Source organism: Protopterus annectens, chromosome 2.part1, assembly GCF_019279795.1.
Source record: "Protopterus annectens isolate FY-2018-M chromosome 2.part1, PAN1.0, whole genome shotgun sequence".
NCBI classification, from domain to species: Eukaryota; Metazoa; Chordata; order Ceratodontiformes; family Protopteridae; genus Protopterus; species Protopterus annectens.
The window spans coordinates 1,770,982,982-1,771,055,070 of NC_056729.1; positions in this window are offsets into that span (position 1 = coordinate 1,770,982,982).

The window sequence follows — 72,089 nt, forward strand, 5'->3', positions numbered from 1 at the left end:
TAGCCTGGGGCTGTTATCTCATTGTCCTTAGTTCCTGGTTTTAACCAAGTTTCTGTAAGACAGAATATATCAAAGGAATGAATGCCAAGAAGGGCATGGAGATGGGCAACTTTGTTATTGACACTGCGGATATTAAGATGACCTATTAGTAAGGAGTTTGGGAGACTGGTTAAGGTGGTTAGGGTAGAAGAAGTGGTGTTGTGAGCTGTGACTGTGGTAACATTGGTTGGGTCTGGGTTGGGGTGAATATCACCATCTTTTAAGGTGGGAGCTTTTAGTCTTGAAGTAGGGTTGTAAAAGTAATTAGTTAGATTTTTTGGTTTCCTTATGGAGGAGTTAAGGACTTTCATATGTGTGAGGCGATGGTATTTGGCTAGCAGGTAGCATGAAGTAGATGTAATATTTATATGAGAATGGGTAAGGGTAGAAGTTTGACAAGCTGCTTGTTTTGGAGAGTTGTTGAAGTGAACATAATTCACTTTTTCAAAGGAGGTGAGGAGATAGGCAGAAGTGAGGGCAGGTATAAGTATGGCTATAAGTATTAACTTAGTTTGGCGAGCTTTATTTTTTTGTGGGCATGTTGCTAAGATTCGCTGTGGAAGTACAAAAAGGTAGCTTGTACTATAACAAAAAGATGGTTGGGCAGGAATAAGGGAATTGTAGATTAAGAAGGAAATGAAGAGTCTTTGGAGGAAATATTTTAAAGGAAAAAGGAAATAGGGAAAAGTACTCAGGGTTAGGATGTACGAGAAAGTGGGGAAGGAGATAGGTGAAACTAAGGACGGGAGTGGCTAGGTAGTTTAGATTGGTTGGAGTAATAGATAGGTAGGTGTGGGGGTGTGACTAGGGAAGTATAAAACTAGGACTACTGGGGGTGGGTGGAATTTGGGGATAGGGTAGGTGAACAGAGCGGAAAGAGCCAAGGAGATGGATGAGCAAGTCAGTGAGGAAACAATCAGTAAAGTGGATAGCAGCACAAGTCAGTAAAGGTTCAGGGGTGAGGTACAGTAATGCTAAGAGAGACAGAGGAGAAGGAGGGAGGTTACAGAGATAAGGGAAGAGCAATATAGCAAAGTAGGACAGACAGTATCAAGATAACTTGTATGTACTCTACAGATATGTAGTACAAAGGTTTGGGAAGGGCAATAGAGCAAAATAGGACAGTCAATATCTAGTAGCTATTTAGTTTACAATGAAGTATTTATAAATAGGTGAGTGCCACCATCTAGTGGGTGGATCAGTTTATTACAGAGGAGGGCTAGGGCTCCTAAGTTGAGAGTGATGGACTGGAGAAAGCAGTTTGAGTAGGCTAAGCGGTAGGCTGATAGCATGCACATGTAGGATTACAATATTGCTAATTGGGTGTGGAGACTACTTTATAAAAGGTACATACACTTGGTTTCTTTGGACAGTTAATTACAGCTTCAGTTCGGGGGACCAGTACAGTACTGGAAAATAAAGCATTTGCTTTAAGATGTTTTCAACAGTCAGGAATCCAGGGTACCTCAAGACAGGATAGACCAGGGATGATTTGCTAGAAAAGAAGTGATATAAAACAATTACTATCATAGGGTCACAAACAGCAACTAGCTGAGAAATACAGGATTAAGTTGTATGAGGTTGTGCTTTGCGAGTATGCAAAAAGAGGAAACACTGCATAGAGAAATAACTGGCAACAGAAACAGCAGTGTAATATTACTAAATAGGCAGGAAAAGAACATAACATTAACAACAACTACGTTACATTAAAGAGACTTCAAACAATTAGCATGCATGATGCATTTCAGAAAGTCGGCTTTACACACATATACAGCATACAGGGTAAACACACCTATCACTAATATGTTTGTCTAGGTAGAAGAGCGGAGAGCATTTAATTCAGTCATGATGTAATTATGCAGTGTTACTGGAGATATGATACAGGATGTGAACGATGTAATTATGCAGTTACTGGAGGTATGATACAGGATGGAATGATGTAATTACACAGTGTTACTGAAGTTATGATACAGGATCTGAACAATGTAATTATGCATTGTTACTGAAGGTATGATATAGGATGTGAATGATGTAATTAAACAATGATACTGAAGGTATGATCCAGGATATGAACAATGTAATTACACAATGTTACTTGAGGTGCGATACAGGATGTGAATGACGAAATTACAAAATGTAATTATGCAGTGTTACTGGAGGTATGATGCAGGATGTGAACGGTGTAATTAAACAATGTTACTGGTTGTCTGATACAGGATGTGAATGATGTAATTACACAATGTCAATGGAGGTATGATACAGGATGTGAGTAATGTAATTACACAATGTTACTTGAAGTGCAATACAGGATGTGAACGACAAAATTACACAATGTTGCTGGAGGTATGATACAGGATGTGAGTAATGTAATTACACAATGTTACTTGAAGTGCAATACAGGATGTGAACGATGAAATTACACAGTGTTAGTGGCGGTATGCTGCAGGATGTGAGTGATGTAATTACACAATGTTACTTGAGGTATGATACAGGATGTGAGTAATGTAATTACACAATGTTACTTGAAGTGCAATACAGGATGTGAATGACGAAATTACACAATGTAATTATGCAGTGTTACTGGAGGTATGATGCAGGATGTGAACGGTGTAATTAAACAATGTTACTGGTTGTCTGATACAGGATGTGAATGATGTAATTACACAATGTTAATGGAGGTATGAAACAGGATGTGAGTAATGTAATTACACAATGTTATTTGAAGTGCAATACAGGATGTGAACGACAAAATTACACAATGTTGCTGGAGGTATGATACAGGATGTGAACGATGTAATTACACAATGTTACTGGAAGTACGATACAGGATGTGAATGATGTAATTACACAATGTTAATGGTGGTACTATACAGGATGGGAACAATGTAATTATGCAGTGTTACTAGAGGTATGGGCATCAGAGGCACTCTATCAGCTTCTGGAAAGTGACTCAGTAAGGGGCACAAAGAAACTATACTAGGTTACAAGGCAAAGACAGAAAGATAAAGAAGATAGTCAGACACCCTTCATAAGGGATTCCAGCAACAACCTGCTTACCAGCCCACAGGACATCAAAGGCGGATGGAAGGAGTATTTCCAGCAGCTTTTGAATGAAGAAAACCCCACAGAAGCGGTACTGCCCCAGATACAGCCTACAATGAGAGTAGAAGAGGAGCCCAGCTTAGAAGAAGTAAGAGCAGCACTAAGGAAAATGAAGTCAGGGAAAGCAGCAGGCACAGATGAGGTCACAGCAGATATGATAAAGATGCTGGGTGAGCTAGGGGAGAAATGGCTCCTGAGGGTACTAATTGCAGTGTGGAGAGAAAGGCGTATCCCAGATGACTGGAGAATAAGCATACTCATGCCAGTGTACAAAAACAAAGGGGACATCCACAACTGTGGACAGTACAGAGGCATCAAACTCCTACCACATTGCATGAAAGTTCTGGAGAGGGTGATTGATAAATGGATACACAGAATAGTAGAATGTAAGATGGGAGATGAACAGTTTGGATTCAGATCAGGATGCAGCACAACTGACCCGATGTTTGCATTGAGACAGATACTTGAGAAGAAACTAGAGAAGAGGAGAGAGTCAAACTGGGCTTTCCTAGACTTGGAGAAAGAATATGACAAAGTCCCAAGAAAGCTGATCTGGGCAGTACTGCGGTGGTTTGAAGTCCTAGAAACATTGGTAGAATTAGTACAGGCTATGTACAAGGACCCAGTGACTCAACAAACAAATCATCGAATGATCAGAAACATATGATTATAACTTCATGGAGCATATGTACATGTACTACTTACTGTTGTCTTCACTCATTTTAATATTTTGCATCATTGGCAATCCACCACAGTTAGACTTAAGATTAGAGGTCACAAAATAAATATTTGTTAGAAACAATGGGAAATGGTTAGTCGTGCAGTCGTTCTATCTGTCCTGAACAGGACAGGGTAGAGAAGCAGCTGCTGAGAGATGATTTTCATGATTAACATCTGCACACAACAGAGACTTACCTAATAACAATTTCTAAGGTTCCATTCCTAAGGTTGTGCTAATTATTTTTTAAAATTTGAAGATTGCTACAATAAGCTAATCACAACACTTTTCATCTATGAGCTTACTTATGGAACTGTTACAGGAATACTTCTTGGAAATACAGTTTCAATAATTTGTGGAATATTTCTTTTTTGTTTGGAAATAATATTTTGAATAAAAGTTTGCAGCAAACTGTCCTATCTGATTGGCCTGAGGGTTTAACTTTATCAAAGTCTTTCATCCTGCTCGAATAAAAGCCTTACATTTTTGTAAGAGTGTGCACATTTATTCAGAGCTTCCTTGTGCCTGGATTGAACACCTGTGGTTAGAAGATTTGCATTGCTTCTAAAAAATCATCTGGCCTACAAAGTTGATATATTTTTTGTACTTGCTCTAACTGTTTCAGTACTATTTAATACTTCTGTGCTGCATTTATTTATTTTGTTGAATTTATCACTGTTTTTCAGCCTGGACTTGTTAAAGAAACTCCATCTGTTTGTTACTGTACTGCTCTTAGGTTGGTTAACAATTTGCTGATAGTTCCTAACCTCCTCTGATACTGAAAAAGCTGTCCTGAGTGAGTCTGTAAAAAATACTTCTAAGTTTTGCAAAGGTTTTGTGTCTTGTGAACATTTTTCAGGGTTAGTGAACTTATTTCCAAAGATTCTTGATATTGCAGGAATTCCTACTTCTGTTGTATAGTATTTGTTATTGCACTTGAGCTCAAAGCCAGTTTGTTCTACATTGGGTAGGTTCTTTTCCTCTCTAGTGGGAGTAGAGAGCTAAATTCAACCTATCCAAGGAGGGAATACTGGTTGATAGTTTTTTGTGTTTTTATCTGGTTGGCCTGAGGGTTTAACTTTACCAACGTCTTTCATCCTGCTTGTATAAAAGCCTTGTGTTTGTGCATCGAGCAAACATGGTTCTTGTGCTTGCATATAAGCAAACCATTCTAGTTTAAAATCCTCTATAGGAAATTCTCTCCATAGTCTACCGCAATTCAGAGCTGCTTGAAAACCTGCCAGTTTGTGCAGAGGGTGGTACCACTGCAGGTCATCTAATAGTTTACCAACAAACACTGTCACTTTGACTTTTAAGTGACTCACCCTTATTCCTTCCCATCTAGAAATTGTGTTTCCTTGCCTTACATATCACAGGCTAGATTCATAGGTTCATAGGTAGGTACTACTCCATCGGCCCTAGGGCCTATGCAAGCATAGCTAAAAAGATACTCTGGCTTTCACCACCTAAAAAAAATATTTTCCTGTGCCCCTGTCGAGCAGCACCGCAGAGGTGATCCCCGGGGTGAATTTCCTATTTCCCATCCAATCATCAAGATTTTTCTTGAAGAGCGCTAATGAGTAGCCTTGTTTGATATAGATAGGTAGTTTGTTCCAGAGTATGGGAAGTCTCTGGGACAGGAATCTATTCCTCCAGCATGTTCTGTTTATTGTGGTGACAAGGATTAGGTCCCTAGAAAGTGTAGCTCGGAGGAATGGGGCTTTCCTTAAGTGGAGCATGTCCAACAGCTCTGGGTTTGCATAGCTTTGTATATTAGGCAGAGATCGTCTCTGAGCAGGTGATATGCGATGGAGCAAAGCTGGATTTTTTTTTGAGACAGTTCTGCATAGGGCATCTGTTTGAGGCTGGTAATCCTCTTTGTGAGGTATTTCTGCAGCCTTTCCAGTTGTTGTAGATGTCTTGTGAGGTACATATCAAAAAGGGTGCTGTACTCTATAATGGGTCTAATGAGTGATGAGTAGAGGGGAACAATGACTTATTATTTCCTGGATGAGAAACCTTTTGTGATGAGGTGCAACACGTAGAAGGATTTCCTGACTACTGTGGCAATGTGATTATCAAAGGAGAGACTACTCTCCACCTGTGTCCTATGCTCTCTTATCACATTTTTGGTGTTAAGTAGACTACCACTTATGTGGTAGCTCATGGCTACAGTGTTTTTACCAAAGGGGACGACAATGCACTTTTTGGCATTGAGCTTGAAGCCATGGCTTTGCCACCAAGCTCCTGTCTCAGTGAGGCCCTTTTGCAGGATGCCCACATCGTTAGGAGTTTCAATTATAGCTCCTAAGTTGCAGTCATCTGCGAACTTCATTAGCCAAAGATCTTCTGTGTTAGCCTGTACTTCAGAAAAGTAGATACCAAACAGGAGAGGACCCAGGACTGAACCCTGTGGTGCTCCACTTGTCACTGGTCTGAAGTCAGATTTGGAGTCTACTACTTTCACGGTGTGGGTTTTGTCAGTAAGCCAGTTGGCACCCCATCTTGTGACGCAGGGATTTATACCCAGTTTAGTGAGTTTATCTGTCATCTTCATTTTCTATGATGCTTTGTGGCTCATGTTTCCAGCGTTTTTTGGCCACTTGAATGCCATAATGTTTGCACAATGCCCAGTGCATCGGATTTGCCACATTATTATGCCTTTCAGTGTACAGTCCTTCTTTCATTAGTATGTCACATCCAGCAACGAGGTGTGCAACTGTTTCCAATTCAGTTTTACAAAACATATATTTGTCTGTTTCTCCCACATGTTCAATGGACATTATAAACCAATGGGTACACAACCCAGTATCTTGGGCTGCCAATATTAAACTTTCATCTCTTGGTTTGAATTTGCCTCTCCTTAACCATTCCTGCATTAATTTCTGATCAACATGAGATTCTTCTAGAAGTTTTCTATACTTGCTACAATATTTATTCTTGTTCCACTTTTCTTGCCCTCTCATCTGATCCTTCACCTTATATTCTTTCTTTTGTTTTTTGGCATATTCAGTTGCTGCCTGATTTTTACAGTATCTACTTCTGGTTTGATTTCCATTTCTGCTTGATGACAATAAGCTTCTGCTAGATTAAGCAGGGAAGTCATCTTAGATTTATTCTCCTCATGTTTCAAAACTTTCACTACATTTGGGACTTGTAAGGTTAGCAGATATGTGTGGAGTCCCACAATTGCAGACCAGTACATATAATCATTTTCAAAGAGGTCCATCTCTCCTTCGGAACAGGGAATATATAATCTTGGTATGCACTGATTTTTATAAATCATTTGGTGAGCATGAAGCATCCTTCTTGTTTTCCTATGTAATCTATCCAACACGTTTTGGGGCTAGTCAATCATTCCAAAACTGTAAGTTAGGACAGGGACAGCAAATTGGTTTATAGCTTGGATTTTATTCCTAGATGTCAGGGCTGTTTTCAGGGTTAATTTAAGTCTTCTGAAGTATTCCTTACTAAGTTTTATTCGCATATGTTCGTGTTTTATTATTGATCCTTCGTCAATTCCCAAATATACACTCCTTCTTGCTCAAGTTCTTTTATATCATATTTTTGTCCCAAATTGATGTTTTCCTGGTGTTGCAGTTTTCCTGCTTTAAAGGTTGCTTTTGCACATTTATCAAGACCAAATGACATTCTATTATTTGACAAAGTTTTGACAACTTGCAGTTGTGCTTTCAGTTTCTCATCTGATATGCTATACAGTTTTAAATCATCAAAGAGAAGGCGAGGAGTCTTTACACTTTGTATTCTATGAGCCAAATTATAGCCATGGACTAAGCTGTTGAGTAAACAGCTTAATGGATTAGGAGCAATGAAGAATTGTAACGGTGACAGAGAGTCACCCTGGAATATCCCCCTTTGAATTGTTATCTCTGGAATAATAATTTGTCCTTTATCATGACTTAATTGCAAAGTGGTTTGCCACTGTTTCATGGTCGCTGTGATGTAGTTTATCAGTGTAGGATGTATCTTATACATTTTTAAGCACTCTTTTATCCATGAATGAGGGATACTATTAAATACTTTTTTGTAGTCTAGCCATGCCATGCTTAGATTCTTCCCCTTTTTACAGTTCTCCACAATGACTTTATTTAACAACCAAATGGTCCTTTGTTCCATATGATTTTCTTTTATTGCCCTTTTGTTCTACTGCCATAATTGAGTTTTCTTCTAAATGACTATAAACTCTGTCTGCATCATTTCCTGTGTATGGTTTATACATTGTCGGAAGGCAAGTTATTGGTCTATAACATTTAGGGTAGTTAGCAGGTTCACTCTTAAGTAGGAGCATTGTTTTTCCTGTTGTTAGCCAGGTTGTTTTCTGTTCTGGGTGCGCATATAAATAATTCTTACTCATGGGTAAATCTTCATGCAAAGATATTAATACTTTTAACCAGAAGTTAGGTACTGCATCTGGACCTGGGGTTTTCCAATTTGAGGCTTTTCTTAACTTTGTTTCAATCTCTCTGGCTGTTACTTCATCCCATTTCATATCCTGTACCTTTAAACTTCTTATTCTTTCTTTTACTTCTTCTATCCATTTAGCATCTTAATTATGTTCACAGGATCTTCATAGATACTTCTCCAAAATGAATGTATTTCTTCTGGTTTTTTTGGCGGTCTTTCAATTCCTTTTACCTTATTTCCCAGTTCTCTATAAAACATTTTTGGGTCATCACTTAATTGTTTATTTTGAGCTGTTCTTTTATATTTATCTTTGTATCTTCTAAGTTTTTCCACCTGTGCTGAAATTTTTAGTTTATTTGCAATAGTGCATGATAGATCCTGTTCTGTTCTAATACTGCACATTGCTTTTATCACATCTATCTTTCTTAGTATTTTTGTTGATCTGTTCCCTCTTCTATAGTCTTCTAACAATGACACTTCTTGTCTTAATTGCTTTATAGTTTTCTCTATTCAGTACTTCCACGATGGCATTTGATTTCTCCCCTTCCTTTCCCTCACTACCCTGTGTTCTTGTTATTAATTTAGCTGCACAGTAATATATCTTGTTTACTTCTGTTATATCACATGGATCTCTATGGACCGTCCTAGTTACTGTGTTCATTTGTTTTATCAGACTTCTGACTTTTGGGTTTTATTAACTTTCTGCCGTCTATTTCTTTCATTGATCTTGATGTATCTGTTTATGTCTATTAAATCAAGCAATTCTTCTCTTAGCTCATTTTCTTTCAAACTGAGGGCACATCCCTTGTTCTCCATTTCCTGCTGGCATTCTATACAAAGTTCTACAGCATCTTGCTGTGGCACATTTTCTTCAATTTCATCCTGTGTCATCCGCTGCTCTCTCATATGGGAACTCACTGGCCTATCACTCCTCAGCATTGACTGCATCAGGGTTTGCAGTTTCCTGTTCCTTCCCTTGCTGTCTAGCTTCAAGTGGTTTCCTGTGGAAGGCTCCAAATTATTTTCATATGGCACCTGACCAATTGCTTCATGTTACACTGGTTTCCCCTTAATTTGGATATTGATTACTCTATCCTGTTGTGGTGCTTTCTGAATTAAATTTTCTACAGTAAATCCATAACCTCAGTTTCTATTTCTTTAACGTCTCCATTGCTAAACTCCTTTTCTAATTTTCATCTTTGTCTTCTTATTTTTTGTATTGTAAAGTTTTCCATGTCCAGATTCCTTTGTTGGTATTTCTCTTCAGATATCTTTGGTGCTGCTCATTTTTTATTGGTTAGTTTTGCTTTCTCCTTTCCATAAATATTACAGCATATTAAATCTCTTCTTCTTTCCCATGTCCATATTTTTTTTTATCTTTTCGAATATCTCTTGGTTTTGTTGTTTATATTTTTGCACTTCCTCAGATGCTTCTTTTTACAAACAGATCAACGTTTCTTGATCTATATACTGTTTTTCACAAATCTGTTGTATTAATGAACACAATTTTTTATTTGAAGCTTCTGAGAGTTTTTCTTGCAGAATTATTTTTCTTTCCTCTAATTTCTCTCTTAATCATTTTGTGTATTTTGTGTCTCAAAATTCTGGGCTTTTTGCATAATAGTAACAATACATTATTTATTTTTTTCCTCAATAGTCCACTTTATCGCCTTTATGGCTCTTTTTGGCCTATCAGTTTTTGTGATTTTTGTGGACTGCTACTTCCTTCTACAACATGGGGGCCATCCTCCCCCTGGGCCTGGCCTGGCCCCATTGTAGGAATGTTTCTGTATTTTGAGGATTTTACACCGTCATCTTTTCCAGTCCTGGCACCAGTGCTCCTACCAGGATTGGGTACTTTTTTATCCTGGGTTTTGTGCACCCAGCTATCTATTTTAGTTTATGACTTACTTCTGTCCATGATATATGCTATGTAAAATACATTCTATATATCAGTTTCATCTTGGTGAGAGTTTGTGAAAAACAGGTCCACCTTATGAAGGTACTCACCAAGAATTGAGAATTAATTCAATTTCAAAATGACTGTTCTCCTTTGGTTGCTGACTTATCATCTCTACAATCAGAGCCTGTACCAGTATGAGTGCACCCATGTGATATTACCAGTGTGAATGTATTGTACCACTGTGATTGTATTGTACCAGTGTGATTGTATTGTACCAGTATGAGTGCACCCATGTGATGTTACCAGTGTGAATGTATTGTACCACTGTAATTGTATTGTACCACTGTGATTGTATTGTACCAGTATGAGTGCACCCATGTGACATTACCAGTGTGAATGTATTGTACCACTGTGATTGTATTGTACCACTGTGATTGTATTGTACCAGTATGAGTGCACCCATGTGATATTACCAGTGTGAATGTATTGTACCACTGTGATTGTATTGTACCAGTATGAGTGCACCCATGTGATATTACCAGTGTGAATGTATTGTACCACTGTGATTGTATTGTACCAGTATGAGTGCACCCATGTGATATTACCAGTGTGAATGTATTGTACCACTGTGATTGTATTGTACCAGTATGAGTGCACCCATGTGATATTACCAGTATGAATGTATTGTACCACTGTGATTGTATTGTACCAGTATGAGTGCACCCATGTGATATTACCAGTGTGAATGTATTGTACCACTGTGATTGCATTGTACCAGTATGAGTGCACCCATGTGATATTACCAGTGTGAATGTATTGTACCACTGTGATTGTATTGTACCAGTATGAGTGCACCCATGTGACATTACCAGTGTGAATGTATTGTACCACTGTGATTGTATTGTACCACTGTGATTGTATTGTACCAGTGTTATTGTATTGTACCAGTATGAGTGCACCCATGTGATATTACCAGTGTGAATGTATTGTACCACTGTGATTGTATTGTACCAGTATGAGTGCACCCATGTGACATTACCAGTGTGAATGTATTGTACCACTGTGATTGTATTGTACCACTGTGATTGTATTGTACCAGTGTGATTGTATTGTACCAGTATGAGTGCACCCATGTGATATTACCAGTGTGAATGTATTGTACCACTGTGATTGTATTGTACCAGTATGAGTGCACCCATGTGACATTACCAGTGTGAATGTATTGTACCACTGTGATTGTATTGTACCACTGTGATTGTATTGTACCAGTTTGAGTGCACCCATGTGATATTACTAGTGTGAATGTATTGTACCACTGTGATTGTATTGTACCAGTATGAGTGCACCCATGTGATATTACCAGTGTGAATGTATTGTACCACTGTGATTGTATTGTACCAGTATGAGTGCGCCCATGTGACATTACCAGTGTGAATGTATTGTACCACTGTGATTGTATTGTACCACTGTGATTGTATTGTACCAGTGTGATTGTATTGTACCAGTATGAGTGCACCCATGTGATATTACCAGTGTGAATGTATTGTACCACTGTGATTGTATTGTACCAGTATGAGTGCACCTGTGTGATATTACCAGTGTGAATGTATTGTACCACTGTGATTGTATTGTACCACTGTGATTGTATTGTACCAGTGTGATTGTATTGTACCAGTATGAGTGCACCCATGTGATATTACCAGTGTGAATGTATTGTACCACTGTGATTGTATTGTACCAGTATGAGTGCACCCATGTGATATTACCAGTGTGAATGTATTGTACCACTGTGATTGTATTGTACCACTGTGATTGTATTGTACCAGTGTGACTGCACCAGTATGAATGTACCTGTGTGATTGTATCACTGTGACTGTATTGTACCAGTGTGAATGTATTGTTCCAGTGTTATTGTACCAATATGAGTGTGCCTGTGTGATATTACCAGTGTGAATGTATTGTACCACTGTGATTGTATTGTACCAGTGTGACTGCACCAGTATGAATGTACCTGTGTGATTGTATCACTGTGACTGTATTGTACCAGTGTGAATGTATTGTTCCAGTGTTATTGTACCAATATGAGTGTGCCTGTGTGATTGTACCAATGTGAATGTATTGTACCTGTGCAATTCTCCCAGTGTAAATGTGCCCATGTGATTGTACCAGTGTGATTGAATTGTACTAGAGTGATTGTACTGCTGTTTATGTATTGCACCAGTGTGATTGCATCAGTGTGAATGTATTGCACCACTGTGAGTGTATTGTACCAGTGTGATTGGACCAGTATGAATGTACCAGTGTGAGTATATTGTAGCAATGTGATTGTATCACTGTGGATGTATTGTACCAGTGTGATTGTACCAGTGTGAATGTATCCGTGTAATTGTACCAGTGTGAATGCATTGTACCAGTGTGATTGTACCAATATGAGTGTGCCTGTGTGATTGTACCAATGTGAATGTATTGTACCTGTGCAATTCTCCCAGTGTAAATGTGCCTATGTGATTGTACCAGTGTGATTGAATTGTACTAGAGTGATTGTACTGCTGTTTATGTATTGCACCAGTGTGAGTGTATCAGTGTGATTGTATTGCACCACTGTGAGTGTATTGTACCAGTGTGACTGGACCAGTATGAATGTACCAGTTTGAGTATATTGTAGCAATGTGATTGTACCACTGTGGATGTATTGTACCAGTGTAATTGTACCAGTATGAATGTATCCGTGTAATTGTACCAGTGTGAATGCATTGTACCAGTGTGATTGTACCAGTGTGAATGTATTGTACCAATGTGATTGTACCAGTATGAATGTATTGCACCACTGTGAGTGTATTGTACCAATGTGAGTGGAACAGTATGAATGTGCCAGTGTGAATATATTGTACTAATGTGATTGTACTACTGTGAATGTATTGTACCAATGTGATTGCACCATGTAGAATATGAACAGCCAAAGCAACACCATGACAATCTGAAAGGCATAAGAAAGTAAACTGAAACTCTTTTTCTTAAACAAATAGGTCAGTTTGTAATGAAGCCATACGCTGGGAATAAAACATTAACAATATGTATAAACGCATTTGCATATTTTATAGTGCAAAGCGTGGGTGGATACTGTGGTTTTGGTAGACCTGTTAATAACAATGGATGAGTTGGTGTTGGAGGTAGTTCAAAAGAGACTTCAGGGTCTTCATCCTTTATTCCATGGTCTTCCTCATTTATTCTTCAAGAAGATTTACCACCTCTGTTATCTTTGTTTTGTTTTTAAAGGACTGATGCACGTTCACATGGTGCTTTGAATCAATATTTGAGCAGCTACAAGCATGTGAGATAAAACCAACACAAATTCAGCATGTGTGTGTTTACATTTAGATAATGTACAGGTTAAAATCTTTTACAACTCTAGCAATTCATTATTTCCAGAAAGAATGTACAATGGTTCAACACTGGGGAGAAACGGAGGACATTAGTAATGGATATTGTTTTCGATTCAATGAAGGAAACTTGTTTGCCTATAATTGAGGGTGATTCCTGTCCTCAGAAGTTGTCTGAAGTGCTTCTATCAATTCTGAGGATCAAAAACTGAATACAATTTTCATTAGCACATCTGACTGTAGATTATCTGTATTCACAATGACAAAAAGAGAGCTAAAAATGTTATTATATAAGGGGATCGGTGATCACACCTTAGATTGTGTTAATGAATTAACTAACCTGCTGACATGGTCAAACAATATATATATCACAATATACGTATGTACCAATTCAGCTAAAATAAGACAGTGGTAATGGCAGAAAATTAGAGACATCAGAGGAAACTGAGAATTGAGATAGAAGGAAAAACAGTAGAACAGTTTAACAACTTCAAGTATCTGAGAGGGGTGGTTGAGGAGAAGGGAAGTCTGAATGAAGAGGTCAAAGCTAGAATCAGAGGGGTAGCAGTCAACTGGCATAGAGTATCAGGTGTTGTGCATGAGAGAAGAATGCCAAAGAATGTGAAAAGTAAGGTATACAAGACAGTGGTGTGACCAGTACTACTATATGGTACAGAAACCTGGGCAGTAAAGACAGAACAGATGAGGAAGCAAGAGGTGATGGAGATGAAGTGCCTGAGAAGGGTGGTTGGATGCGCACTGTGGGACAGATGAAGAAATGAGGACATCAGAGCAAAAGCCAAAGTAGCTCCAGTTGCAGAAAAAAATCAAACAGAACAGGTTACAATGGTTTGGATGTGCAGAAAAGCAGAAGACAATCTGGTGAAGAAGATTTGTGACATACAGGAAGAAGGTAAGAGGAAACAAGGATGTCCAGCTAAGAGCTGGATGGATTGTGTGAAAGAAGATCTGCGATAGTCAGGTATGAGTGCTGAAGAAGGCAGGAGTGTGGCAATGAATCAAGAGAGACTGTGACAGTTAACATGATACCCCGACCCCATGTAGAAAATGGGAAAAGGGGGGCTGTTGATGATGATGATGCACCATGCACAGACCATCCAAGTTGACATGTGTAGTGCATTACTCAGAAATGATAACATTCACTTGAAATACAATATTCTTGGTTTACCAAGCAACCTTTACATTACAAGAATGGTATTATGTAAGTAGGAAGTAAGGAAGGTACTATTCATAGACGTGTGTGTGTGTGTGGGGGGGTTGGGTTGTCAATTGTTACACTGTCAGCAATGTCTGCAAGGTGATATGTCTAACTTCCCTGAGCAACTTGTAAAAGAGTCGTTCTGGTGCAGTTTCTTGCAAGTTTACACATTTCCTTACAAGATACATTGAAGCTTTTTGTATCTAACTTTACTAAGTGCAGCTTTTGGAACAGCTTCCACCATGCAAAGAAAAATATGATGATATGATGAGTTGGGAAAAGTCCATCGTGTGGCTAGCTTAAGGAAGACGTGCTCACTCTAATGAACAGTTACAAAAACTTCAAGCATCTCTTGAGGTAGTACCTTTGTCAGAAAATCTGAGAACAGCACATTCAAACACATATACATATTTTATTTATTTATTTATTTTGTAGGTAAATATATTTTACATTTGTTTACTGGGAATGTCCGACTTGGAATAAAGCCAATTTTCAGTGGAGACCTTGGGAGAAACTCTTTAGATCCATGTCTTTGTAACATGGGAGGAAATCCACACAAATGCAGGGAGGTCATGCAGACCCCACATGGAAGTCACCCAACCTAAGAATCAAACCAGAGGTCATCTTGCGGTGAGGCAGCAACGTTAACCACTGCACCACTGTTCTGCCTGACTCTTCTTTGACTTTTTCGTCCATTATCTGTGTCACACAGGCAGACACTAAGTACACACATAGGTAGACAGATGGATGGATAGATAGACAGATAGATAGGTATGGTTAATTTCCGTGACTTATTAAACACCGTGTTTACGAGAGGTAGAAGGAAAGGAAAGTAGCAGACAGTAATAGGAAGGCTGTCCAAAACTCCACACAGACAGTTAAAGGTTAGGACTGGATCTCAAATCCGAGAACTGTAGGGCAGAGATCTTACTATTAAAATATAATTCTTAGTTGTCAAGTTTAAGACTAGCTAAACAATGTAAACATATTGCAAAAATTCTAAAATATGAGCAGTGTTTTTTAATGCAGGTCTCACAGCCTGACAGATGTTTCCACTTTAAAGGCAGATCAATCATTTCATGGTCTGAGCCATATTGTGACTACAATACATCTCAATAACTGAGAGAAGAACCCCTTATCAGACATGGCACAAATCTCCTGCAATTAATCAAGCTACCTCTTTTGTTAAGCCCCAGATCTGTAGCCATACTACTTCAGTTGTGGTTGCTAGGATGGTACCAACGGTGGCGGCAGAAGACCTTTTCCTTGGTGTCTTTTGATTAACACTCAACTACTGTAATCTAAGTTCCTCTGCACATAACATTCCAGGAGAACTGATTCTGTTCCCTTTTAATGTTGTTGTTGTGTCTTTCTGGTCACCACAGCAGAACTCCAGTCCACTAATGATTGGCAGTAGATTTTTACTTGCCAAGTTGCCAGCCCTGACACACAACCTTCAACGAGGTACACCCATTCACGCATGTCTCCACACAGAAGACACTCTAGCTGAGAATCGAACAGGACAACATCTTACTGTGAGGCGACAACGCTACCGCAGCACCACCACCACAGTATATTATGTTCCATTTTAATAGTCCATGCTTATTGCATATGCAACTAACCATTGCATGCCATTTGCCTTCTCACTCTAGGGAGAAAAGACAAATTCACTTGGGGACATTTATTTGCTGAGTGGCATCTTTGCAGTTTTTATGTCAAGGAAACACTAGTTAATGCACTGCCACCAGTAGCAATATATAGTAGTAGTTCTTCATTGACAGTCTGCACTGCATTACTTTAAAATGGATAGTTTATGTTTGGCTGCACACTATCCATGAGGTCTCCATCCAGTCCTACCTGTTTTGAATGATGTAGAGCCCAGATTAGAACCAGTAATCACCTGCAGTCCAAGGATGCATGATTAGCTTTGTCTGTATTAAGTCTGACGTAACTTGGGCAAGAAGTCTGTGAGAACTTCACTCAGTTTCATTTATATTCAATGGTTAAAAAAGCACTTTGTTGACAGCATGTGGTGAGAGTCATGCATTGAGTAGGTACTAAAATGGCATTGTCAACACTGACTTTGCTCTAGCCAGGTCAAGAACATGATGAATAGTTACCTATCTGCCAGGTGTGGTGATTTCATTACTGGGTCAGGCTGAAATCATTGAGGTACTGGGTCAGGCTCAAATCATTGAGGTGCTGGGTCAGGCTCAAATCATTGAGTTGCTGGGTCAGTCTCAAATCATTGAGGTAAGATGGACAGGTATAAGACACCCCAAATATTTTATTTTTAAATTATTCTTCTGAACCTGAAAAAATATACCTTCTGGATTTAACAAAGTAGTCTGCATACTGAGAGGATTATAGGGAGTCCAGCTGTGATAGTTGGCTAGAGAATTACTATGGCTGAGTTTAATGATTCATTTTTTGTAGGGACAGGTGCAGAAAAGGTAGGACCCAAATGAAAAATAGCAGCTTAGACTATTCAGCGTCTTTGCATTAGAGGAATCCTGTGTCACACAGCTATGGCACTGTAATTGTTTCTAACATCATTTTTATGTTGAGCTCATGTATAATAGTTGTATGTGGCTTCTGTAACCTCGTTCCAAATTACATCTGGCCCATGATTACATATGATTTTACACTGCTCCTGTCAAATCTAGCCAGTAATTATTATTCATTTTATGCTACTCTTGACCTTTTCATTTTGTTGCTTTTTTGTGTTTTACTTTTGCAGAAATTATAGGATTATTCTTCAGCATATAATTGTCCTAAACCACATCAACCCATCAATGACAAAAAAGGCTCGCACTAACATGACATAAATGGTGACTCACCCAATTACCTAAACAATACCAAGCAAATTAGGCAGTTAAACCAATTACACTCACGTTAAAGACATTAGCGTTTATAAACTACTTTTGTTACCTAATAGACAATGATTTTCAGCACACTCAGCAAAAGATGCCAGTGTGAGATAAGAGAATAACTCACTCAATTCCAGTGGCTAAGGAGTTCATTGCACACCTCTCATGATAACAAATGTAATACTTACGAGACAAACATAGTTTTATATGCAAGATATTTACAGTATAGAGAAAACCTAATACATAATTTCTTTCAGATTTCTACAGCTCATTTAGCAAAGATGTTCAATTATTCAGTTTTCATTGCTTCTAATCCAGTTTAAGATAAAGTCAGACCAACACTTCAGACACTTTACTCACATAATGTTCTTTTAAAAGCACAACAGCTGAAATTCTATTTCAGAAAATTAAACGAGGCTCTGCATTTTGTGTTCTTTTCTGATTGCCTTTCTGCAGCTGAATCATTATTAGACTAGAGCAAGGAAACTGGAGGTTGTTTTTTTCAACTCAAATTCCAGAAGCTTCTTCACATATATGCGCAGCTATAAATTGATATTACATGTCTAAGCGGTATCCTGTAGCAATAATAATAATAATAATCATTATAAATGAATACAGACTGAGAACGAGCTGAACTTGTGAATGTACTGAGGACAAATCTCCCCTTACAAACAAGATACTGAATCATTGCTGATGGCTTCCCTTCATCATTATTGTCACCGCATTTATCTATTTATTCACAAAAACTATCAACATGACCCTTAGTTCTGCATCCTCATATTTATTTGTTTGCTAGATGGGTAACATTTTTTAGGCACCAGCATGTCTTTTTAAAGGTAATCTATGAGGTTTGGTGCGGTTAACTGACTTGCTCTGAGTCAAACAATATGCAACTAGAAGTTGTGAGAACCAAACACTGAACAACAAGATGCAGATGACCTACAGCTTTTTACTTTAAAGATTTAAGATACAGTATTAGTGTTTTGGAATGACCTTAATCCATTATGCATGGCAGATTAGGATGTTTCTTCTCTTGTCATTTCAGATTGCCTGACTGCAGTTTTCGAAGGCCTTTGCAATATTTTCATGTATTACAGTAGCTGCCATGGATCGTACACAACCACACAAATAAATGGCAAAACCGGCCAAGATATCCAAACAAATTATGCCACTATATATAAATATTATATTTATTGCTAAGCAAGTATAAATATCTGCATAGTGGTGATAGTTGAGAAGGTATTAGCACTGAGAAGCTTCCAGCATTATGCAAGCTTAACCTTTGATACATTGAAGTACCATACAAAATCCTGGTTAGTTATAACAAAAACATTAATATCACATATAGTCACAGTTTGGCATGAACACAATTCTTATTTTCTCTCTTAATGACCTTCTCATTTGGGTTAGGATATGTTCCTGAACTATGTAGCAACGTGCCCTGTAAAATGCTGTTCTGTAATGCTATTATGTAGAGACTTCCTTAGATATTTACATGTGTGGCATTTATACAGAGTTACATTATCTGCTACTATAAAGTGGAAGTTAGGCACCTCATATCAATGAGAGGTTACCCAGCATTATGAAATCTGTGCAATACCATAAACTATAATATAAACTGTCTCGGTCATGTTACGAACTGAAATTAATATGGGCTATCCCCACATTTTAACTTGACAATATTTCATTCTTTGACATTCTGACTCTCCCATTTAGGACAGGAATGACCGTATTTAGTCAACATCCATCAGTGATAGCTTTTCTGCTGTTACGTATGCCTACACGTACATTTTAGTTGAAATGAGAAGCCCCTCAATCCAGACAGAGGGAACAAAGCAAAATTCCTTTAACAAGATGTTGTTCTATGACAGAGGCAGTATTACAAAGTACATAACATACAACATGAAAAAAGAAATAGAAGCCCAACCAGTGTAGCTATCAGAGAATAAATGGGAACTAAAGGATTTAGTAGCAAAGAGATAGTCATAGGTAAGGATTGGAGAAACTCCCCCTGTTTCTCTCAGCTCAAACATCAGCCTGATTAGTCTTATATGACACAATAATGGAAGCAAGTTCAAAGCGTAATAAGTGATAAATGAAATAAAGATGAATATTGTATATGGTTGAATGAAGCTCAACGGGACAAGTCAGGTGAAAATGCATCCAAGTAACTGCTCTTAGCCTTCATGAAAATCTACCTGAATCATCATCTTCATCGGTCCCCTTTTTTCCCATTTTACTACATGGGGTCATGGTGTCATGTCAGCGGTTACCATCTCTCTCCATTTTATGCCACTCTCCTACCTTCTTCAACAGTCAAGCCTGACTGTCTCAGGTCTTCTGTCACACATTCCATCCTTCTCTTTGCGGGATGCCATCTTTTCCTCCTGCCTTTTGGCTATCTGTCCTAAATCTCCTGCATCAGATTGCCTTCTGCTTTTATGCAGATGTGCATATGCACCACTGTAATGTTCTCTTTCATCTTTTCTGCAATTGGAGCTTCTTTGGCGTCTGCACTAATATCCTCATTTCTTCATCTGTCCCATAGTGTGCATCCTACTACCTGTCTCAGACATTTCATTTCCATCCCCTCTTGCTTCCTCAACCACTCATAGGTTCATAGGTTCATAGGTTGGTACTAGGCTATCGGCCCTAGGGCCTATACAAGCCTAGCCATAACAATTCCCTGGCTATTTCTTCCCACACTATTTACTTCCCTGGACCCCTGTCTTGCAGGGCGACTGACGTGATCCCTGGGGTGAATTTCCTTTCTCCCATCCAATCGTCAAGGTTCCTTTTGAAGAGGGCCAAAGCTTTTATGGCCCAGATTTCTACACCGTATAGTAGTACTGGTTGCACCAGTCTTTTGTACATCTCACTTTTCAACTTCATAGGCATTCTTCTGTTATGTAGCACACCTGATGCTCTGTGTCATTTAACTGCAACCTTTATTTTATTTTTATTTTATTTTTTTAACATTTGTTTACTGGGAAAGTCCGACTTGGAAGTCCGACTTGGAAAAGAGCCAATTTTCAGCAGAGGCCAGGGGAGAAACACTCCAGATGTATGTCTTTGTAACCTCTCTAATTCCAGCTTTGATCTCCTCATTCAGACTTCCCTTCTTCTCAAACCCCTCCCAGGTGCTCGAAGCTGTTAACTTGTTTCACTATCTTCCCTTCTATCTCACTTTTCAACTTTTTCTGATTTCCCCCATTTGCTCTCTCTACAACTGTCTTTTCTGTTCATCCCATGTGCCTTTAGTTTTGCACTCCTTTCTTGTATTCTTTGCTGAAGTTCTTACTCAGTCAGACTATAATACCACATCACGTGCGTGCAGCAGCTTTGTTGATCTGTCCCCTCTGACCTGTTTGTAACATCATCAGTGTGAACAGCGGCAGGTTCAGAGCTGAACCCTGATATACACCCACTCCCACTTGGAACGCCTCTATTAGAATGAACACTGTTCGTACTTGAGTCATAGGCTCCTTGTACATAGCCTGCACTAATTCTACCAATATTTCTGGGACTTGGAACCACTGCAGTACTGCCCAAATCAGCTTTCTGTGAACCTTGTCATATGCTTTTTCCAAGTCTAGGAATAGGCATCTGGACACTTTCCTCATCTTTAACTTCTTTTCAAATATCTGTCTAATACAAACATCAGGTCGGATGAGCTGCACCCTGATCTGAATCTAAACTTGTCATCTCCCATCTTATTTTCTGCTACTCGGCATATTCATTTCTCAATCACCCTATCCTGACTTTTTATGCACTGTAATTGGAGTTTGATACCTCTGTACTGCCCATGGTTGTGGATGCCCCCTTTGTTCTTGTACACTGGCACTGCATTGCTTATTTCCCATTCATATGGGTATGCCTTTCTTTTTATATTGCTATGAGTACCCTCAGGAGGCATTTGTCCCCTATTTTACCCAATGTCTTGGTCATACCTGCTGTGATCTCATCCGAGCCTGCTGCTTTCCCCAACTTCATTTTCCTTAGGGCTGTTCTTACTTCTTCTAGGATGGGCTCCTCCTCTTCATTCATTGTAGGCTGTGTCTAGCACAGTTCTGTGAGGTTTTCTTCATTCAGAAACTGCTGAAACTAGTCTTTACATCTACTTTTGATGTTCTGTTGATGGTGAGCAGGTTGCAGCTGGCATCGCTTATGAAGGGTTTCTAACTATCTTCATTATCTTTCTGTCTTTGCCTTATAAACTGATAGAGTTTCTTTGCACCATCTATCAAGTCACTTTCCAGAAGCTTATAAGTGCCTCTGATTCCTTGTTCTTTGCTATTACAACCAGTATTCCTTCTTACCCTGGTCCATCTTTTATATCTCCCCCTTTTTCCTGCACTTCTTCTTTCTTTTGATGACTTCCTGACGTCTGCATTCCAGCAGCAGCCTTCCTTATAGACTTTATTTTCATACTTGGCTCTGGCGCATGTCTGTTCCGCAATCCTTGCACATGCTGTTAACGTGTTGCTATTCTTGTTTACTTCCAGCTATTTTTTTTTTTTGTTCCTGGGGTGCTAAAGCCCCTAGGAATTCCTTGCACTATAGTGCTTTCTCTCCAATCAACTTCCAGGTCTTCAGCCTTGTCTCTGTTCACAGTAGGGCCTTCTCTGACAACTGCTTGCAGCTGATTGTGGCAACCAGTAGTTTATGCTGTGGGCCGACTGTTTTATTTGAGATGATTTGCAATTGTTGATTTTACTCCATTGTCCTTCCTTACTAGGAGGTAGTCCACTTGAGCTGTATGTTGGCCACTGTTGCATGTGATCTTGTGACTGTCTTTCTTATTAAACCATGTGTTGGCCCCCATCAAGGGATTTGACAGCGGGAGATGTAAAATGGCCCTCCTTCTTAATTCCTGTTGCTCTAGTGATGTGGACCAAGGCAATTCTCAAATCCTATTCTATCTGTCTGGCCCACTATATGCATTCAGGCACCCATTATCAACACCAGTCCATGTTGATCTGTTTTTTTCTAGTATGTCCTGCAACTGCTGTGTGACTGTGCTCTTTTCTCATGATAACAACCCTGCTATCATGCATAGGCTGAGATTATGAATAATGACTTTTCCTTGCACTATAGTCTGATTGCCATGAGTCTATCACTAATTCTGATAACATCCCTCAGTGTCTTCTCACCACAATTCCCACACCATTTCTAGTTTGTCCTCCTCTTGTGTAGTCGACCCTGGAACACAAACCAGCTGGCTGTGCAGTACTGCTTTTCCATCTTGTCTTCTGGATGTATAAGATGTTCAGCTTCCTTTTTACCCTCATGTCATCCATTTCCAAGTTGGATTCTGTTAGCAAACCTACAGTCATCATCATCTTCTTTCAGCTGTTCCCGTTAGAGGTTGCCACAGCGGATCAACTGTTTGCATTTCTTCCTGTCCTCTGCATCTTGCTCTGTCACACCAACCACCTGCATGTCCTCTCTCACCACATCCATAAACCTTATCTTAGGTTTCCTCTTTTCCTCTCACCTGGCAGCTCCATCCATAGCATCCTTTTCCCAATATACCCAGCATCCCTCCTAAAGCACATGTCCAAATCAATGCAATCTCACCTCTCTTGCTTTGTCTCCAAACTGTCTAACCTGAGCTGACCCTCTAATATACTGATTCCTAATCCTATCCATCCTAGTCACACCCAGTATAAATCTTAACATCTTTAACTCTGCCACATCCAGCTCTGACTCCTGCCTTTTCGTCAATGCCACTGTCTCCAACCCATATAACATAGCTGGTCTCAATACCCTCTTGTAGACCTTCCCATTCACTCTTACACGGTACCCGTCTGTCACAAATCACTCCTGACACTCTTCTCCACCCATTCCACCCTGCCTGTACTCTCTTCTTCACCTCTCTTCCACACTCACCATTACTCTGAACTGTTGATCCCAAGTACTTAAACTCATCCACCTTTACCAACTCTACTTCCCGCATCTTTGCCATTCATCTACCCTACCTCTCATTTCTACACATATATTCTGTCTTAGCCCTGCTGACCTTCATTCCTCTTCTATCTAAAGCATATCTCCATCTATGCAGGGTCTCCTCAACCTGCTCCCTACTCTCACTACATATCACAATGTCATCTGCAAATATCATAGTCCACAGGGCCTCCCGTCTGATCTCATCTGTCAACCTGTCCATCACCACTGCAAATAAGAAAGGGCTCAGAGCTGATCCTTGATGTAATCCCACCTCCACCTTAAACATATCTGTCACTCCCACCGCAGTGCTCACCAATGTCACACTACCCTCATACATATCCTGTACCACTCTTACATACTTCTCTGCCACTCCTGACTTCCTCATATAATACCACAACTCCTCTCTAGGCACCCTGTCATATCCTTTCTCTAAGTCCACAAAGACACAATGCAACTCCTTTTGACCTTCTCTGTATTTCTCCAACAACACTCTCAGAGCAAATATTGCATCCGTAGTGCTCTTTCCTGGCATGAAACCATACTGCTGATCACTAATTATCACCTGCCTTCTTAACCTAGCTTCCACTACTCTTTCACATAACTTCAAGCTGTGAGTGATCAATTTTATCCCTCTGTAGTTACTGCAGCTCTGCACATCACCCTTATTCTTAAAGATAGGTACCAAAAAACTTTTTCTCCACTCCTCAGGCATCCTCTGACTTTCCAAAATTTCATTAAACAATCTGGTTAAAAATTTCACTGCCATTTCTCCTAAGCACCTCCATGCTTCCACTGGTATGTCATCTGGGCCAACAGCCTTTCCATTCTTCATCCTCTTCATAGCTGTCCTTACTTCCTCCTTGTTAATTTGCTTCACTTCCTGATTCACTATCCCTACATCATCCAACATTCTCTCTCTCTCTCTCTCATTCTCTTCATTCATCAGCCCTTCAAAGTACTCTTTCCATCTGCTCAACACACTCTCCTCACTTGTGAGTACGTTTCCCTCACTGTCCTGTGAGTGTAGGAATTCTTAGTTCATTTCTGGCAGGTTGATTGACTTTACATCCAGCTATCTCTCAAAGGCACAGACACTCCTCGCACTATTAGCATGCATCCATTGCATAAGTCAGAGTAGGCTAGGTCCTCCACCCACTTAACACTTGCGAATACTCATGCCTATTTGATTACATTAGTCGACATAACCAAATCATCTAGACCCAATTTTTACATCGAATAGCAAGCTACCTGAATGAGTAGCTATAAATGAACAGCAGTTTCTTGCTGCTGTGGCAGTAACTAAAACATAGTGCATATGGGGATGTTGGTGGTTATGTAGAGTACTGGACTTTGTTAGTGTATTTGTGTAGCACTTGGAATATTACGTTAGCAGTGTAGTTTGACACATGTTGGTGCTGTGACATTCTGACATATTCTGATTTCTGTTTATTTTTGGTTACTTCCATTTGTAAGGCAGAGGGACGTGCTGAGCCTTTAGCCTTTGATGCCTTTTATTTTGGATGGCTATATACTACAACATTTGTTAGCAGTTACTAGGAAAGCAGTAGAAATGGGAAAAGTCTAATTATGTTTGTTTCATAGGTTCAAAGCTCACTCAATTCCTGCCTTCCCTTAAACCTCATTCCACCTCCAAAACATTATTCTGCATGCATTGTTCCCACAATTTCTGTTTTTTCTATGAAATTTGTTCCTGTTGTTTTCTAAACATCCAGTCTCCAGTCGTTTCATCTCCAGTACTATATTTATTACTTCTAGTACAGGTGCTTTAGACTTTTTCCATTTTCTGGTAAAAGTTTTTTGGCAGCCACCGAAATTAAACTCAGCAAGACCTTAATATTTCTAGGTAATTCCAATTCTGTATCACAGCTAAAAAAAATAATTACCTTCATTACACCAATTTACTCACCCAGTATTTCTGTTAGCGTAGTCTGCAGGGAATTTTTAAAGTCTAACAACTCATTTCACTCCCAAAAAGTATGTCCACAATTGTCACTTTCTTTTCCCATCACACCTCCAACATTTGCAATCTACCTGAAGAAAAATTCTTTAGAGTCTGCTTGGGATTTAAAAATACCCACGTAAAAACTTCCAAGAAAAGATCCTCAATCTTCCACACTTTAATGCATATACCACTATTATTTCTTTGTGAATCGCTTATCCAGTGTCTCTTGTGGCGTTAGTATGAGAGCTGCATGTGGCAGCAGTTTTGCCAACACTGTCATGGCTTACTGGGAAAGGTCCTATTTGTTTAATTCCCCTACCATTAAGAACAATGTAGTCTGGTACACTAGGTACCATGATGACATGTTCTTTCTATGGAAGGGTGAAGTAAACTTGATAGATGAATTCATCAGTGAGATTAAAACTTATACTACCTTTTTGGATTTTACCTTCCAAATAGGCACAGACTACATTGATTTTTTGGATATTCATCTAGCAAAGGACCTTGTTAACCACAGATTTAGAGCCACTATATACCGTAAGCCAACCTATTCCAATGCCTTTCTGCATTTTTACACTTGTCACCATTTACACCAGAAAAAAGCAGTGGTGAAGGGGCAAGCAGTAAGGGCTGCCAGAATGGTTAGTGACTTCAATGATTTTATTACTGAATGTGACTTGTTAAGATCCATGTTTAATAGGAGAGGGTATCCAATGGCCTTTGTGGCCACTGTGTTTGAAGACGTCATTTGTAAAAGGTCATCAGACCACTTTACCCCCCTGTTACACAAAGGTTATAACATGCCAGAGTCACACACTAACATTTTTGCATCTACTGCTTCAAAAAATATACAGGAGGGAGACAAATCAACTACACTGTTAACAACTTACTCACTTCACTCTAGAGTCATTAGATAAATTGTCAACAAGAACTGGGAATTTATTTCGGAAGATCCCCACCTTAGAAGTTCTTTAGGTTTGACACCCCAACTAACTTTTAGGAATGGCGTAAACCTGAAAGGTTTGGTTGAAAGGCCGAAAAGGACTTCTAAATTTAATACAGGCATGACAAAATGTGTGAGATGCCGTCAATGCAAGATCATTAAATTAACTGACAGAGTAAAAATCAGAAATAAAGTATATTACATCCATGATAGATACAACTGTGATTCTCTAGGGGTTGTTTATGGAGCTTTCTGTGACGGTTGCGAAGCATTTTATATTGGGAAAACAGAGAGGAAATTAAAACATTGGATTTATGAGCACCAGTACAGCATTATGAACAAAACTAGTACTAGTGTTTTAGCCAGACACACCCTTATTTTCCCAAGTCACAATTTCTTATTTGTGGTTTTACAAGCAGAACATAACAAAAGAGGGGGGCCCTGGGAACTCAAATTAAAAGAGGCTGAAGTAGAATGGCAAATTGCAACTGCTGCTTACGCTTTTCCAGGGTTAAATGAAGCCTTATCTATCAAGAACTTGTTGAAGCTTAAAGCCCTGGCAAGATAGGGGTGGCAGCTTGTTTGTTTCACACAAAAATGTTTAAAACATCTAACTGACTTTTCTTCATTTTATATTTGTTTATGAGTAAGACTTTCTATGGTTTTATATGTTTTTACATGTATAACACCACAAGGGCGTACAAGTCTTGTATGATGTAATTACATTTTGTTTTTTTACATTAACATAATGTAACTCAATTTAATAACATAACAAAATATATTTCAATACTACACATTTACACAGTACACACTTTATTTATTATAATTATTTTTTATTTTTTATATAACAGTGGTCTATTTTTAAGCATCATTTACCATCCCAATTGTATTTGTATTTATTTTTTGTCTTGGGTTGGAAATGGTAAACTTTTTTTATTAACATTTTTTAGATGCTTAAGACTATCATTTGGGCAACATGGTTTAACTAGTCAATGTTGCTTTAAATGTTTAATGCTGCATGACATCATGTGCTTTAAATGTTTAATGCTGCATGACATCATGTACTTGGGCTGGTAATGCTGCATGACATCATGTACTTGGGCTGGTAATGCTGCATGACATCATGTACTTGGGCTGGTAATGCTGCATGACATCATGTACTTGGGCTGGTAATGCTGCATGACATCATGTACTTGGGCTGGTAATGCTGCATGACATCATGTACTTGGGCTGGTAATGCTGCATGACATCATGTACTTGGGCTGGTAATGCTGCATGACATCATGTACTTGGGCTGGTAATGCTGCGTGACATCATGTACTTGGGCTGGTAATGCTGCATGACATCATGTACTTGGGCTGGTAATGCTGCATGACATCATGTACTTGGGCTGGCCCAGCCCACTGACTCAGCAGGTTTGTGTTAGGTTTTTATACTGGGAAGTGAATAGTTTTTACTTGTCTGAAGAAGCTGAAGTATTTTGTTCAGTGAAAGCACTTACATACAATAAACAGTTGGATATTCCACTGCCTGCTCGTTTTCTTTTCTTGTTTCGGTTTATCCAGTCTCTCTTCCCAATCCTTTATAACCTCCTCTGATTGATTACTATAGTTATCATAAAGACATAGGCAACCTCCAAACCCTAGATCCAACCCAATTTGGCTTCAAGGGCAGAGCCTGCCTGTTAAATCTGGTGGATTTATTTGAAAATGTGACCAGGGGAATTGATATGAACAAATCTGTGCAAACAGCGTATCTCGACTTGGTAAAGGCTTTCTACACAATCCCACACTCAGGCATTACCGATAAACTTAGCAAACTGAATGCAAATCCCTGTATTATAAGACTGGTTGCCAACTGGCTCACAAACTGGACACACACTATCAAAATATGAGACTTCACATCAACCAGCAGACCTGTCACCAGTGGGGTGCCACAGTAGTCAGTGCTGGGCCCCCTACTGTTTGGCATATACTTCTCAGAAGTTCAGGTCAAAATTAAGGGGTTGTGGATCACCAGGTTTGTGGACGACTGCAAACTGGGTGCAATTATTGATTCCCCAAATGATGTCAGTATACTCCAGGACGGTCTTGTGCAGACTAACAACTGGTGTCTTAATCACAGCCTCAAACTGAATGCAAAGAAATGATCATCATTCCATTTGGCACAAACAATGTCCCTTCAGACTATCAAATCAACAATAATACCACAAGTACCCACAAAGTGGTAAGGTATCTGGGATCACAAATTGACTGTGACCTTAACTTTGACCACCATGTGTCTACTGTAGTAAGGAAGGCTTTCTATGTAGTACATTTGATTAGTAAAGGCATCACCTCAAGAGCAAATGAGGTTATAACCCCTGTATACTCGGCACTAATCCGGCCCATAATTGAGTATAACACCCTGCTTGGCATGTATCATACAAAGCATCTGTAGCAACTGTAGAAACCTCAGAGATTTCTAACAAAGAAGATCAAGGGACTTCAGCATGTGTGTTACACAGACCGACTAAAGTCCCTGTCACTATAATCTTTATCATATAGACTTCTTAGGGGAGACTTATGCCTGGCTTACAGAGTAATCTCAGACCCAAACCTAATTAACTTACTGCATATCCATAAATCAAACGACATTAGAGCTGCCTATTCCAGGGACCTAAATTTGGCCTGTGGCTTAAATAGGACATGTAGTAATCAAATGTACTACATAGAAAGCCTTCCTTACTACAGTAGACACATGGTGGTCAAAGTTAAGGTCACAGTCAATTTGTGATCCCAGATACCTTACCACTTTGTGGGTACTTGTGGTATTATTGTTGATTTGATAGTCTGAAGGGAGATTTGTCTCCCAGCAACTGCCGCATCTTTGGAATAGGCTACCAATTCATGTGAAACAGAGCACTTCTATGAAACTCTTTAGATGAACCTGGATGAGTGGATGGGGAGCCGTAAATTCTTATTGGGGATAGCACCCACAACCCTCCTAGACATGGGCAGTCATTACTAAATGCAATCTTGGGTACTGACTAGCATTTCTATGGTATTATATTGTGATGAAATGGCTAGGCTTGAAATGACCTCCAGTTTGATAGCCTAGTAATCTCCTATGATCTTATGATCCTATGATCATGCAATATTTTATATACTCTACTAATTATCCCTTTTTTAACAGCAGCATCTATTATGGATTCTACTAAAAACTCTACCATTGTTGTTCTGCCATTTAGGATCCCCCTATTTCTTTCTCTTTGTCTATACTTTAACATCAATCCTTGATTGGGAAGGCAATCTTTAGCCTGCAGTCCAAACAAATTCTTGGCCTCTTCCTGTCCTATTAAGTTTCCTTCTCTAATTATGTGATTGCAGTACCTTGGTTCATTTACCAGTTTTCTCCAGTAAATTCCTCTTGCCTATTCTCTGTTCCCCTAATTACAGTCATCCCTTCTGGCCAAATCTTCTTCATTCATGTGTTGGCGTACTTCTTGGAGTACTTACTAGTGCTTTATGAATATAATACTTTTATGGTTATTGTTATTCTCCTTAAGGGTTTGCATCCAAAATCCCAGTCTTTCCTTCTTTCTTGAGCTCCCTCCCCCATGTTTCATCATTATGCTACTCAATGCCAGGAGTATAAATCTCAAAATGCACATGCTCAAAGCACTCCTCAGTATGGAGAATGCCGACATCTGTGCAGTAACTGAAACCTGGTTCAAGGTTCCACAGAGCACTCCAGCACTACTGGGCTACAACTCATAACACACATTTTGGCCACAGAACATTGACCAAAACACAAAAGGAGGGGGTGTATCCATATACATCAAGGATACCTACACCTCCAGGTTAGTGGTGCAGCACGATACCTCTGAGATCATCCACGTGCAACTAACATCGGGCAAATCTGCAATGCAAATCATGGCCTGCTACAGATCACCCTTCATGACCCAGGACCACCACTCCACCTTTCTGGAGACACTGGAAAACATGAAGGTCCTACCGAACACCCTGATATCGGGTGATTTCAATTACCCTACCGTTAACTGGGAAAACTACTCAAGTACAAACCCCCAGGTCCAGCGCTTCCTGGAATTTATCAGCTCAAATGCCCTGGATCAGCTGGTAAACTCCCCCACCAGAGGTAAAAACATATTGGACCTGGTCATCACCAACATGGGTGACCGGTGTTCCGCACCAGAGGTCAACCCCTCACTGGTTAGATCAGATCATAAACTAATCACTCTGGATGTCCACACCACACCACCACCCCCAACCAAGGAAACCACAGTGAAAAACTTTTCTATAGCAAACTTCACCTTACTTAAGACAGAGGTGGTAAGTTTCACAGCCCCCTTGCTAAAGGATAACAGTGTCCAAGATGCAGGAACCTTTACAAATGCACTCTATGGGCACCTACAAGGATGCATGGATCATGCCATCCCTAGCAAAACCAAGACTCACTCCCCTAAGAGAAGGAAACCAGTCTGGTGAACCCCTGCCATAAACAGGCTATACAATAGAAGGAGGAAACTAGTTCAGAAAAAAAGCAAAATCCCAAGAAGGAAAGACATCCCTGATCAGTATCAGTAAGAAACTAAGGTCCCTCATAAAATCATCCAAGGCTAACTCCGAAAGAAAAATAGCCAAGGATTCAAAAGATAACCACAAAGCCTTCTTTAGCTAAGTTAAGAATCTAAGTGGCAACTCGCAAATATGCTCTGAGCTAGTGAAAAATAACACAAAATATACTGAACCTTCTGATATTGCCAACATCCTGCCAGATAGATTCAGTGCAAACTTCACCCCCCTCTCACCCCCAAAAGGGCCCACAACAATACTGGAAAAGTGTAGTGTCCCAGAAATCACAGATGCACAGGTAAAAACAGCCCTTTCAAAAGCCAAAAGCACAGCGTCAATGGGGCCAGATGGTGTCCCAGGCTGTGTCTTGTACGAACTACAGAATGAACTAACCCCCCACCTAAACACACTGTTCAACCTCAGCCTCTCACAGGCTATGTGCCCATAGAATGGTGCACAGCAATGGTTATTCCACTCCACAAAGGAGGGGCCACAACTGACCCTAGTAACTATCGCCCCATAAGCCTGACTAGCCTGGTCTGCAAAGCTATGGAGTGCATCATCATGGAACTCATTAACAAAGACATTGGGAACCTCCAAACACTTGACCTGACCCAGTTCGGCTTTGTTAAGGGCAGATCATGCCTACTAAACCTGGTTGACTTCTTAGAGACAGTCACCAAGGCCACAGATGAGGGGAAGGTGGTTCACACAGCCTACCTTGACCTCGCCAAGGCTTTTGACACCATTCCCCACTCGGTAATTATAGAAAAACTCACCAGCCTGAACATAAACCCCTACATCACGAGATGGGTTGCCAACTGGCTTACAGACAGAACTCACATGGTAAGAATAGTGGGCTCCAGGTCCGACTCTAAACCAGTCACAAGTGGTGTCCCACAAGGCTCAGTCCTGGGACCCCTACTGTTTGGCATATACTTCTCGGAAGTATAGGCAAACACAGGAGGACTATGGCTAACCAGGTTTGCTGATGACTGCAAACTGGGAGCCATAATTGACTCTCCGGCTGACACGGATATTCTCCAAAAGGGCCTTACTGAGACGGACACCTGGTGTCAAAGTCATAGTCTCAAGCTAAATGCCAAAAAATGCATAGTCATCCTGTTTGGGAAAAACAAAACACCCATGAATTACCACATAGGTGGCAGCCCCCTTAATACAGAAGAGGTAATAAGAGATCTGAGTACCCAGGTAGATAGTAATCTCTCCTTTGACAATCATATTGCCAAAGTATTTAGGAAATCCTTCTATGTAACCCATCTAATTACTAAAGGGTTCGCATCTAGAAATAAAGAGGTTATAGTGCCCATCTACTCGTCACTCATCAGACCCATAATAGAGTACAATGCCCCATTTGGGATGTACCTCACAAGACACTTTCAACAGCTGGAAAGACCACAAAAGTACCTCACCAAGAGGATTACTGGCCTCAAACATATGCCCTATGCAGCCCGACTGAAAAAACTCTGGCTGTACTCAGTGGCATATCGCTTACTCAGAGGTGATCTCTGCCTGATTTACAAAGCTATGTCCATCTCAGAATTGATGGCATGCTCCACCTAAAGAAATCCAAGTTACTGCGAGCCACTGGCTCTAGTGAGCTAAACCTCACCACAACAATAAATAGAACATGCTGGAAGGATAGATTCATGTCACTGAGACTCCTCGTGCTTTGGAACAAAATTCCTAACTACATTAGGCAGAGCCCCTCACTAACACCCTTCAAGAGAAACCTTGATGATTGGATGGATAACAGAAAATACAACGCTGGGATCACTTCATTGGCTCTTCTTGACAGAAGCTCAGTTAATTAATCAATGGGGTTGCTAAAGCTGACACACTCTGGCTAGACTTATAAATGCCCTCGGGCAGATAGCCTAGTACCTACCTATGAACCTATGAACCTATCATCCCATTCCACTTTGAACTATAGCTTTCTGCTTGTGCTTTCCATAGGAGCCTTAACTGTTTAGTGCTGAAATACCCTTTAAATCACGTAACCCAAACCACCTTGTTCTATTGGATGGATCAGCTTATCCCACTTGACTCTTACCATCGTCCCCTCCCAGATAAAATCCTTTAATTCTTTATTAATTGATATGCACAACTTCTCCTATGGCTGATAAAAGTATGCTAACCTGTGTATAAAACTAAAGGGACTAAAAACATTTCACTGCTTGCATCTTGCTATCCATATCCATAAAACAAAACTTCCAGTTTCTCACTTTTTGTGTTACCTTTTCTTTAGTCTCTTCCCACATATCCTTAGCTGCCAAAACAGAATCCTTTTTAATCCATACTCCTAAATACTTCATTTTATCATGTCCCCATGCATATAAGTATTGCTGAACCAATTCATGTGTGGGTATATAATTTACAGCTATTGCCATGGCTTTATCAAGAAACTGTAAAGTGCTGGAAGTAAAACTTACAAAATCAAAAAATCAATTACACTAAATCTATCAACTACCCCTGAAATATCCAGGATTTTAGCTGTAATTTCTTTAAACTGTGCACAGTGAACCCACTCAAGTAACTGGGAACTGTAAAGTGCTGGAAGAAAAACTTACAGGATCAAAAAAATTTATAATGGGTGACTTTAATGTGGACTGACTCTCTTGCAAATCTCAAAATGCCTCTGACCACATTAACCTACATGGTTTCTCACAAACAATCCAAACTTGTACTAGAGTTGACAAAACATCACATAAACATTCAGTCCTGGACTGGATCCTTACAAAGTGACCAGATTTATTGCTACACTCTGGTTGTGTCCCAGACAGCCTCAGTAACCATATCCCAACTTACATTCTCCGACACTGAATAGATCCACATAAACTTATCACCTACCACTAAATCTGAGAAAAGAAAAAAATTATCCCCCAAGATTTCATATCTAGTTTAAAAATGGAATTAGGCACCACTCAAAAATCTCCCTTTAGATACTGCAGCTGAATACTTTAACTCAGTCTTCCTTAATATCCTAAGCATCTTGGACCCCCTTAGAGGAATAAGAATAAAATCCAATAATGCCCCCCTGGCTAACCAATGAAACAAAATCCCTGTTAAAAACTAGCCACGAAGCCTGGGACAAATGGCTCAATGACAAAACTACAACTAAGAAACTAACATATCTAGAACTATGAAATAAAGCTCAGACATGGCAAAATAAATTACTATAACAGTTGTCCAATCAAAAAAAATCAAAGAAACCCACAAAAATTCTGGGCCACCATCGAAAAATCCTACAGCCAGGGCAAACTAGTACTCCTCCTCAACACTCAACAGATACTTCACTAAATCCATACTAGACCACACAAAAATAATTTCTCTTCCTCTAACCAGACTCACATAGTACCCACACTAGATCCCAATAACTTCTCTTTCCATCTTAAATTTTTGAAATGTCAAAAGTATTACATAAATCAAATTGGAAACCTCATGAAAAATTAAAACTGCAACAAAAAAGTTACACTACTTTCAACAGTCTGGACAATATCTTCAACCAGATTAACTGTCACTGTGTATTAAACAAAAATGTTGCAAATGACACTCTTTGGGGGGGCTTTGAATGGAGGGGGTTTCTGAGGAAGACTGCATTACTCTTTGCTCGATTCTTCATAGTGTCATAAGTATATACTAGGCTAAGAACCACCAGGGCTTTTATAAGCCAAGCTGCACAACCTGACCCAGTTGCATCCCCTTGTAACAGGCATGTCTTAATTGAAGTGGGATGCTTGTTAGGAGTTTTATATTAGTTAAGAAGCGTATGGTAGGACATTTCTAAAAAGGTTATGTGGGGGGTTATGTTAGTTAGAGAATGTTTCCTGTCAACCTCTATCAATAAGAGACATAGGGGTCAGCCCCAAGATAAATGTATGATTACCGATTCAGCGTTACTTAGGGAATGTTTATTGTCAGTCTCTCTATAAGAAACATAGAGGTCAGCCTGGGGATGAATTTATGATTTCCCATCCAACGGTCAAGGTTACATTTGAATACGCTTAGGGATGGACTAGGCTTCACATGGATGAGGAGCCTATTCCAGAGCATAGGGATCTTTTAAGTCACATGTTTGTCTCACCATCATGTTCTACTTATGTCGCAAACAAAGTTTATATCCATAATCACAAGCAAAGTTATTTATTTATGTATTAATTTATTTTTAATTTAATAGGCTTGAAAGAGAGAGGGGGTTTGGGGGAATTTCTTTGAAGAGGTGACTTCTAACCTGACAAAGTTTCTAATATCTCTGCAGAACATCTTAACTTGAGAAACTATGAGATTTTATTTCATAGGTAGGATGATTTAACTGCTGTAAAGAGCTGTTTAAATACTCTTATGAGGAAGCTAGCTTGGATAGGAACCCATTGTTTCTAGTTCCCTTCCATTTGTGTCAAGCAGTATTTCTTTTTAAGGCTTTATTTTATCTCCATTAAGCATTTGGATTTTTAGCTTCAAATCCAATTACTTGTGAGTGTAAATGAATGTTGATAGAATCTATTTAGTTTTGAAGGAGACAATAGATGAGGAAAGTAGTCACAAGGTGTGTTAGGCAGGAATGATTCTTTAATGAACCTTTTGGAACATTTAGTAATTATAAGGTCTAATAGAGAACCATGGTTATTTTTTATTAGGCCTTGCTGAATTTTTAACAAGTTGCTTCAGATTTAGCTTAGAAACTAAATGGAAGACTTGACTGTTTTCTGGACTAGTATGGTCAATGTTTATATCACTAAGTAATAATAATTCTGTATTTTTCTTTATTCTGTAGATGCCATGCAGTGTTTTTTTTCAAACAGTGTAAGTCCAGAAGGTAAAAGGGTATATACTGATTCTATTTTAATTGCGATGACCTGATAGGCATGATGGGGTACTTTTCATTTTGTGAGGTGTTTAGATTTAGCAGTGTGCTATTGCTATTTCGATGTGCTATTTACATAATTCCACCCATGCCTTTTTATAAAGCTGATTATGGAGGCATAACTTGCAATTCTCATTAATAAGGATAGGGAGGTATAGGGGTTATTCTTTGAGGCAATTCACAGTGATTGCAAGAATGCGAAGGTAATTATCAGAAATCCAGGCTTCAAACCTGTCAGTGCTGTTTCTGATGCTATGGTTCATAGGTTCATAGGTAGGTACTAGGCTATTGGCCCTAGGGCCTAATCAAGCCTAGCCAAAAAGGTACCCTGGCTTTTGCCACCCAAGAAAATTATTTTCCTGTGCCCCTTTCAGGGCATTGAGATGGCATATATTTAAGAAATGTTAAAACTATGTGAAGTTCTCGACCTTGGGTTGAGTTTGGCATAATGATTAAGGTGTTTACCTCATAAACAAGTGATACAGGGTTTGATTCTCACTCAGGAGAAACTGGCCAAGTTTAAAATGGTCCACAAGGGCAGCTAGCCTAGTATTTACCTTTATACTCATTTAGGTTTAAAGACCCAAGGTTGTGATATTTGGTAACATATTGTTTTGGAGGGTTGTAGAGGGTGTGGTGATGGGATTTAGAATTTTATTTGAATAAGAGTCTGAAGGAGCAGAGTAGGTGTTTTCTGTACTGTCAGTAATGTTAGAAGACGACAGATGAAGCCATGCATGATGGAGTGGTGAATTACAGAAGGATTAACTATTTTCTTATCCATTTCAGATCATAGGATAATAGGATTATAGGAAATTACTACACTATTGACCTTGAGGCCTTTATAAGCCTAGCCAAATGTTTAGCCCATGTTTAGACAAGTCAGCACCGAAAGCCCCTGTCCAGCAGGGATACAGGTGGAATCCCAGGGGGTGTATTTTCGTTTTCCCATCCAGTTATCCAAGTTGCGCTTTAAAAGGGATAATGAGGTATTCTGCTTGATGTAGAGAGGGAGGCTATTTCACAGATGGGGTAGTCTCTGGGACACAATTCTGTCCCACCAACAAGTCCTATTGATGTCACAGACCAGGTTGAGGTCACTCGTGCAAGTTACTCGAGTGGAGATTGACTTGTGGATATGCAGCAGTCCCATCAAGGCGGGGTCTGAGATTGCTTTGTATGGCAGACAGAGGTCACCTCTGAGGAGTCTGTATGAAACTGAGTGGAAGGACAGAGCTTTTAGCCTATGGTGTAGGGTAGATGTCTGAAGCCTTGGATTCTTCTGGTGAGGAACCTCTGTGTTCTCTCCAGATGCTGCATGTGTTTTGCAAGGTACATGCCGAAGGGGGCATTGTACTCAATAATTGGCCTTATAAGGGAAGAATACAGGGACGTTATGACCTCCTTGTCCCTGGATGATATACCCTTACTTATGAGGTGCACCACATAGAAAGCATTTCATACAACAGAAGCAACATGATGGTCAAAACCTCAGGTTGCTATCAACCTGGGTGCTCAAATATCTCATGACTGATTGCATGCTTAGGACATTGTTATTAATGTGATAATATGTGGGGGCATCAATCTCCTCAAAGGGGATGATGATGCATTTTTTGGCATTCAGCTTGAGGCCATGTTTCTGACACCAGTCATTTGTTTGGGTGAGACCCTCTTAGAGGACGTCCACATCACTTGGAGAATTGATGACCATGCTCAGCTTGCTGTCATCTGCAAACCTGGTCAGCCAAAGCCCACTGGTTTTGGCCTGCACCTCAGAGAAGTATTTCCTGAATAACAGAGGCCCCAAGACTGATCCCTGGGGTACACTGCTCATTACAGATCTACTGCTTGAGGTGGCTTCCCCTATTTTGATTAGGTGGGATCTATCAGTAAGCCAGTTTGCTACCCATCTGATAACATATGGATTGATACACAGTTGAGAGAGTTTGTCTACTATGCCTGAGTGGGGAATAGTGTCAAAGCCCTTAGCCAGGTCAAGGTAGGTGGTGTGCACCATCTTCCCCTCATCCATGGCATTGGTGACTGTCTCAAAGAAGCCAACCAGATTTAACAGACATGACCTCCCTTGACAAAGCAAACTGTGTGGGGTCAAGTTTTTGGAGGTTGCCAATGTCCCAGTTAAATAGGTCCATGATAATCCATTCCATGGCCTTGCAGTTCAGGCTAATTAGGCTGATGGGTCTATAATTTCCTAGATCAGTGGATGCTCCATCTTTGTGCAAAGGGATGACAGTGGCTGTCCACAACTTGGCTGGGACAAAGCCGGTACTCAGGCTTTGGTTGAATAGGGTGCCTAATGGTGTTGCAAGTTCATTCCTGAGTTCATGTAGGATGCAGCCTGGGATGTTATCAGTTTCCATGGAGCGTGTATTTTTTTGCCTTTGAGAGGGCAGTTATGACCTGTTCCCTAGAGATAAGAGGAGGGGGGCAGGTACTGGGAATGTCCTGATTTACTGATGGGGTGGACAGAGGGATGAAGATTTTGCTGAATGTGTTAGTCAGTAGGTTGGCTATATCTACAGCATTTGTGTATGTGGTGTCCTTGACCACCAGTTCTGAACAGATCTGGGTGCTTTCTTTGAGATTGTGGACATATGTGAAGAAGGCCTTATGATTGTCTCTAGTAGAGGTGGCCAATTTGGACTCAACATTGGCTTTAGAGGATTTCACTAGTGCTTTTATTTGCTTGTTCAGGCTAAGGAGAGATTGCATCCAGTTGGGCACCTCCTCCTTCTTCATCCTGGACAGCAATTTTTTCCATTTATTATAGAGTTTTTTTTATTGCAGATGTCCACCAGACAGGTTTACTGTTCCTTGTGAAGGGTTATTTTGTCCTGTCAGGTATTCCTGATTCTGTGCATCTATATAAGTGCTCGTATCGTACTTTGATGTAGATTTGGACATTTGTGCCAATTCCAGCAGAGAGGGAGGCTGCTGTGAAGGTATTTATACCATCCCTCAGGAGGTTGTAATCAGCTTTGGAGAAGTTTTTTTGTTTGAACCTAGCTAGAGGGCAGTCAGGGGAGATGCTGACTTCAAAAGTTTCATGGTTGGAACTTACCAGGGAGGATGATACTGTAGGGGTGCTGCAGTGGTTAATCATGTTGGTTAATACCAAGTCCAAGATATTATCACCTCTTGTGGGGGTATCCACTAGCTGCACCAAGACATTTGCATTGATAAAATCAAGGAATCTCTGGGCATTTGCATTCTGGTTTGAGTAGTTTTCCAATCTATGGCTGGGTAGTTAAAGTCACCCAGGATCAGGGTAAAAGGTTGAATCTTGATAGATTCAAAGAGTTCCAGATAGGTGGAGTGGGCATCCTGAGTCAAATTTGGGGGCTTGTAGCTAGCTATGATTTGAATAGGGGTCTTGTCAATGGTTTACTACACCTGGAGTGTCTCCTGTGTATCATACTGTTTGACCTGCCTGTAGGTGTGGGCATCTTTAATATACATTGAAACCCCACCTACTTTGGTTTTGCTGCCCACAGTTTGGGGTCTGAATGTATGATAGGATGAGTAACAAGGTAAGGCTGGGGTGCTCTCCACAGCTTTGAACCAGGTTTCTGTGACTGCACAAATGTCAGCATCTTCCATGGTTAAGAATATTTGCAACGAGTGCAGTTTCATGTTTAGACAGACTCCTAGTGTTTAGCAGCATGACCTTTAATTTGCATTTTGTTGAAATTTTTATGTTAGTTTTATCGATCTTAGGACTTTTCCTAAAAAAGGCACTATTCTGGAGACAAGGGCCTTTGCCAGAAGCCTGAATCCCAAGTGAGACATATGTGAACCATCTCTAGCAAAGCATCGTAGTCTGTCAATCATATCTTCCCAGGCTGTCAGGTACTGGATCCCCCTGGAATGACACCAGAAACTAAGCCACCTGTTAAAGTCTATCATTTTCTGTTTGTATTGAGGCATCATTCTGGGTGATGGTTGATGCTGCTTAAGGCTAGGGACATACCTGCCTGGGACACATATTTAGTGAGCTCAATCATGTCTCTCTTCATATAGTCTAGGGAGGTACATCTCAAATCGTTCACCCCAATATGGACTATGACAGAGTCATAACAGTACCTGTTGTTGAGAGACTTGAGTGTGTGTGTGATATGGCAGATTCTGGCACCTGACAGACAACTAACTGTGACTTTCTCCTTATCCAGCCTGGTGAGAGGCAGATATGTGTGTCTTACAATGGAGTCTTCTATGACTAATATGTTGGGTTTATGGTTAGTCCTTTGTGGCTGCGAGACACAGGTGTGAGGACTATGCATGGTATGTTTTGTAGAGGGTTGTGTAGTTCGCGTGTGTTTTTGCCTATGAGGTATCCTTTGTTTGGGTATGTTTTTGTTGAGAACCTTCACATATGTGGGTGTGTATTGTGTAGTTGTGGGTGGTGTTTGAGGTGTAGTGATTGTGTTGATAACCTTCTCAGTGTCAGATATACTGGCTTGTGAGGGAGAGAACATAGACTCTAGGTACTTAATATAATTGCATCTCTCACAAATTGTGTTTCTAGGTGGAAATAGCAGATGAAGGGTTTTATAAGGGAATATACTGTTACGACTTATATGACAAACTGGATTTCATTAAAAAAAATACACATTATTAATAAAGGTTAAAAGTGAATTATGAGGTATATATGCTTGGAATGGCACAGGGTAGTCATTTTTTATAGAGGACCACCACATTTCTGTGATACACCATGCAGAGGTAGCAGCACCCCATCCTCTCATATGCTATGATTTAGACACAGGGCTACAGTTCTGGCCCTCAGATTTATTGTTGTTACTCCTAGATTTACTGATGTTCCTCAGAAAGTAAGACCTGTACATGAATACACATCTCATTAAATAAATGTATTTATTTTATTTAACATTTGTTAATAAATTAAGTGTATCCAAATATCTCGTATCAATGGGTATATAAAATCTAGTAAGACCTTCAGTTTGTGACAATTCAGAAAGCGATCCTTCGTCTGACCCTCTGTTAAGATTTTTAAAGGTCAGTGCTATGATTTTTAATGTTTAGATATTAGTAGGTACGGAAGTACCTATTAGAAACATTGCTATTTTCAGTGACAGAAAGGTAGGGTGTGCCATCTGCATGTTAAAAGACAATGGAGAGGGGGTAGCTGAGGTAGGACAGAGATTTGCAGTGACAAATGTAACGTAAATTACAGCCTTATAATCTCAGAGGAGATTATGCTTAATACAGAAGTCATGTGGTGATTAAAACTGCACAAGAAAAAAACTCAACCAGTGTTACACTATAAAATATGGGAATGTATCTAACAAGAATACAGAATTTTAGAAAGGATAATGCTCGACTTAAGTTCCAGCTCAAAAAGCATATTAGAGGGCAGGATCACCACAAGGCCTAGTTCAGGTATAAACCGTAACTGGATCATTGAAATCTGGAGAGGCTAAGAAGGCTGTGAACAAAGCATTCTTTTCATCAAGGTAAAGGTATTTTCTTCCTGTTATGCCCATTTTACCTTAAAGATTATTTTCCATTTTCTTAAATCTCTAAAGAAGAAAGTCAATGGGGTCGAGTAAGATAGAAATTTTGGACACTACCCACCTACCCCAAGAATGTCCTTACCTGATTGTTTACATAAAACTTTTACTACCGCTTTTCTTTCTGGAGCCCAACAATCTCCCTATCAATAACATATGCAAAATATTTGACCTCTGTCATATTTCGATTGCACTAGCATTGGCAGTTAACCTAGCCAGTTTTAAACAGTGTAGTACAGCCTGGACTTCAACCAAATTACAGTCTTAATCTCCTGAAGGTGTTACCATGTCACCTAGGTAAATGATGTCATATTTGAAATGTGGTGTTAAGGTTCTGCCCATAATTATTTGAAAGGCTACAGAGGCACCATGCATGCCAAAAGTAAGGAAATTGCACTAAACAGTGTCATAGTTAGTGTGAGGAAAAGGGGGCAACTGTCCCAGGCCCAAAGTTTTACTGGGTGTGGATCAGCTATGTCCATTCCAGATCATTCTTTAACGGAATATCAGCTTTTAAAAGCCAGCATTGCACTTCCGGTCAAACCCGAGCACTGTAGCATTCAGTGTGTGATCTAAATTGCAGCATCTGCTTGCTACTTTGTAATTTGCTATAATTCAAAAGTAAAAAAAAATTAATTGAAACCTGAGTGCTATAGTGCTCTGTGTAGGGCATAAGCTGTAGCAAATGTTTGCTACAGTTGCAGGGCAGATTATTATGATTCAAAAGGGACATAGCACATTATGCAGACTATACACTGTAGCAAGTGCTTATTACATTTATAGCAAGCAGTTTGCTTCAGTGAAAAAGGAAAAAAATAGATGGGTGAGGGGTAGAACACAGAAATGGGGCTTGGGAACTTGGTCAGTAAGCCATTATTAGGAATATACTGTTTTTATATTCACTTGAAGAGCAGGAGTGGGGTAAGTCTGGCATGTGGACGGTACTATCTGCAGGAAGATAGCCAGTTTTGCTGAAGCACTAGTTGGTGGCACTGGCACAGTGTGCTAGTTGAGCCAACTATGTTTCAGATACTAAAGTAAACCCTCTGGTATCAAACATGCTGTTTTTCTTTCACTTGACTTATTACAGGTGAGCCACCAATAGCTCTTTGCAAGATCCAGTGTGATCAAGAATCTTGCCTTTCCCATCCTTTCTATAAACATGGCAAACCTGGATTCGTGTTGATTTGTTGAAGGCAGTTTCAGTGAAATAAAAAAATCTAAATCAGTTCACCAAAACCACCTTCAGCAAACATTTTTTTTTTGCAGGGTGGACCCCCCCCCCCCCCCCGGACTTGACTTATATAAGAACTCCGAGGTTACACATCAATGCAGAAACAGGCAATATTTACTGTTGATGAAAGTGATTTTGGTAAACTGTTTTCAGTTCATTTGTCTTTACCAAAACTACCTTTGATGAGAGGACATGCTCTCTCAACCCTATGCACTGGATATTGAAATGCTGTTCAACTTTGTAAACTCATTACTAAAGCTAATTGTTCCATCAGCCTTTAGGATTACTGCTGTTACTGCTGTGGTTTTTGCAAATTCACTATTTTGAGTCGTCTATCATACCACCCCTAGCATTTGCTCTAACTCATGCATTTCTCTACAATCTTGGTATTCTATAAGCTTTTTAATTTAACCTTTTCCCTTGAAATCATTTTTAGAATAATGTTAAATCAAGTCTGTTCTGCCAAGTAGCTATGAAAACTCTTCTTTTATTCTTAACAGAAGGTCGCTTATTTTATCTTCCTCTGGTTTTTCAGTTTTCTTTCCTAAACAGACCTATTAGTTTATGTTATTAGGCTGACTACAGGTGCTGTGTTTCTTTTCGTGATTTCAAGAACATAATATGGTCTAGCTCTTCTACTTTTTTCTCAGCAGTCTATTAACCATGTAGCCTCATCCTTTAACTTTTCTCTATTTTCTATGGATCCTAACACTCAGCAAAATTGTTGTTTACTGTCAAGGAGATCAGATGGATCCTAACACTCAGCCAAAATGTTGTTTACTGTCAAGGAGATCAGATGGATCCTAATACTCAGCCATAATGTTGTTTACTGTGAAGGAGATCAGAACTAACAAATGGTCTTCAGCTTTGAATTACCTGGACTTTTTATTCGTGTTATATAATACTTGATGTATATCCTGAGTTTTTATTCCCTTGAAATGTGCAATATTACATTCAGCTTATGCTGTAAGATGGCATAATGATGTCTGAAACTTTTAAAAGGCATTTTCTCTTCTTTCCAGATTTTCTAGCAATATTCAACAGTCCATGAGGGTATGTGTCATATAACATTTCAAAAGTGGTACTTCTGTAAAGGTAAACAAGTGGTTTTCAATTAAGTGGTCTCTGCTTTTTACCATCAATTTTGCTCACAGGTGTATATTAGGCTAACAACCAATGGGGTCTTTATAAGCATAGCCAAGCAACTCAAATGTATGCCATGAGTTATAATAGGATCATAGGACCATAGGAGATTATTTGGCTATTGACCCAGAGGTCATTTTAAGCCTCGCCATTTCATCCCAATGTAGTATGTTATTGTGCCTTAGACGAGCCACTTGAATAGGTATTAGAAGGGCTCTGCTTCGCATGCATGTTTCTTTGAAGGCGAATTCTCTGAGACACAAACCTACGCCTCCAGAATGTCCTATTTATATCACAAACAAACTTTAAATCCTTATATCTAGTAGATCTGGTACTGTTCGTTTCTCAGATATACAAAAGGTCTATCAGTGCAGGATCCAAGGATACCTTGTTTGCCAGATGTTAATCACCTCTTACCAGTCTGTGGGAAACAAAACATATTGATAGTTTTTTAAGGAGATCTGCATAGGATATTGTATTTTCACTCTGTATTCTTTTTTGCGGTGGTGCAGCGGTAGCATTGTTGCCTCACAGCAAGAGGTTTGCCCGTTCCATTCTTGGCTGGAGTGCAGGGAGTGCCTTCTGTGTGGAGTCTGCATGTCCTCCCCATGGTCGGGTGGGCGTTCAAAAGACATTCGTAAATGGGCGTGCCTTCGTTGAAGGTTGAACGTTGAGCTGGCACCTCAGTGTTCATGAAAATCTACTGCCAATCATTAGCGGATCGGAGTTCCGCTGTGGTGACCCCTAACCGGGAAAAGCCGGAAAGACAAACAACAACAACAACTCTTTTTTGTGAGAAGCATCTGTGGATGTTCTAGTTGTTGCATCTGCCTGGTTCTGCTGGAGTGCAGGGAGTGCCTTCTGTGTGGAGTCTGCATGTCCTCCCCGCGGTTGGGTGGACGTTCGAAAGACATGCATAGATGGGCGTGCCTTCGTTGAAGGTTGAACGTCGAGCTGGCACCTCAGCGTTCATGAAAATCTACTGCCAATCATTAGTGGATCGGAGTTCCGCTGTGCCGACCCCTAACCGGGAAAAGCCAAAAAGACAAACAACAACAACAATTCTTTTTTGTGAGAAGAGTCTGTGGATGTTCTAGTTGTTGCATCTGCCTGGTTCTGCTACTTAGCAAAGGGGGCATTATACTCTATGATAGACCCGATGATGGCAGACTACAGTGGCATGACTTCCTGGACCTACATCCCATGCTCTTATTTATAATTTGAGTGACATAGAATGATTTTATACAACCTTAGAACAGATGTTGGTTGAAAGCAAGATTACTATTTACTTGAGTCCCTAAATCCCTGACTACTGTGTTGCCTACTTTTATGGGTGTCTTATCAATGATGTAGTTTCCCCTGGGTGTCCAACTACCCAAAAGTTACTATTAGGCATTTTTGGCATTGAGTTTTAAGCTGTTGGTACCAGTCATTTGTCTGTGTTAAACCTTCCTGTAAGATGTTAGTATCTGGGTTGGGTGTGTGTGTGTGTGTGTGGGGGGTTCAACAATCATTCCTAACTTACCATCATCTGCATACTTGGTAATCCAGAGGCTGTTGACATTAGCCTTGACTTCTGAAACACAAATGCCAAAGAGGAGCCAATTTATGGAGGTAGACTCTCTAGTCCTAACTCCCTGGTTCATGTCTGTGAGCTAGCTTCATATCCATTGAGTTACATAGGGGTTTAGGCCTAATACCATGAGTTTGTTTACTATGCCTGATAGGGTATTGTATCAAATGCCTTAGCTACGTCAAGGTAGCAGTATGCACTATTTGCCTTCATACGTTGTCTTGGTGACCTTCTCAAAGAAGTCCACCAGATTCAGTAGGCTTGATTTACTTTTGGTGAAACCAAACTGGGTTGGGCCCAGTGTCTGAAGAGTTCCTATGTCTTTGTTAATAATTTACATGATAATTATTTCTATGGCTTTGCATATGACATTAGTCAGACAAATGGGCCTGTGGTTCCCAGGATCCCTTGATGGTCCACCCTTATGCAGGGGGATGACCGTTGCAGTCTTCCATTCACATGGCACATGGGCTGTAGCTGGCTACTCATACTAGTGGCCCTGATGGATCATATTTCAGACTATTTAGGAGGCATCCTGGGATATTATAGTGACCCATCAAATCTGTATTCTTGGTACATTTAAGACCTACTCCCTACTGATAGCTGGAGGGGTTATGTTAGATAGTATTTCCTTGGTGGGGAATTAAGAGGGGGATAAATTTGGAGCTAAATTCTTCAGCCAGAAAATTTCCTAAATTTCTTGGTTTCATAAATGTGGCTTCATTTGCCAACAGTTTGGCACACTGTTGCTTGCTGCCTTTGAGGTTGTGGATGTAATTAAAGAAGGCCTATTGATTGTCCATGGCCCAAGATGCTATGTTCGGTAGAGTAGCTAGGGTGGGGCAAGAGGGGAAACAGTCCCCGGTGCATAGTGTTGTGGGGTGCAATCAGCTAATCCTGATCGCTCTTTAATGTAATACTGGCTTTTAAAAGCCGGTATTACATTTGTGTTCAAAATGAGCGCTATAGCACTCTGTGTGTGGTCTAAACTGTAGCAACAGTTTACTACAGTTTAAAGTAAAAAAAAAAAATAATTTGTAGCTAATAGTTTGCTAGAGTTAAAAGAAGAAACGTTTTTTCTTTCCTTAATAAAACATGTTAAAAGAGAATTGGGTCAGGGCACAGAAATGGGACCTGAATGGCTGGGGCTGGACAGAGGGTGGGCATGTCATGCATATGGCCAGCTGGTTGGTGTGCCAGTAGAAAGAATGTCCACTTTTTTTTTCTTTGCGGGTAGGCATTAATAAACCAGTCACAAACAGCTTATTACAGAAGGTACTTTTTCTCTTGCTCTCTGTTTTTTTTTTTGTTCTTTTCACTTGAAGAACTAAGTGGTGGGATCCTGCTTCATAGCACTGGACCAGGCTGATAACTGAACCAACTACACTTCTGGCCATATCTACCTCGGAATTTGGTTTGCAGGACTTAATTAGTCATCTTAGCTATGTAATCAGTCTGATAAGAGAGCTTTTATCTTTTTTGGTGTTATAAGTCCTAATTTTACTTCTCTCAGTGTGGATTTCAAAGTTTGCTTGAAATGTTCCACCTGTGTACATCCCTTTGAGGATAGTACATTGAGTTTTTTAACTTCTTTACCTTAAATAGTTGGCATAACTTGTGCATTACTTTTGACATAAATGGAGCCCCCTTGTCAGTGAATATGTTCTTAGATATCCATACACTAGAGGACATCGTATCGCTACCTCCTTAGCTATAGATTTGCCATTAGCCTTATATTGAGGAACAGCCTTAGAATACCTGATGACATAGTTCAGAATAATCTAAATGTACTGAAATCCATTGCTGGATTTTAATAAAAGGCTAGTCATACAGAAAGTTAATAATACCCTTTGTTGATCAGGTTAGTCCACTTGGTCAGTTGTCTTTTTTCAGGGGGGAGAGACTCTAGGTGATATTTATACTACTAGGGGAAAATTGGGTAGAGCATATGGGTACTTCCCCTCTTCTTTTCAGTCGGTGTTATGAGATCTTTTACATCCACCTTACCTATCACCAACTCAAGCAAATGGGGCTTCAGTTTAACAACCAAAGGATGACACTCTCAGTGGTACAGCATCCCCCTTCTGCCACATTAAACTTTTAACAATTCATCTACCTGGTGTGGGAAAAGAACCTACAGCCAGCTGCACCAATGGTGCCATATGTTAGCAGTTTTGCCACTGGCAGTTGCAGTTTCCATATGCTTACTAGTGTTACCATTAAAAGGGTAAAATCAAGCTAGGTGACACCTTTTCCCCACATTTAAAGTAGGATGTATCTGCAATTGATACTTTCTGTATGCTACTGGAATTTAATGCATGTTTTACCACAGTTGCTGACTGCTCAAATTTGAGCAGTATTTCACAACATAACAGAATTATTTTGGTAACCAAGTAAGTGGGATTATACAAGACCCTTTTCAGTCACCACCCTTGTCAACTGTCAAATACAATTGTAAAGAAAAGTATTTCTACATGTGTACATAAATCAGAACATAATTTGACACAAAACACGTAAGAAATAATCAAAATTACATTAGAATATAATACAAAAATACAACTAACAATAAAAAGAAAACAAAGAAAGAGATAACACAAAGCTGAATGACAGGGTATATAGCAGTTATAATTAACTTGTAATACATGGACTGCCATGCTTATGCTCCAAAACTGGGGAAAAGCAAAGCTTGTTCTGCATCTTTTGATATTGTACTCTATGGAAGAACAGTGGCAGAAGGTGAAACGACTTTTAAAAGCTGTTATAACTTCACTTCACCAATGTGACAGAAAAGTCTTTATCAGTTTTTAAAGCTTAATGTCCTTTGGAAGGATTCTTTGTATCAGTTTGTAAAGCTCATTGTTCTTTAGATGGATTATTTGTATCACTTTTCAAAGCTCATTGTTCTTCAAAGGGATTCTTTGTATCAGGTTTTTAAATCTAATTTTTCTTCAGATGGATTCTTTGCTTCTAATTGTCTGTTTGACAGTACTAAAGTGTTTTACAAGCTTGCAATGGCTCTGAAAGCGGGTAAAACACTTTCTGCTCCTACACTGTTTTGTAACTGGTAGTACATGGATCAAACAAAGTTCCATGCTCTACAAAGAATTTTGTTTCTGCGTTACTGACCATAATCCTTTATTATGTGTCCCTGACGTGGATGCCAAGAGTCACATTGCCAAATTTCTTGGCATTCATTTCTGGAGCAGATAATACATTGATTATGATCACAGAAGTAGCCAAAATCCTCTATATAATGAAACTTTAAAGCACATACAGTCTGTCTACTCAGTGGAGTCCTTTGGGGTTCTGTCCTGTTTGCAAGCTACTTCTCTGAAATAAAAGCCAATACAAAAGGTCTCTGACTAAGTTTGCAGATGACTGAAAGCTCAAAGCAGTCACTGAATCCGTAAATGACTTAGCCATGCTGTAGAAACATTTGTCCCATATAAATAACTGGTGCCAAAATCAGGTACTGAAATTAAATGCCGAAAATGTATTGTTGTATCCTTTGGGAAATCATCTACCAAAGGGAAATATATCATTGACAATATGTCCCTAACAGTTGACCCAGTTGTTTGGAATTTGGAAACGTATGTGGACAGTGATCTACCTTTCAACAAACATATTTCCATTATCATAAGAAATTCCCACTATAATGCACAGCTCATAATCAAAGGGATTGTGTCTAGATCTAGGGATGTCATTGCTCCCCTTTACTCAGCCCTCATTAGGCCAGTTATGGAGTACAATAACCCCTTTGGCATGTATCTGTCCAGACAAATGCAACAACTGAAATGCCCACAGAGATACCTTATTTAAAGGATACAAGGCCCAAACAACATGTCCTGTAAGGACTGACTCAAAGCCCTGTCACTACAGACAGTATCTTACAGACTGCTAACTGGTGACCCCAGTTATTCTCACTTGGGATTGATATATAATTATCGACCATGGGATGGGTAAGGCCAAACTAACACTAAAAATGAATAGGTTAATTCAAGCACCAAATGGGAAATTTGCCAGGCTTAAAATTGCCCATAAGGGCAGCTAGCCTAGCACTTACCTACTGATGCTTTAAACCTATTAATATTACAGCAATTCCAGTGTTCTTAGTATCACTTTGAAACACCATGTTTTCTGAAGTGGTAGGCTAAGCTCTTTTACTTTTCTCAGTAGCTTTTGCATTTCTATATTTTTCTTTTAGTATGTTGACTCTCATAGGTTCATAGGTGTTTACTAGGTTATCAACCACAAGGGCCTTTTTAAGCCTAGCCATGCAACCCAAATCTCTGACAAATTCTGAAACCCTTGATAAATGTAACTAGGGGTTTGGGAGATGAACCATTTACAGGTTACCCGTATCCATTAGAGACATAGGTGCCAAACCAGAGATGACTTTTTGGTTTGGCATCCAATTGTCCAAGTTACACTTGAATTGGGTTAGGGAGGAGTACTGCTTTACATGAAATGGGAGCCTGTTCCATATAGGGTCATAGGTGTTAAATAATCAGCCTTGCCAAGTCTGGAACCCAGGATGCTGTGCACTACAATCACAGCAATGTACCACTACACCATCTGAGCTCCGGATCCAACCACAGCTTAATCATCTGTTTTAGCTCACATTACTGAGATTTGTGTTTTAGGCAAACTAACATTCATTGAAATGGTACACAATATCTATATATCTATCTATTTATATACAGATAGATAGATAAATAAATATATGTACACACCCCTGTCTCTCTCTCTCTCTGTATGCATGTATATATATATATATATATATATATATATATATATATATATATATATATATATATATATATAAACATGGGTTCCATTAGTTTGACTGACAGGGAGTATAGCTGATATCTGTTTAATCAACTGCATTTGGTCGAATATACAGAGAATCAACAGGTGAGTGAGACTGACAGTCCCTGGGTAGGGGAATGTTCTCTTTCCAAGAAATTTGTACAAATTATCAGAGTTAGTATATATAACTAGCGGGGGGGGGGGGGTTATGGGTCTTTTTTTTGAAGAAATACTTGCATTCACCAAGAAACAACCTCAGTGTATGCATAATAGGAAAATGACATTTCTATTTTCGATGTAGAGTAGCTTATATCTATATCTGTATCTATCAATATCTATCTATATCTATATATATATATATATATATATATATATATATATATATATATATATATATATATACATATAAAACCTTCAGAAGCTCGAAGTTTCAAAACCTTGATCTACAAATGGTTAAGACCATAAGATCGAAGTTTTGAAACTTCGAATGTTTTGAATGGCGATCGCTGTACAGCACAGAATGGGTCATTTACCATTTTCCTTACTGCAGTGCGATCTCAGAGTTGATATATTTATTTATCAGGGGATGTGGGGGCCACATATCCTCATTTGGGGGGTAAAGGGGGGCAAATATGTAAAACAATTGTTTTGTTTTTATTATTTTATTACAGTTCTGAAGTTTCAAAACTTTGATCATATGATCTTGACCATTTGCCATTCGAAGTTTTGAAACTTCGAGCTTGTAAAGAGGAATATATATATATATATATATATATATATATATATGTGTGTGTGTGTGTGTGTGTGTGTGTGTGTATATATATATATATATATATATATATATATATATATATATATATATATATATATATATGGGTTCCCTACATTAGACTGACAGCTCGGAAGATCAACACTCAAAACACCGATGCCAGGAGAATGAAACCTCAAAAACAAAAAAGTTCACATTCCCGACACACCACAATCCCGACACTTAACAAAAAAAAAAGTTCACTTTTACACACAACACAAGCACACCAACAACCTAGAAACCTACACTACACCTTACATAAAACTATCTATGCACTAACCTTAACCCAAACCCTAACCCTAAGGTCCATAACTATCGCACACTCACCTTACCCGCTCCGTAACCCTAAGGTCCCTAACTATCACACACTCACCTTACCTGCTCCCTAACCCTAAGGTCCCTAACTATCGCACACTCACCTTACCTGCACTCTAACCCTAAGTCCCTCACTGTCGCACACTTACCTTACCAGCACCCTAACCCTAAGTCCCTCACTATCGCACACTTACCTTACCTGCACCCTAACCCTAAGTCCCTCATTATCGCACACTTACCAGGTTGCGCTAACAAGTTACCCCTGTCGGTGTTTTCGCTGTCGGGATTACAACTTGTCGGTCATCGGCTTCATCATTCTTCTGGCGTCAGTGTTTTGCGTGTTGATCTTCCATGCTGTTGGTATAACGTAGGGAACCCATATATATATATACATATATATATATATATATATATATATATATATATATATATATATATATTTACTCTAGTATGAGTAACTGAAAGTTTACCATATACTCATATATATGGACTTCAAAAGAGTCCTCAAGCAAAAACACATTGAAAAATGACAGTATATTTTACAGGGTGGCAAGCAACCCTGCATGCCTGTGTGGGAAGGCTGTACCCTAACACTCCATGCTTCTCACATATGTCCTCTTTAAGATCTCACTACACTGGGAAAGGGCAAATTCCTAAGCCTAATGTTCACAATCTTACATAGAAAAAAGCTAGCAGGATATGATCAAGTGATTTTTGATCATTTGTTCCAGCTTTTTAGATGCAAGATAATCACATGATTCAACCAGCTCAGTGGTACCCAGTAGTGTGTGTATATATATATATATATGGTAATAACCTATGAACCTATGAACCTATATATATATAATTATATGGGCCTACTTTAAGTAATTAACAGACCTAAAGTTGATGTCACTAATGTCAAACACAAAACGCTGGCAATACTTTAATACACATGCGCAGAGCAATATCCTTGGTGTATGCAAACATAAACTATATATATATATATATATATATATATATATATATATATATATTGTAGGGTGGCATGCTTCCCTGCACTCCCACAATTATATATACTAACTTTGAGATCACACAATATTGGGGAAATGGTATATTCCCCAACCCTGAGTACTGTGAGGTCTTGCACACTTGTCAACTCATTGCTTAGTTAACCAAATTGTGTTGCCTAGTAAAATGTTGCCCAAAAGAGTGCATTCATTCAAATTTGCTACATCTATACATATGTGTATTATGTATGTGTATATATATATATATATATATATATATATATATATATATATATGTGTGTGTGTGTGTGTGTGTGTGTGTGTATGTGTGTGTGTGTGTGTGTGTGTGTGTGTAGTGAGAGAGAGAGAAGAGAGACAGACAGACAGATTTGCATGCAAGTCAAAATGAAAAATAAAATAATCTGGAATACTGTCTGTATTTAAAATGGGTTTTCTACTAAGTAAACAAAAAAAAACATGATCATGATATGTACAAACAACCCAGAAGTTCACTTATAATCCACATACTGATGCAGTGAGCACATTCATCCTAAGTTACGACTTCCCCAGACAGTTATCATAAATGTCTACCTTTTCTAGGAGTGACATGCATTTCAGAAATGCATTCCAATAACATTTATTCAGTAAAGGCTCTTTGTTGGTGACCTGTTGGTAACCTGTAAGAACTTGGTGGAGGAAATGCTGCCATAATCTGTATCAACCATTGAAATGGTTCAGACCAATCACTCTGACAGTAATGGCTGCCATAATCTGCATCAACCATTGAAATGGTTCAGACCAATCACTCTGACAGTAAGGCTGCCATAATCTGCATCAACCATTGAAATGGTTCAGACCAATCACTCTGACAGTAAGGCTGCCATAATCTGCATCAACCATTGAAATGGTTCAGACCAATCACTCTGACAGTAAGGCTGCCATAATCTGCATCAACCATTGAAATGGTTCAGACCAATCACTCTGACAGTAAGGCTGCCATAATCTGCATCAACCATTGAAATGGTTCAGACCAATCACTCTGACAGTTAGGCTGCCATAATCTGCATCAACCATTGAAATGGTTCAGACCAATCACTCTGACAGTAAGGCTGCCATAATCTGCATCAACCATTGAAATGGTTCAGACCAATCACTCTGACAGTAAGGCTGCCATAATCTGTATCAATCATTGAAATGGTTCAGACCAATCACTCTGACAGTAAGGCTGCCATAATCTGCATCAACCATTGAAATGGTTCAGACCAATCACTCTGACAGTAAGGCTGCCATAATCTGCATCAACCATTGAAATGGTTCAGACCAATCACTCTGACAGTAAGGCTGCCATAATCTGCATCAACCATTGAAATGGTTCAGACCAATCACTCTGACAGTAAGGCTGCCATAATCTGTATCAACCATTGAAATGGTTCAGACCAATCACTCTGACAGTAAGGCTGCCATAATCTGCATCAACCATTGAAATGGTTCAGACCAATCACCCTGACAGTAAGGCTGCCATAATCTGTATCAACCATTGAAATGGTTCAGACCAATCACTCTGACAGTAAGGCTGCCTAATGTGGTGAAGAAGACAATCAGGAGAAGGGACATAAGGAGTGCTCTGGCTTTAGATTTAGGCTTCAGGTTGTCACAAAAAAAAAATGAAAATATGGACTGAGGAGAAAAACAGTCAAGCAAAATATTTGCATGTGTCTAACATATTAACATATGAAATTGAGCACACAAGCACTATTCTGGAAGATGTAACATTTCTTACCTCAGTATATTTTTTTCTTTTTTTTTTTTTGGAGTGGTAGACAAGGCTTATAGATCCAGGACCCTGGAAACTATTTGGTGGGAAGTCAAGATGGAAGACAGAAAGTATTAGCTTACACAAAGGGTAGTAGAGCCATGTAACAATCTAGCTGCTAATATGTTTGATATCCATAACACTGATGATTTCACTCAGTGATAGAATTACACAATGGCATTATGCATTCCATTCATGGCACTGAAAAACTAAGGAAAATGCAGTCATGGTTAAGGGTGGATATAGCATGGTAGGGTACAAAATATTCCAAAGGGAGTTAAAGGCATTGTTGCTATTATTTTACATTAAAAAAATGCAAATCACTGCATTCCATATGAAGATCTAATATTAAATAAAATGTATGGCATACCTTTCAACTATCCAGATTTTTGCAGATGTCAGGGCTTTTAGCTCATATTTTTTATCTGTTCCTCATAAAATGTGTGGTTTTCTGGCAAATCACTGGGATGATCTGATGAAGTAACTCATTAAATAATGACATACCTTTGAGTTTCAGAGTTCAAATTTATGAGAAAATATATGTTAAAACAAACATTGTTACTCTAGCAACGTTCTAAGTTTGTAAGATCAATATTTAAAAGATGTCCCTATTTTTGGGTCTTTGTCCCACTATTTTGTTGGGCTTTGTCCAGATTTCTTGCACTAAGGGGTTGAGAGTATGATGTGGTCCCTTTGAAATGAATCTCTTGTCACCAGTTTTGTATGGAACTTAGATGATGTACATTTGAAACTTGAGATATCTGTGCACATATTAAGTATAATTGCTATGGTGGAAGTTAGAAAGCATACAAAAACTAGGAAATAAAATATTACTACTGTAAAATGTCGAGTGCAATAAATTAATTAAGCAATTGTAGGGTAGCAATAATGAGGGACAGAGAAGAAAGATGATCATTTTCTAAGACTAGTACCATTGCCTTTTTCATGTGTTGGGCATTCAGGTGTTTTTCTTCTCTCTTCTATCTGTAAATGTACTTGCATGTTCCTTGTATGTTGCAACTGAAAAAAGGGCAGAAATATAAAAAATAGTGACAATCACAACGCCCTGAAAACTGAAACAAAGGTGCATCTCTGATATTCTAAATGCACAAGCACAAAAGGGGGAAAATGGAGAAAAATGAAAGGAAAGAATGTTATGTGCAGAGAATATATATATATATATTTATCCTTTCCAGATATAATGACTCAGACATATGAAACCAATTCTCCAGTAGGTGCAGTACATTAAAATAAATAGACAAGGACCTAATTTAAGTGCATTCTCAGACTCTCAAGAAATATGGGCACATTTTTCAAAATTATGGCTTCATGGTAATTTTGCGTTTGTAGCCTTCAGCAATATGTCAGATGTGCTTGACAGAAATTGCCATTTAATTAAAACATCTATTCTGCACTTCTGTTCCTACAGTACCCAAAAAAAAAAAACATCTTTCTCTTCTCAGAATCCTGGGACTTATAAATGAGTTGTGTATTCTGAAATTTAAATTGAGTAACAGTAATAATCTTTTTTTAATACTCAGACTTTTTTATTGTAATGGCAGGGATTATATCTTAAATAGGATGTGTATGCATAAAATTGCTATCTGTGTCTCTCAGTAAAAAAATATAGGACTAATGATTTGTTCATGGAATTTTATATGCTTAATTAATGTGTTGAAATAATATATGAATTTTTTAATAACACAGAGAGAAATATAACAGTTATAAATAATAGTTACTTATATCTAAAATGGTACTCCGTAGCACTTTTTTTAAATAATCCTTAATAAAAATTCATAATGTCAGACAAATGCTTGAGCAGCTGAAAATTATTAATATAATAAGTACTCTTATAGCAAGAAAATGAGTAGAGACTTCCCAGAAAAGCAGTTAAGAGGCCTGGCTGGCATTGGTCCAAAACCATACATGTATTGCAGGTTGGATTCGCAAGCAGAGCTGGAATTATATACTAAAATATGAAATTAATAAAGTATAGTCGCTGTAGATGTGTGGGATATCTATGAATTGAAATAAACATATTTGAATGTAAATATTTCTGCCTGTCTTTTAAAAATAAAGTAAATATAAAATCATCCTCCTACAAACCAACAATACAACAACAATATAATGTTAATTAGTCTTTATTTCATGAGCATCATAGAGCAACAAAGTGTCTGCAAACTTACCCCTGGCAATTAAAACACTCTACCTAAAATCTTAGAAAGGAAATCATTTCTGTCACCTTCAGGAAAAAAAATAATGAATAACACCAAATGCAACTGGTTTATAAATGCTGGATTACACCCACTCCTTCTTATTTCTACTTCTAAATTGTTCAAACCAGTTATACATTTTGAAAATGGTGTATCTACCAGTGGCTATGACAAAATTCTCCCAGCCTCGGCTGTCCGAAGCACAAGGGAAATTTCTGCTTTCTTTTTGTTGGTGCAACTTTGGAGTAAGTTTGTATACATTTGGAGAGCATGGGTGACTTGACTGTCTGCAGAATCTCTTTGAACTTAATTCTTCACCCTTTTGAGTTTTAGGCATTAGATTTGGTGGATCAATTCCACAGTGCTGCAATGTCCAGGATTATATGGTAGAATCCTTACAAACTTACTGCAGTACCTTCTATCACCAAGTGTAAATATGCACATACAGCCATATATCTTCAGACTTTACTGTTTTTTTCTTACAAACATCAACTTCATCTATTAAGATCTACTCACAGACCTAATGCCTCTAAACCAGACACGTATTAATTTCTTTTTCAACTGTCCACTTTCCTGGAAAACTTTCAGTCTTACAATCTCCTATTTTATCCTGTCATAACTTGACATATATGACGTCACTTCTAATGCATATAGTGACGTTTTGAGTTCTTTTGTATACAGACTAAATTAAGCATCTAATCTCTTCCTGCTTTTACTAAATTATTCTTTAATCTATCTCCCTTATAAATGTACAGTCTGTTAGTAAAGGACCTCTGACTCTTGCATTATATCATCATTACAAAATCATTAAAACATATTCTTATCTGAAGCCAAACAATCCAAAGGTTTAGTGTTGTAGCCTTTTATCAAGACCATATTTGTTTTTTTGTGTTTGTCACAGTAAATCTGCCCTTTACACACACACACCCATACACACACATGCACACACGCACACATGCACACACACACTCACACACACACACATACAGACACACACACACACACACACACACACACACACACACACACACACACATGCTATTTAAATGTTAAACAATTGTCTCCTCTTTTACCACTTGTTTCTCTTCTTACTGTTTTCCTGTTATTCACTCCCAGCTGAGACTGTAAGTGGTCGACATGAATCAGTGCTCTAGTCAGGTCAACAAAAATCTACATACATACATAAATACATACATACATACATACAGACATACATACACACACACACACACACACACACACACACACACACACACACACACACACACACACACACACACACACATTAATACATGCATACACACATAAATACATACATACATACATACATACACACACACACACACACACACACACACACACACATAAATGCATACACACATGCATAAATACCCATGTAAATAAATAAATAAATATATATTTTTTATATATTTTATTTATTTATATCTTATCGATCAGGTTAGTCCCATTGCCTCTTTTTTAGGGGAGATTTGAGGTGGTACCCATACTAACTAGGGGAACATAGGCCAGGAAATAGGGGAAACATATCTTACACTTCTTGATAAGTGCCATGGGGTCTTTTACATCTACCTGAATTGCCAACATCTCAGGCAGATGGGATCTAAGTTTAACATCTCATCCAAAGGATATCAGTCTGAGGAATACAGCATCCTCATTATGAAGGATATCACTCCGAGGAATACAGCATCCTCGTTATGAAGGATATCACTCCGAGGAATACAGCATCCTCATTACGAAGGATATCAGTCCGAGGAATACAGCATCCTCATCCAAAGGATATCAGTCCGAGGAATACAGCATCCTCATCCAAAGGATATCAGTCCGAGGAATACAGCATCCTCATCCAAAGGATATCAGTCTGAGGAATACAGCATCCTCATTACGAAGGATATCAGTCCGAGGAATACAGCATCCTCATTACGAAGGATATCAGTCTAAGGAATACAACATCCTCATTATGAAGGATATCAGTCCGAGGAATGCAGCATCCTCTTATGAAGGATATCAGTCCGAGGAATACAGCATCCTCATTATGAAGGATATCACTCTGAGGAATACAGCATCCTCATTACAAAGGATATCAGTCCGAGGAATACAGCATCCTCATTACGAAGGATATCAGTCCGAAGAATACAGAATCCTCATTACGAAGGATATCAGTCTGAGGAATACAGCATCCTCATTATGAAGGATATCAGTCTGAGGAATACAGCATCCTCATTACGAAGGATATCACTCCAAGGAATACAGCATCCTCATTACGAAGGATATCAGTCCGAGGAATACAGCATCCTCATCCAAAGGATATCAGTCCGAGGAATACAGCATCCTCATCCAAAGGATATCAGTCTGAGGAATACAGCATCCTCATCCAAAGGATATCAGTTTGAGGAATACAGCATCCTCATTACGAAGGATATCAGTCCGAGGAATACAGCATCCTCATTACGAAGGATATCAGTCCGAGGAATACAGCATCCTCTTATGAAGGATATCAGTCCGAGGAATACAGCATCCTCATTACGAAGGATATCACTCTGAGGAATACAGCATCCTCATTACAAAGGATATCAGTCCGAGGAATACAGCATCCTCATTACGAAGGATATCAGTCCAAAGAATACAGCATCCTCATTACGAAGGATATCAGTCCGAGGAATACAGCATCCTCATTACGAAGGATATCAGTCCGAGGAATACAGCATCCTCATTACGAAGGATATCACTCCGAGGAATACAGCATCCTCATTATGAAAGATATCAGTCCGAGGAATACAGCATCCTCATTACGAAGGATATCAATCTGAGGAATACAGCATCCTCATTATGAAGGATATCAGTCCGAGGAATACAGCATCCTCATTATGTTGCACTGCAGTGACTGTATTGGAAAAATTAATCCACTTAGCTATTGTGGGACTAGAACCTCAAGCCATCTGCATCAAAGGGGAGTGTGCTACCTGTGTAGCTACTGCAACTATTGCACTAGTAAATATGTAAATATATAAATAATTGTCTTATGCAGTCTATCTTTCCTGCATTATCAAGCAGATGGTCACACAATGACCAAAGCTTTGATTGAATAAAACAACATATAAAAGTAGAATAAAAAAATTTTTTTTTCAGGAGAACAATTCCTCTGCACTCCCATGTGAGAATGTTTGGCCCTACCACACTCCCTTAACATACTAAATCCATGGCTGATGAACCATGGAAAAAAAACATTAAAGACCCCACACAGTAATTGCTGTCAGAGTGCAGATGGAAGCCAGAGCTGCACTAATTCTAAATACTAACATTGATCAAGTCATGTTTTTTTTCTTTAGATTTGATATCTAGTTAGGGGGCGGTGATGCATATATCATTTTTAGTCATTACATCTGCCGTGAGGCACAGGTAGTGATACAATTTTTTTTAACTGAATATAATCAGTTGAACCCTTTGTCACCTTTAACTAGATTAAGAGTAAAATTACCCACTTGTAATAATCAAGCTCTTGCTATGAATATTATTCCTTTACTACTGATTTGCAACCAATACATATTCATTGACTACTGGTCTGTCTGTATTTATCAGTTTTCCATTATAAATGAATGCTGAATACTGACTGTTTTAAGTTCAAAATATTTTCAGATTTGCTTGCATCTGCTATGAAAACACTCTGTGTGTGTGGGTGCTTTAAAATTTTTGTATTCAGAATATAAAATGTATTTATTTTATTTTGCTAATTATAAAAGGCACACAGACTTAGAATACTTTAATCAGAAGGGAATTCAAGGCATAAAACACAGAATACAAAAAAAAAAAAAAACACTACTGCAGAGGTCTTAAAACTGTGTCTGCACTGAGAGACCCTTGCAGAATCAATTCCTTTTGGACTACAAAAGACAACCCTGAACAAAGGCCTGTAATTTAGTTACTTTTCTGGCTGTAGCCGGATAACTTTTAAATATAGTGTAAATCAAGGTCTGAGCCAAACATAAATGAGGTTGATTAGAGAGAGAAAGGAGGCAGTCCTTTTACGGAAGGTGAAGAAAACAGTGACCCACACAAATCCCATTATATGTCAATAGCATGGGAATTCAGGTACTTCCTTATGTCTGGCATGAGTCATACAAAGCATTATGGGAAAGAGAAAGGGTTGAGAGAGAACAAGATCACGTCGATACGTCAAGCTCCATTGGTAGCCATGTTGTGGAAAACAGGCTAAAATTACAAATAAAGTGCTTAGAGTGATTTTGAGGTGTTAAAATGTGTCCGGAAACAAAGACAGAGTGAAAAAACAGATTTTTTTAGTTCTAGGGTAGAGTTTTCCTTTAAGAGGGATAAAAGTATTTAACTCATTCCTTTAACCAAGTCCTCCTTCCCCTTAACACCATGGTGTAAACTCAGACTATGCTACCTTAGAATTGAAACTAAAAAGCTAGAGACAAATTAAAATATGCTTATTAAGGCTAACATACGAATCCAGACTTTATTAATTAAGAAATCACCTCACTAACAAAATGACTAACTAATTAACTAACAAAAACATCTACCACTAAACATCTATCAGAAAAAATATTAATACTTATAAACTGAAACATTTTTAACAGAGATTACTTTTGTACCAAATAAATACTTCATCAGCTTTGTGTGTAAAAAACATATAATATAAATGAACATGTGTACGAACCAACAAGTGAACACTTAAGTAGGCCAAATCCATAGCTATAATTGCTAAGGTGGAAATACACTGAAAATGTTAGAAATAAAGCATTAATGCCCTGGTGATCTGTCCAAGTGTGGCATCTAACTAAGAAAACACTTAGTTTAGATGAGTAAAAGTATCAGAAAACAGCACCAGTGTCAGTTATTTTCATCATAAAATATTTACATTGTTTGATATTTGTTTATAACAGTATTAGCATGTACAAGATTAGCATGTAATGGCAACATTAATCAGGCCCACATCAGACTTTTAATAGTCTTTTTAAACAGTGAGGCAGTTTTTGAGGTCTAGTATGCTTTTTATGGAGCAATAATAACTAAAGCCCCAGTTTTCTAAAAGAGCTCAGTTTCAGCTGCCGCAGTAGCTCACATTTTTCTAAAAAATTATGGATGTTCCCTTCCAATTCCAAAAGGTCCACGTGGTTAATAACTTGAAATTTAAAGCCAGCGTGTGTTTTGTGAAGATGAAAATGAGTTCTAATTTCAAAAAGATGGCCAGAATTTCTACTACAGCTCCTGGATGAAGAAAACCCCACAGAAGCTGTACTGCCACAGAAACAGCCTGCGATGAGAAAAGTAGAGGTGCCCACCCTCGAAGAAGTAAGAACAGTACTAAGGAAAATGAAGTCAGGGACAGTAGCAGGCTGAGATGAGGTCACAGCAGATATGATAAAGATTCTGGGTGAGACAAAACCACCACCCTAACAGGTACAAGCATGCAAAATCTGAAGGTAATGCTACTCAATGCTAGAAGTCTAAACCTCAAAATGGACTCTCTCATGGCACTCCTTAAAATGGAGAACATCGACATCTGTGCAGTGACAGAGACCTGGTTCAAGGCTCCAGAGAGTACCCCTGCATTACCAGGCTATAATTCATACCACACCTTTCGGCCACCTAACCTGGACCGAAACACTAAAGGTGGAGTGTCCATATTCACCAAGCTGCCCAACACAATGCATCTGAAATTCTCCAGGTGCAACTGACACTAGGTAAGACTGCAATCCAAATTGTAGCTTGCTACAGATCCCCCACCATACCACAAGATTCTCACTACACCTTTCTAAACATACTGGAAAATATTAATATACAACCAAACACCCTAATACTGGGTGATTTTAACTACCCTGCCATTAACTGGGAAAACTACTTCTGTACCAACACCTTTGCCCAACGGTTCTTGGAATTCATAAATTCCAATGCCCTGGATCAACTAATCCATAGTCCTACCCGGGGCTCCAATATCCTAGACCTGGTCATTAAGAACATGGGAAATCGATGCTCCACACCTTTGTTCACCCCCTCGTTGGTCAGGTCAGACCATAAGCTAATCACCCTTAACATCTGCATCCCACCCCACCCCACCCCAGTAAGGAAACCTCCATAAAAAACTTCTCCAAAGCCAACTTCATGCTACTCAAGTTAGAAGTTACAAACTTCATGACACCCATGCAGATGGGAACTGAAAGTTCAACTGCTGAGTCCTACACTAAGGCACTGTATGAGCACATCCACTCATGCATGAATCATGCCATCCCAAATAGAACCAAGATGCTCTCCTCCAAAAAAAAGGAAGCAAATCTGGTGGTCCCCTGCCATAAACAAACTTTACAACATGATGTGGATATTCTACAAAAGGGCCTTACAGAAACAGATGCTTGGTGCCAGAGCCATGGCCTCAAGCTCAATGCCAAGAAATGTATAGTTATCCCCTTTGGGAAAAAACATGTACCCGTGAATTACCACATAGGTGGCAGTACACTAAACACCAAAATTGTGATAAGAGACTTAGGGACAAAGGTGGACAGTGGTCTCATTTTCAATAACCACATCACCACAACAGTCAGGAAATCCTTCTATGTGGCACACCTCATCACTAAGGGCTTTTCTTCCAGAAAAAGAAGGTCATTGTCCCACTGTACTCATCCCTCATTAGACCCATTATAGAATACAACGCCCCATTTGGTATGTACCTCTCAAGACATCTGCAACAACTGGAAAGGCAGCAGAAATACCTCACTAAAAGAATAACAGGCCTAAAGCAGATGACCTATGCTGCCCGCCTTAAAAAACTCCAGCTATACTCTGTCGCATATCGTCTACTCCAAGGCGATCTCTGCTTAACATACAAGGCCATGTCAAACCAAGAGCTGTTGGACATGCTACACTTAAAGAAATCCCAATCCCTCAGAGGCACACACTCCAGGGATCTAAACCTTGTCATCACAATAAACAAAACATGCTGGAGGGATAGGTTCCTGATCCAGAGACTCCCCAGACTCTGGAATAGACTGTTCATACATGTCAAGCAGAGCGCCTCTTTGGCCCTCTTCAAAAGGAACTTTGATGATTGGATGGGAGAAAGGAAATTCACCCCAGGGATCATGTCAGTCACCCTGCTAGGCAGGGGTCCAGGGAAGTAAAAAGCTTGGGAAGAAATAGCCAGGGAATTGTTATGGCAAGGATTGTATGGGCTCTAGGGCCGATTGTCTATTACCAACCTATGAACCTATGATAGGGGACAGATGGATCCTAAGGAAACTAATAGCAGTGTGGAGACAAAGGCATATCCTAGATGACTGGTGAATTAGCATACTCATGCCGGTGTACAAGAACAAAGGGGACATCCACAAATGTGGGCAGTGCAGAGGCATCAAACTCCTATCACATTGCATGAAAGTTCTGGAGAGGGTGATTGATAAATGGATACACAGAGTAGTAGAATGTAAGAGAGGAGATGAGCAGTTCAGATTCCGATCAGGATGCAGCACAACCGACCTGATGTTTGCAGTGAGAAAGATACTTGAGAAGAAGCTAGATATGAGGAGAGACAGTCCAACTGGGCATTCCTAGACCTGGAGAAAGCATATGACAAGGTCCCAAGAAAGTGGAGGTGGACAGTACTGTAGTGGTTTGAAGTCCCAGAAACATTGGTAGAATTAGTGTAGGCTATGTACAAGGACCCAATGACTCAAGTACGAATAGTGTTCGGTCGCACAGAAGGGTTCCTAGTGGGACTGGTTGTACACCAGGTTCAGATCTGAGCCCACTGCTGTTCATACTAGTGACGGACTACATTAGCAAACAGGTCAGATGGGACAGATCAACAAAGCTGCTGTATGCAGACGATGTGGCATTACAGGCAAACTCTGAGCTAGAACTTCAGCAAAGGACAGGAGAATGGAATGCATTTCTGAAGGCACACAGGATGAAACTAACCACATATAAGACGATTGTAATGGCAGTAAATTGGAGAAATCAGAATAAATTGAGACTAGCGATAGTAGGGAAAATAATGGAACAGATAAACAGCTTCAAGTATCTGGGAGGTGTGGTTGAGGAGAAGGGAAGTCTGAATGAAGAGCTCAAAGCTAGAATCAGAGGGGCTGCAGCTAACTGGCATAGAGTGTCAAGGGTAATCTATGTGAAAAGAATGCCAAAGAAGCAGAAAAGTAAGGTGTACAAGACAGTGGTGTGACCAGTACTACTGAATGCTACAGAAACCTGGGCAGTAAAGGCTGAAAAGTTGAAGAAGCTAGAGGTTATGGGAATGAATTGCCTGAGAAGGATGGTAGGATGCACACTGTGGGACAGACGAAGAAATGAGGACATAACACAGAAACCAAAGTAGCTCCAATTGCAGGAAAGATCAAAGATAACAGATTACTGTGGTTTGGGCACGTGCAGAAAAGCAGAAGACAATCTGGTGAGGAAGATTTGGAACAGACAGGAAGAAGGTAAGAGGAAGGGAGGATGTCCAACAAAGACGTGGGTGGATTGTGTGAAAGAAGATCTGAGACAATCAGGCATGAGTGTTGGAGAAGGCAGAAGTCTGATACTGAATTGTGACAATTGGTGACAGCTGACATGATACCCCTACGCCATGTAGAAAAAAATGGGAAAAAGGGGGCTGATGATGATGATGATGATGATGGCCAGAAATCCTACATTTAAGTCTGTTGAGCATTTTCCCCACATAAAATGCTTCACAGTCATTGCAGCTTGCCCTGTAAATCCCCTGCATTGAGTGACAGTCACCTCCTGCATTGATTTTAATCATTTTCTTTATATAAAGGCAGAAAAACATGTCTCCCTCCTGTATGTGCTGACATAAACCACAGTTGGCTCCACACTTATTAGTGCATGTCTCCAATGGTCTGGTCCTGCCTTCATCCCAACTCCTGATATTTCTGACTTTCCTATACACAAAGGATGGAGCTTCTCCAAGGATGTCCATTAGATACAAGCTTTCAATAATTATGGCCCAGTTATTTCTAATAATGTTAATGATGCTTCAAACCCAAAAACGAACCGTGGCAACCGTGCTTAATAGCTACAATCCGATTTATTATAAAGTGCTTTTCGTTCAATAGCAATACTTGAAGTTCTTCATATACAATACAAGTTAATTAAAACATTTAAATAATAAAACTGTTAGGTCACCTGATATTCTACATCACTTATTTAAAGTAAAATACATCCATTTCCGTTAAAATTCATTAATACAAAATTGAATAAGAACTTTTAATTTATTTGGTCAGTCTTTAAGTTATTCATAGTTACCTATTTAATATCTACTTACACTTGATTATATTTGGTGACAAATATGATAGGATATAATCAGGATTTTATAAAAGTTCTTATTCAATTTTGTATTAATGAATTTTAACGGAAATGGATGTATTTTACTTTAAATAAGTAATGTAGAATATCAGGTGACCTAACATTTTTATTATTTAAATGTTTTAATTAACTTGTATTGTATCTGAAGAAGTTTAAGTATTGCTATTGAATGAAAAGAGCTTTATAATAAATTGGATTGTAGCTATTAAGCACGGTTGCCACGGTTCATTTTTGGGTTTGAAGTTCTATTTTTTTATTAATGTCAATGATGCTGTAATAGTGAACAGTAAACATCAAGATACAACTATCTTTAGATTTGTTGTCCATAGTTTGTTTTTTAGAACTCTCCTATAAGGGTTAAGTATTGATGAATTTGTACTATTTACTTCCATTATAGGTTCCAGAATGCTTTTTGACATATTGCTTTCATATCCCCTCACGAACAAATCATTTTCAAGATCATTTAGTTCCTTAAGGAAGGGTTCCTTTTTTGTGGTGATCCTGGCCAACCTGTAGCCCTGGGACTTAACAACATTATATTTCATCCTGGTGGGCTGGAGACTCTTATTATGTAGCAGGAGGTGGGATGGAGACTCTTATTATGTAGCAGGAGGCTGGATGGAGACTCTTATTATGTAGCAGGAGGTGGGATGGAGACTCTTATTATGTAGCAGGAGGCTGGATGGAGACTCTTATTATGTAGCAGGAGGTGGGATGGAGACTCTTATTATGTAGCAGGAGGTGGGGTGGAGACTCTTATTATGTAGCAGGAGGATGGATGAAGACTCGTATTATGTAGCAGGAGGTTTGATGGAGACTCTTATTATGTACCAGGAGGTTTACTCTGGTAAGTTTTCTGTAAAGATCTATGTTCATTTTACCCTCTTCCAAGCCTTTAGTAATCTGCATATCTAAGAAGACTGCCAAGGTGAGGCTGTGGGAAGAGGTGAAATACAGGAAGATGGTGGTTTGATTCAGATAGCTGATAAAGTCTTCTAATTTAGCACCATCTCCTTTCCACATAATAAAGATGTCATCAATAAAGTGCAGATACACTGTGATATGTTGCATGTATTCTCTGTTGTTATAAACTTAATCCACCTCCCATTTACCTAGGGCTATGTTGGCTAGGCTAGGGGCATAGCTGCCCCTATGGCTATATCAGTCTTTTGTTTATAGCAATTTCCATTAAATGTAAAAAGTTGTAGCTAAGCACCACATCTAAAAGTGTACCTGTTGTTTCATGTTGTGCTGGTGTGCCATTGTTGTTTTCCTGTATGAATTAATCACTGTTACAATACAATAATTATGTGGAAGTACAGTATAGAATGATTCAACATCTATTGTTAATAAAATGCTATCAGCATCAGCTGTAATGTTTTTTTATTTTCCTTAAAAAATAATTAGAGTCTTTATGTGTGAAATGTTCTTCTCAGCCAGAGGTTGTAACAAAAAATCCAGGTAGATGGCAGTAGCTATGGTCAGGGATCCCCCGCTTGCAACCACTGACCTGTAAGGGTTTTTTTCTCTATTTTGATGTGGCTTAGGGATTCCAAAGAATTTAGGAAAGAAGGAGGAAGGGTGTCTATAGATAGTCAGACAAGTTATCGGTTAACAAAAGTTCATCATAAAGTGCAGTCAAGGCTGTGCACCAGTTGTTGTACGATACCTTAATCTCTTCTAAAGTTAGAGACTCATAATAGTTAGTGTCACTCAGCATTTCTTCTATCCTCTGGTTGTAGCTGCTGGTATCAGGAACAACAATACCCCCTCCCTTGTTAGCCTTCATACCCCATTGAGACTTGTCTCTGCCTAGCTCTAACAATGCTTTTTCTCACATTTGTTAATGTTGTCGAACTTTCTCCCTGTTGGTTTTTGCATTACTTTCTTGATGTCCATTTCACATTTGACCTCAAAGACTGCTAACAGTTGGTATGAAGAAGGGCTGTAATTAATTGGTATTTTTATTATTTCTTCAACAGTTTTTTTTTTTCTCAGTGGTATCAGATTTGCAATGGTACAGAACTTTCAGATTCAGTTTTCTGACATAGGATTTTAAATCAACCAGTACCTGTGCTGAGTCAAACCTGCAGTGGAGAACAAAATGTAATCCCTTTGAATGCACACTAATCTCCATGTCAGTAAGTTCTTTTTTGGAGTGATTCCACACAACTGGGTAAGTAAATAGCATGACCAGTTTCTCTGTTTGGTTCTGGGTCTTGTCGTGTATTTGAGCTCCCCCAGGTACTTCATCTCCCTCACTCCTGTCCACTGATTGGTTCTTCAGTCTTCTGGAGGGGTTCTGGCTGGGATTGGGGATCATTGAAACTCCAGTTTTGCCCTCTGGAGTCTCTGGGGATTGTAGTGGTAGTTGTACTGGTAACTCTGATAGTATTGTCCTGCTCTGGAGCTCTGATGTTGGTCCTGGTAATGGTATTAGTACTGGTCCTGTCATTAGTGTTGTGGATGATGTCTCTCCTGAAGCCAATGTCTCTCTTGGTGGGGTGGGTCCCCATGTTCCATATACTGCTCTTAGTAGCTGTGATATCTATGGTCTCAGTTTTCCTGTCACTTCTGGATCTGGTGTTGGTTCTGGTTCAAGTGTTCCTCCACCATATCCCTCTGATGTTTCTGGTCCATTCTGTGATTCTGGGTCTGGTCCTGATCTAGGTAACCCTGCCCCTCATTGGACTTCCTTGGTGTGCTGGTAACCGAGGATATCTGTGAAAATGGGGGCGATCAAGGAACTTGTTCCATCCGTGTCATGCCTCTGGTCAGTTAGTTGCATTGATTTCCCTCTCAAAACACCTGCTGGGGTTGCTGGTGATATTTTTGTAGCATCTGTTAAATGCCTTGTTACACGTCTATAGTTGCTGTAGTTAAAAAAAATCTTCTGTCTTTATTCTTGTTTTTTGTCTTATTAAATCTCTCAGGGTCACCCTTATCATCCTGATCCCCTCTCATCTTCAGGTTACATTCATTATTGAATTGTTCAAAGCTTTATACCCTCTGTCTCAGAGAATGAAACCTTGCATCAAGGTCCTTTTGGTTCTCATTTAACATAGCCATCTCCAGCTCTGAGATTACAGCTTTAGTTGCCTCCTGTTTAGCCTGGTTATTTTTAAGAAGTAGTCTTATGAGGTTGTAGCTAGCACTAGTTAAGGTGTCAAATGATTCAGCCATGAGGGTTTCATCCATATTATTCCACTCAGGCTTCTTCTTAAGGTGCAGCCTCTAGGCAGTCTCTTCTTATCTAGACTTTGTTGTAAATAAATTTGCTCCCAAAATACCCCTTTCATGTGTTTCAGTTCTTTTTCTAGTTTATTAAAAGAGACAAAATTGTCCATACTTGGGTTTTGAACTTCCTCCCCACTGCTGTTCCATGGATTAATCCTTCATCATCATCATCATCATCATTCTCCTCCCAGGAGGTGCTGCCAGCAAGTCCAATAGCATGACATTTCCATGTTAAAGTCCCAATGGTGGAAAACACTATATAACATATAATCATACAACTATATATATATATATATATATATATATATATATATTGCTTTATTAAAATATTTGAATGTTTATTCGCTAAACATTTTACATGTTGAAACAAAAACAAAAAGTCAACATACCTAAAAGTTAGAAATATGCAAGACTTGCAGAGTATAAGCATAAGGAAAGATCATTATTAGAAATATCTGTGAAAATTCAGAAGAGTACATCTAACTGAAATCAAGTAATCGGTTTTAAAGCAAGGATAGTTTAGGGAGCTTTTAAAGGAGGCATCTGAGTTGCAGGCTCTATTTATTTATTTAACATTTGTTTACTAGGAAAGCCCAACTTGGAACAAAGTCAATTTTCAGCAGAGGCCCAGGGAGAAATGCTCCAGATGCATGTCTTTGTAAGGAGGGAGGAAACCGGAGCACCCAGAGGAAACCCACATGAACACAGGGACGACTTGCAGACTCCACACAGAAGGCACCCCAGCTGAGAATCAAACCAGAAAACCTCTTGCTGTGAGTTGACAATGCAATCGCTGCACCACTGCACCATCCAATCATAAAAAGTTACTGATTCCAAAGATTTGTTGCCAGACAAAACTGGGCAATCACCCAATGCATCATATGCTTACATATTCTCTTGTTTTGTCAGATGTCTGTTGGGAGGTCTTGCAGTGGTGTAAAGTTTGCACTAATCTCACATAAGGGCGTACCTTCCTCAGACCAACCCACTCTCAGGATTTGATAATGGATGTTTTGTTGCTAGTTTGTAGAGGTAATATAGGCTCATCCACAGTTTAGAAATAGTGATTCTCTCTGGAGCAGAGGCTTCATACAATCCAGTTCATTCATTGGACAGTTGTCTATGCCTAAAAGAGAGAGAAAACCTCATTTGTGAGCCTCTGCCAATGCTGCAAACAACCCCATTGAGTGCCACCTGAACAACCAAATGGTACACAAACATATGATTGCCAACAAAGAGGTGGTATAGGTGCAGTAATGGTCACCAGGAAGGAGCTTCATGTTCTCAGCCATTCACATTCTGGGAGTGGTGGACATGCTGTTCAGCACTCAGAGCCTCTCCACCCATCTCATAGTGGATGATTCAGGAATCGTGTTTGGCCAAGTTCTTCGGGGAGTGTGGCACTCAAAGACTGACCCATTTGTCGGTCTGAATAATGTGACCCTCCACATCTTCTTGGTGTAGCAGAAGAAGGGTAGGCTAACAGTAGATGCGTTTGTTCTTGCTTGAGAATGGAGATTCTTAGAATCATTCATCCTTTCCCACTGATTGCTTATCTCATAGCATAATTCAAAGAAGAAGAAAAAACTTACTCTTATCCTTAGGACGGAGACAGTAGTGTAGATCCTGACTCTAAGGTGGTAGGCAATACAAGAAACCTTCCTAGGAAAACCAGTTAAGTACACCCCCAAGATGATGCAACAACTGCCTCCTTCTTAAGACAATGGTCCTGATATGGATCCCAAGATCTTGCTAGTTACCAGGTTACCCTGGCCAGGTGTGTCACAAGCAGCTGAAGCTGTCACACAGCATTTCACCTGCCAGGTGTGTACTCTGCTACATTGGAGTGGTTTTCCTCAGTCAGTCAGCAAGCATGTACTTCTGTCTCATCTTAATTAACATTATAATCAGATTCTCAATTATGCTATGACCAATGTGCACAAGTAAGCTATTTTTGGTCATTGTAACCTTGTGGAGGACATGATTTTTTCCAGTATCAGCTGGTCAAACTTTTTAAGGGTTTGCACGCATCTCTTCCCTTTTGTAGAATATTCAGTTTCCTTAGGAGTTTGTTTCATGACTTGCAGAATTGCTCATCATCCATTTTTGCTTTCATATTTAATGCATTTGACATTTATCATTAAAAAAAAAATGTTTCTTGGTGGCTTTCATCTCTGCAATATTTCAGAGCTACAGATCTTTGTTCACTTGGAACCATATCTGCTGTTTCACTAACATAACGTGCCTGTTAGGACTAATCCACATTTTCTTCAAGAAGTGATATTAGAAATATACTTAATCTATTTATTTTTTTATGCTTGGGAGAAACTGGAAGAGAAGTAAATCTTTTCATCGTAGACATGAATACAAAGCTCAGATGCTACCTAAACTGAATGCAAGATCTCCAGAAGACATCACAGCAAGTCATCTTCTTTACCTAGGTGGAGGGAATTCTGGTATTGAAGCATTTATGGAACATGAGATTTACAATGGGCCTGCCACTCATGTCCTCTGTGGGCAGAGGTAGCTTATAAATGCCTGGCCCTCAATGTCCTATTTTGATACAGGGTGTCATTATTGTTTCGGGAAATCTTGCTAGGCTTAGAAAGGCCCCCTGGACTGTTAGCCTAGTAATAATCTATGAATCCTCTCCAAGTAGATAGTCCACTGCATTATCTTTTTGTCATCATGCAGCAAACTAGATATTGGAAAATGTTGCTATCAAAGGTCACTCCAACAAGTTCATAATTACTCCAAGTGCTTCATGAAAAATGTTGCAGTCATGGACATTCCTACAACAACCTCTCAGTCATTGATTTATATCTTCATCACACATAACTGCTTGCCTGCCCAGAAAACCACAGTGAAAAACTTCTCTAAAGCAAATTTCACACTCCTCAAATCCGAGGTGGAATCCTTCAAAGACCTCGGGCCTGTGGAAAATACAGCCCAGACCACAGAATCCCTTATAAATGCATTCTATGAACACCTTCAGGAATGCATGGATCATTCAATCCCAAATAAAACCAAGACCCAATCCTCCAAAGGCAGGCGTCCTGTCTGGTGGACCCCAGCCATAAACAAA